The sequence below is a fragment of the Nicotiana sylvestris genome, chromosome 2 (genome assembly GCF_000393655.2).
Source record: "Nicotiana sylvestris chromosome 2, ASM39365v2, whole genome shotgun sequence".
Classification (NCBI taxonomy): Eukaryota; Viridiplantae; Streptophyta; class Magnoliopsida; order Solanales; family Solanaceae; genus Nicotiana; species Nicotiana sylvestris.
The window spans coordinates 173,772,150-173,844,238 of NC_091058.1; positions in this window are offsets into that span (position 1 = coordinate 173,772,150).

A 72,089-nucleotide genomic window follows, 5' to 3' on the forward strand; every position below is an offset into this window, starting at 1 on the left:
GTGCTGATACGAGTGATTGTGAGATAGCTCAAGGGGTTGATTATGCTGGTATTTTGCCCGAGGGGCTGGTTTTATATGTTTATCTTTTCTCACTATTTTTCATTCACTCATTTAACTGTGAAAATATATTTTAAAGAAGCCTATGTGGAACTAAGGTGTTTTCATAAGTTTTCACTATTTTATTGCATTGTATTGGTTTTACCCTGCCTCTTTGTAGCATCATGCTATGTTTTACGTATTTTTTTATTTCTTAGCTGCTTTTACTTTTATTACTCACTGAGTTGGCATACTCACATTACTTCCTGTACCATGTGTGTAGATGCAGGAGCTCTGGGTCCCACTAGCGAGGGTCGATTGCTTCTAGCTGGCTATTCGAAGTTCACTATGTAGCTGTTCAGCGTTCGCAGCCTAATGTTTCCCCTTCCTATCTTTATTTTCCTCGTACTAGCCTTGTACTAGACTGTGTAGACTTTTCGAACTCTTAGACAGATGTTTTAGTTGCTCATAACTTGTGACACCCCAATGTCGGGTTGTGTTTATTTCTGCACTTGTTTTATTTCACTGTATTTTGGGGTTTATTACTTATTAATGACTTAAATTAAATGATTATAACCATTTAAATGGATTGGGGATTTGTGTCGGCTGGCCTTGTTTCACAATAGGCGCCATCACGACCGGGTCTGAGTTTAGGGTTGTGACAAGTTGGTATCAGAGCTTACGTTATATAGGTCTCACGAGTCATGAGAAAGTTTAGTAGAGTCTCGCGGATCGGTACAAAAATGTATGTACTGATCCTCGGGAGGATGCAGAACCTTTAGGAAAACTTCATATTCTTGGAATTCTTGTCGTGCGAATCTGTTGATCCAAGTACTAAACTTATGTTATTCTATTCTCTCACAAATGGTGAGGACACATGCTACCGGTCAGGATGGACGACCACCAGTACCACCAGCTATGGCCACCAGAGGTCGATGACACGGTCGAGGCCATGGTAGGGGCAGAGGTGTATCCCGCAGCTAGGGCAGCACCTGCAGATCCACCAGCTGCCCCAGTTCATGATCAGGTTCTAGTTGTGATTCCGGGTCTTCAGGAGGCCTTGGCTCAGATTCTATTAGTATGCACTAGCCTAGCTCAGGCGGTCTCAGTTACTATAGCCGCAGCTACTTCTCAGGCTGGGGGAGGCACTCAGACTCCCACTACTTGCACACCTGAGCAGGTCGTGCAGGGACATTAGACACTGAGGGCACCTCCAGCCCAGCCGGTTGCAGCTATTTAGGTCTATGTAGCTTCTAATATGCCAGAGGACGAGCAACATAGGTTGGAGAGGTTTGGTAGACTTCTGCCTCCGACTTTCAATGGTGCAGAGGGCGAGGATGCCCATGATTTCTTGGACATATGTCAGAGGATTATTCGTACAGCGGGTATTCTGGAGACCAGCGGGGTCGCTTTCACTACTTTTCAGTTTTCTAGAGATGCCTTCACTTGGTGGGAGGCTTATAAGAAGCGTAGGCCTGTTGGTGCAGCACCCCTTACCTGGTAGTAGTTCTCCGTTCTCTTTTTGGAGAAGTATGTGCCACAGTCTCGCAGAGAGGATCTGCGCAGGCAGTTCGAGTGGTTGCATCAGGGTGAGATGACTGTGATGCAGTATGAGATGAGGTTCTTGAAGTTAGCTCATCATGTTGTTTGGTTGGTTCCTATGGAGGGAGAGAGGATTAAGAGGTTCGTTGATGGCCTCACATATCACCTTCATATTCTTATGACCAGGGAGAGGGTGTCTGGTGCTACTTTTGAGGAGATTGTAGACAATGCTCGTGAGATTGAGTCAGTTCGTCGCCATGAGCGAGATGAGAGGAAGGCCAAAAGGCCTCAGGGATCTGGTAGTTATGATGGTGCTCCTTCTAGGGGTCAGTTTCAGCACGGCAGAGGCCGTCCATTCAGACATGCTCAGTAAGCTCGCCCAGGTTATCGTAGGGCGTCATCAGGTCATGGATCTCACAGTCCTCATCAGGGCCAGTCATCACTTAGTGCCCTTCCAGCCCAGAGTTCGTCCCGTGCTCCATCAGTTCAAGGCTCTTCTATGCTAGGTGCATGTGCTAGTCATTTTGGTGCTACGGGTTCCCTTTAGTCCCTTTCTCCAGCATCCGGGAGTTGCTATGAGTGTGGAGAGTTAAGTCATATGTGGAGGCAGTGTCCTCGTCGTCTTGGGGGTTCATCTCAGCAGATGAGTTAGTTATCGACTTCAGCACCAGTGACTTCACCACCACCCGCCCAACCAGCTAGGGGTAGAGGTTAGTCAGCTAGGGGTCGCTCTAGAGGGGGAGGTCGATCAGGTGGCGGTCAGGCCCGTTTCTATGCACTCCTAGCTAGACCTGACACTATTGCTTCAAATGCGGTGATCATAGGTATTGTATCAGTCTTCCACAGAGATGCCTCTGTATTATTTGATCCCGGTTCCACTTATTCTTATGTGTCATCATACTTTGCTTTCTATTTGGATACGCCCCATGAGTCTCTTGTTTCATCTGTTCGTGTATCTACTCCAATGGGCGATACTATTGTTGTAGACCATGTGTACCGATCATGTGTGGTGACTATTGGGGGTCTGAAGACCCGAGTGGATCTTTTTTTGTTATGCATGGTAGATTTCGATGTTATATTGGGCATGGATTGGCTATCTCCATGTCGTGCTATTTTGGATTGCCATGCTAAGACAGTGACATTGGCTATGCCGAGTGTGCCACGGATTGAGTGGCGAGGTTCGACCGATTATGTTCCCAGTAGAGTAATTTTCTTCTTGAAGGCCCAGCGTATGGTTGGGAAGGGTTGTCTTTCATATTTAGCCGTTGTGAGGGATGTCGGTGCAGAGCCTCCCAGTATTGATTCTGTTCCTGTTGTGAGGGATTTTATCGATATGTTTCCTATAGACCTGTCGGGCATGCCACCGGACAGGGATATTGATTTTGGTATTGATTTGGTGGTGAGCACTCAGCCCATTTCTATTCCACCATATCGTATGGCACCAATGGAGTTGAAGGAATTAGAGGATCAGCTTCAGGAACTCCTTGATAAGGAGTTTATTAGGCCTAGTGTGTCGCCTTGGGGTGCGCATGTTCTATTTGTGAAGAAGAAGGATGGCTTGATGAGGATATGTATTGATTACAGGCAGTTGAACAAAGTAACAATCAAGAACAAGTATCCTTTGCCTCATATCGATGATTTGTTTGACTAGCTTTAGGGAGCGAGAGTGTTCTCCAAGATTGATCTCCGTTCAGGTTATCACTAGTTGAAGATCAGGGACTCAGATATTCTTAAGACAGCTTTCAGGACCCGATATGGTCATTATGAGTTCTTGGTGATGTCTTTTGGGCTGACCAATGCCCCAATATCATTCATGCATTTGATGAATAACATGTTTCGGCCTTATCTCGACTCGTTTGTCATAGTCTTCATTGATGATATTCTGGTGTACTCGCGTAGTCAGGAGGAGCACGCGGAGCATTTGAGAGTTGTGTTGTAGAGATTGAGGGAGGAGAGGCTTTATGCAAAGTTCTCCAAGAGTGAGTTTTGGCTCAGTTCAGTGGCTTTCTTGGGGCACGTGGTGTCCAGTGAGGGTATTCAGGTTGATCCGAAGAAGATAGAGGCGGTTCAGAGTTGGGCCAGACCATCCTTAGCCATAGAGGTTCGCAGTTTCCTTGGTTTGGCGGGTTATTACCGTCGGTTTATTCAGGTATTTTCATCTATCGTATCGCCCTTAACCAAGTTGACTCAAAAGAGTGCTCCATTTATGTGGTCGGATGAGTGTGAGGAGAGCTTTCAGAAGCTCAAGACTGCCTTGACCACAACTCCAATGTTAATTTTTCCATGAACTTCAGGTTCATATACCGTATATTGTGATGCTTTGAGAGTTGGTATTGGGTGTGTATTGATGCAGGAGGGTAGAGTTATTGATTATGTTTCTCGTCAATTGAAGCCCCATGAGAAGAACTACCCTGTTCATGATTTGGAGTTGACTGCCATTGTTCACGCGTTGAAGATTTGGATGCATTATTTGTATGGCATGTCTTGTGAGGTGTTTACCGATCATCGTAGCCTCCATCACTTGCTCAAACAGAAGGATCTCAATTTGAGGCAGCGGAGATGGTTGGAGTTGCTAAAGGATTATGATATTATTATTTTGTACCATTCGGGGAAGGCCAATGTGGTGGCCGATGCCTTGAGTAGGAACGCAGTGAGTATGGGGAGTTTGGCATATATTCCACTTATGGAGAGACCACTTGCAGTTGATGTTCAGGCCTTGGCCAATCGATTTGTGGGGTTGGATATTTCGGAGCCCAGTCGGGTATTGGCTTGTGTGATTTCTCGATCTTCCTTATATGATCGCATCAGAGAGCGCCAGTATGATGATCCTCACTTACTTGTCCTTAAGGACAAAGCTCAGCATAATGATGCCAGAGATGTGACCATTGGTGATGATGGGGTGTTGAGGATGCGGGGTCGGATATGTGTGCCCAATGTAGATGGGCTTCAGTAGTTGATTATGGATGAGGCCCATAGCTTGTGGTATTCCATTCATCCGATTGTCACAAAGATGTATCAGGATTTGAGACAACATTATTGGTTGAGGAGAATGAAGAAGGACATTGTGAGATTTGTAGCTCGATGTCTCAATTGTCAGCAGGTGAAGTATGAGCATCAGAGATCGGGTGGCTTGCTTTAGCAGATGGATATTCCAGAGTGGAAGTGGGAGCGGATCACCATGGACTTTGTAGTTGGGCTCCCGCGGACTTTGAAGAAGTTCGATGCTATTTGGGTGATTATGGATCGGCTGACCAAGTCCGCGTACTTCATCCCTGTGTGTACTACCTATTCTTTAGAGCGGTTGGCAGAGATCTATATCCGGGAGATTGTTCGTTTGCATGGTGTCCCAGTTTCCATCATTTCAAATAGGGCCACTCAGTTTACTTCATAGTTTTGGAGGTCTGTGCAGCGAGAGTTGGGTACTCAGGTTGAGTTGAGCACAGCTTTTCACCCACAGACAGACGGGTAATCCGAGCGCACTATTCAGATATTGGAGGACATGTTGCGCGCTTGTGTCATTGATTTCTGAGGGTTATGGGATCAGTTTCTACCGCTCGTAGAGTTTGCTTATAACAACAGTTACCAGTCAAGTATTTAAATGGCTCCATATGAGGCTTTGTATTGGAGGCGGTGTAGATCTCCAGTTGGTTGGTTTAAGCCGGGTGAGGCTAGGATATTGGGTACAAATTTGGTGCAGGATGCTTTGGACAAGGTGAAGGTGATTCAGGAGAGGCTTCGTACAGCGTAGTCAAGACAAAAGAGTTATGCTGACAGGAAGGTTCAGGATGTGTCCTACATGGTTGGTAAGAAGGTCTTGTTGAAGGTTTCGCCCATGAAGGGTGTTATGAGATTTGGGAAGAAAGGTAAATCGAGTCCTCAGTTCATTGGGCCTTTTAAGGTGTTCCGGAGGATTGGAGAGGTGGCTTATAAGCTTGCTTTGCCACCCAGCTTGTCGAGTGTGCATCGGGTATTTCATGTTTCTATGCTCCGAAAGTATATTAGGGATCCGTCTCATGTTTTGGACTTCAGCACGGTTCAGTTAGATTATGATTTGACTTATTATGTGGAGCCAGTAGATATTTTGGAGCGTCAGGTTCGAAAGTTGAGGTCAAAGGACATAGCTTCAGTGAAAGTGCAGTGGAGAGGTGGGCTCGTCGAGGAAGCTACCTGGGAGACCGAGCGGGAGATGCGAAGCAGATATCCTCACCTGTTTGAGGCTTCAGGTATGTTTCTTGACCCGTTCGAGGACGAACATTTGTTTAAGAGGGGAGGATGTAACGATCCGACCGTTCGTTTCATGTGTTACCGCTCCATTTTCCCAATTTCTGCTTCTTATTATCTTGTTCAGCGGTATTTTGTGTTATCAGGTTGGTTGGCTTTGGTTCAGAGAGGTTTTGGTAAGGTTTGAGACACTTAGTCTCTTTTGAGTAAGCTTAAGTTGGAAAAGTCAACCAGATGTTGACTTATGTGAAAAAGGGCTCGGATATGACTTCCGATGGTTTGGATAGCTTCGGGAGATGATTTGGGACTTAAGAATGTGATCGGATTGTGTTTTGCAGGTCCGGAGTAGATTTAGGCTTGAATTGGCGAAATTGAAATTTTGGCATTTTCCGGTTGATATGTGAGATTTTGATATAGAGGTCGGAATGGGATTCCGGGAGTTGCAGTAGCTCCGTTGGGTCATTTGGGATGTGTCTGCAAAATTTCATGTCATTCAGACATGGTTTGATAGACTTTTTGATTAAAAGTAGAATTCGGAAGATTTTGGAACCTTAGGCTTGAATCCGATGTGTTTTGGTTGATTCTATGTTGTTTGAGGTGTTTTGATGATTGGTATAAGTTTGGATAGTGGTATATGACTTATTTATGCTTTTGGTTGAGGTCCCGGGGGCCTCGGGTGATTTCGGACGGTTGACGGAAAGTTAGGAACTGGGAAATGGCAGCTGAAGCTGAGTCTGCAGTCATAACCGCACCTGTGGCTAGGGGACCGTAGGTGTGGGCTCGCAGAAGCGCCCAATGGGTCACAGATGCGACAAAGGGCCATAGGAACTGGCACCGCAGAAGCGGCTGGGTGAGCGCACCTGCGATAGCGCAGGTGCGAGAGTTCCATCACAGATGCAGAGCTGGGGCTTTAAGTGAAAACCGCAGATGCGGTGGTTTGGACCGCAAAAGAGGTACCATAGTAGCAGAAATAGGACTGCAGGTGCAAAAAACTTGTGTCAGAATGTATAAAAGATTTTCTTCACGATTTTTGAGTTACTCTTCACCATTTTCATGCTGGTTTGAGCTTGAGGGAGCTATTTGAAGAGGGATTTCATAGAGGTAAGGTTTTTGGACCCTAAACTCATTTCTATGGGGTTATTTCACTGATTTGGCTTGAAATTAATGGAAATTAAGGGTTAAAAATTGGGAATTAGGGCTTGAGATTGGAGACCTTTGAGTAAGGGTTTGAGGGATCATTTGTAGCCGGATTTTGGTACTTTTGATATGTATGAACTCGTGGGAGGATAAGCAGTTTAATGATGTAATTTTTATCAGACTCGGAGACGTGGGCCCAGGGGTTGAGTTTGGCTAATTTCGGAATTTGTGTTGTTATTTGATTGCTTTCGAGTGTGCTTTGTTCCCTTAGCATATTTTAATGGTTATGTACTGATTTTGGTTAGATTTGGAGCATCCGGAGGCCGATTCGTGAGACAAAGTCATCGTGGGCTAGAGTTTGGACCGGATAGAGGTGAGCAATGATTGTAAATATTGTCCTGAGGGTATGAAACCCCGGATCTCACATCGTTGTGCTATTTTGAGGTAACACACACGCTAGATGACGAGCGTGGGGTCGTGCACTATTGGGGATTATGACTTAGTCCGTCCCAAATGACTGTTTTACTGCGTATTTGATTGAAACTGTTTACTATCATCATGTTTGGGCTAAATGCCATATTTGGGCCTCGTGCCAACTGTTTAAACCCTTAAAGGGATTTTTATTACTATTTCTCACTGTTTTGACTTTATATTTGTACTCAGTCATGCTATATTCTACTGTTTTCATAACTCAGCCATGTTTACTCTGTTTTGACATCTTAAATATTATTTTAAGCTGAGCATTATATTTTACTGTGCCCGAGTGGCTTTTAGAGATTTCTGACTGAGTAGGGCCGAGGGCCTATGTTGTGAGGTTATTATGGGATCAGGCTGCACGCCGCAGCGGTGTTGTACTGATTTATGAGGCAAAGGACCTGAGTTGTTATGCCACGAGGTGGCTTGATATGAAGTCGAGAGCCTATTTGATAATGTCACGAGATGGCTTGATATTGCGCTTGGGCCGTAAGGGGCCCCTCCCGGAGTCTATACACCCCCAGTGAGCACGGGTACCCTGTTTGCGATATGATATAGCCTGAGGGGCTGATGTTGTTCCATGTTATTTCCCGAGTGTCTGATACGGGTGATTGTGAGATAGCCCGAGGGGCTGATTCTGTTGGTATTTTGCCCGAGGGGCTGGTTTTATGTGTTTATCTTTTCTCACTGTTTTTCATTCGCTCGTTTAACTATTAATAGATGTTTTAAAGAATCTTATGTTGAACTAAGGTGTTTTCACAAGTTTTCATTGTTTTATTGCATTGTATTGGTTTTACCCTGCCTTTTTGTAGCATCATGCTGTGTTTTACGTGTTTTCTTATCGCTCAGCTGCTTTTAGTTTTATTACTCACTGATTTGGCGTACTCACATTACTCCCTGCACCATGTATGCGTATTCAGGAGCTTCGGGTCCCGCTAGCGAGGGATGATTGCTTCCAGCAGGCTGTTCGGAGTTCACTAGGTAGCTGCTCGGCGTTTGCAGCCCAGTGTTTCTCCTTCCTATCTTTATTTTCCTTGTACTAGCCTTGCACTAGACTGTGTAGACTTTTCAAACTCTTAGACGGATGTTTTAGATGCTCGTGACTGGTGACACCCGATGTCGGGCTGTGGCTATTTCTGCACTTGTTTTATTTCACTGTATTTTGAGGTTTATCACTTATTAATGACTTAAATATAATGATTATAACTGTTTAAATGGATTGGGGATTTGTGTCGGCTGGCCTTGTTTCACGATAGGCGCCATCACGACAGGGTCCGGGTTTAGGGTAGTGACAAATTTGGGCTATCAATCTCTTGAATTCACCCCAATTCCTTGTTAGCCTGAATTTCCTAGACTTAGTCTCTCTTTCACAAGAAGAGCCTAAGTCAAAAAGGTATAAAGAAGTTTTTGCAACCACCAATTCAACAATTAAAGCATAAATCAAGCTAAATATCATTAACCCATAAACATTTAAGCCCTAAAATTGAAGACCCATTAAATACCCACACTAGGGTTTGGTCACAACCCTAGCTACTGAGCTTAGCTACTCATAATCAAAGGAGAAATCAAAGATGGAGATGTTTAACCAGAAAATAGGAATTTCGGTTAAATCGTATTTTTAGAAGATCTCAGGTTACTGATAATCAAATAAATAAGTAATTGTGTAATGAAAAAGGAAAGCTACACTGAGAAGTAGCCGAGTAAGCAATGTAAATAAGTATATTCCAATAATAATCAGTGTGTCCATACAAATGTTATTTCTCTCCCTTTTATAGTTATTTCTAAGTACAACATTTCTTTCCTCTCATAATAGAGCCATTATGAGAATTTAATGACATTAATAAAACGTTATAATTGACAATCATAACTGTTTCGTGAAGATTCTATAACGTTTCCTATCATTTATGATCATTAATTGAAGATTTAACGAATCTGTACTTTTTGTTGTCTTGGTTCATTCCACTGATGTCTCTTCAAATTATGAAGAGACCCGAGTGACCGTTCCTTCTTGTCCTTTAGACACTTCACTCGTATCTATTAAGGTTCGCATCTCTTTAAATACTCTTTGTCAGCTGTCACTCTTCTAATATTCCATGTGTCCTGCCATATCAGCCACATAATTAATTCCAATTGTTATATTGATTTTCCCCAATACAGGAGATGGAATATAAGCCATAAAAAGTAATTATAAGAGTAAGATCTAAGATTAATTTCTAAAGATGTTCTAAAATTACTCAAAAAAGTAAAAAGCAGCTATTTACGTGCTCCACAAAACAACAGATACCCTAAAAATTTGAAAAAGAACTATTTATACACAACTAAATTTTTCGGACAAAACTTCCCCTACGGGGATTTCGCTGACAGCGGAAAATGGGTCGCCTCAGCGCTTGGACTACCGCGGCCGCGCAAAAGAAAGCGCGGACCGCTGTTCTTCTCTTCTGAACTTGGCCTAAACTTTTAGTCCGCTGAGAGCGAAAAATCTACCGCCTCAACGTTCCTCCAATCGCGACCGCTAAATATGTGTGCGAACCACGGTCTTCAATTTGAGCTCCAAACTTATTTCTCTGATTCTCACTTCCGCTGAGGGCAAGAATTAGACTGTGGCCACGTCAGATGACACAACTGTCCCACAATTTCACTGCGGGCAGTGATAACTTGTTAAGCTTCAAGAACACTCTCTGAATCCTCAATACATTAAGAGCGGCATCAGGACCGCCTCAACGGTAGACCCTCCGCATCCACTGCTATTTCTCGTTGTCAGCGCCCTTTGATTTCAACTTTGAACTTGTGCAGGTTTCACTCCTTTTTGAGCTAGTTACGACTTCATTGTGTCTTTTTGACCAAACACTGCAAACAATCACACTAATTTAGCTTTTGAGAATACTTGTACGTACTTTTAATCCAAAATTTAAGCAAAAAGGAGCTTAAAATAGGCTAGAATCCTTAGTTATCAATTCCCCCAAACTTAAGCTTTTGCTTGTCCTCAAGCAAACAAAGTAATTTCCACCTCCTCAAGATAAAAGAAAGGAAAATTTCAGTTGTCCTAAAGTAACCTCGTCAATCATCAATTGGGACTAACAATTACCCTCAACTCAAATGCATTATTAACAATACACAATCATTTTAATACCATGGCTTTAGTGCGACACAAAAGCATCAAGAGTTGACTTAACTCATCAAGGAAACTCTTTCTTCTACATTGGTCGTTGTGGAACCCAAACTCATACTCCTCAACTCTCCATAAGCAAACCTCACTTTTAGATTGTAGCACTCAGAACGAGGATTGTGGAAAATGCACTCATCTCTCTCAAGGGAAGGTCACAAGTCCGGCTCTAAGTACCATAAGCTTGTCTCTTATGTGAGTCACCACTAATGTAAGCTCACTTAACTCAAGATCATATAGGGCTTTTGCGGGAATGTGATGAAGGCTTTTGGTTCAAGGCATGATATATTGGTCTATGAAGGTTTCGTCTTTCCTTAAGCACTTCATTTACTTCATTTTGGCTCACAATTTCTTGACACTTTGAGTCATTTACTTCTTCCCTAGGGGATTAGAGAGACACACTGTCACTCTTTCTTGTTCATGTCAATCCTTTTTCTCCTTTCTAGTCTTTCCAAGCCTTTCATCTTTGCTTTTATTGAATCCTTTCATTTCTTCTACATTGTTCATTATCTTTTTGACTTTTTGTCTTTTTTCTTTCTTTCTTTAACTTTTTCCTTCCCTTTTCTTCCTTTTTGTACCTTTTATCACTTTTGCCTACGTCATCTCATCACCCAAACTTATACTTTTGCCAATTTGTGCTAAGGAAAGATCGGGTGTCAAGAGAGGATCATTTTAGAATGGATAAAGGCTTGTATCATGGTTTTTGAAAGACTAAGGGTTATAGCTCAACGGGGTTGACTAGGGATATCATTATTGGTGGGCTATGGATGTTTTCAAGTCTCAATTAGGATCATAGAGAGCCTATAATCACTTCTCAAGCCGAGCTACACTTATGATTTCACCTAGACAAACATTCAGGGCAAGTTCTAGACATATTGGCACGGGACTTGGACTTGCAAATCAATACCTCACCACACAAGCTATAGGATTGCTAAAGAGACAGAGTCGATGGCCCACAACAACCTTGGATAAGATTTGAGCAACACAAATGGTTCCGAGAAACCACTCGATGATTGTTTAGTCAACATAAGAGTCTCAAGGTCACAACTATCACCATCCTATACGCACCAATTTGTTTTTAACCATAAGGTCAAAAGTAAATGTGTTAGGCCCAAGTGAAATTTTGCCTGAGGCACTATTGTTCACTAGCTACTATTTATACAAAAAGAAAAAGAAAACAGACTTAAACCCTTAAGAAGGTTGTCATGTCATCCATCATCGGGAAGAGCCACCCGGTTCACACAAACTCCACCTTTGGAAAGAACTGTGGCATTAAGAATACCAAAGGCTTATTGATTACGAAAACTTGTAAACATAAGAAGCTACGAACTGAAAAAGAAGCTACTAAATGAAATAAGAAGCTATGCTATTAAGGAAAATTTTAAAAGAAGTTATGAAGTAAAATATGGAAAGTAAACTGAATATGTACAATAAGGGATTTAGACGAATATACATAATGGGGAATGAATATATACATGAGAAAGTAACTTTATATACAAACCGAGATTGAAAAATAACAAAATGTGAAATAAATGGTAAAGTTATATACATACCAAAAGTGAAAAATAACAATAAATGAAAAGTAAGTGTCATATTTACATCTTAGTATCATAAATCAAAATTGAACCACCCCCGCCCCCAAATAAGTACTAGCATTGTCCTCAATGCTAATAACAAAAGAAATAAGATCAAGGAAGGGGCTAAAGAGTAAAGAAGACTCCCTATGGGTCCTCTATCTGTATGGGGTCCTGTGGCTGGGTCCCTGGATCATCTCTCTTAGGGTCCTCCAGCTGAATCTCCAAGTCATCAGCCTGAGGACTTAGTCGTCTCCTCCTAGGCTCCCCCTCAGCTTCCTGCTCTAGTACCTGCTCTATCTAAGCTGCTGGCAGTGGATCCTCCAATAATAGATCCAATGGTATGTCTCCAGCTGACTTCATCTTCTCCACCTCTTCTCTCAATAGCTTCACGGACTCCTTTGAGGTCCGAGTCTTTTTCAGCTTCTTCGTCTGCTTGCTCAGCTCCTTAATTGATTTTCCTTGAATTGCAAAAGCATCCATGATGAGCTTCTAGTTGTTCTTCTTCTGGTTTTCCAGAAGCTCATTGAAAGATTCCTCCACTTAAGCTAGCACCTGGGCTATCCGGGAACTGACTGGGCTGGCACTGAACTGGATAGTATAGACAGCTTAGAAGTTGCTCCCTACATCTAGTTGTTGATATTGAAGAGGGTCTGGTTCAACTTATGTGCAGTCAAAGGGTATGTTAACGAGGAGGGCACTGAGGAAGGCATGGAAGTAGATGGTCTAGGGGCAGGATCTGGTATGGCAATGGGAGGCTCAGAAGTAGTGACCACCACCGCAGGCTTTTCAGACTGGCCAGTAGAAGTAGTCACTTTGCCCTTGGATTTGGGGTTGCCTGGACCCTGAAGGTTGTACCATGAGAAGGGCTTCTTGGGCTTCACCTTGGTATCGAAATCCCTTTTCTCAACCTCCTGATCTTCCAAGTACATGGTGAGGAAGTTCGGAAAAGGGTAGGATCTCTCACCCTTGTTGACCACTCTGGTGATCACCCTGGACATGATATTTCCGACATTGATCAGGAACCCCGCCATGATTTTTGCCACTATAATCGCCCGGGAAACCGGTATGTCACTGTCATGAGTAGTGGGGTCTAATCTGCTGCACATGAATGTCTCCCAACCCTTTGCCTCAAAGTTTAGGGTGTTCTTGTAGATAGGGACCCCCGCTGTCAACCAAGATGGAGTAGTGTCCAGGAGAGCTAGTAGTGATGCCAATCACGGGCGGGCCACCTCATCCATGACCACCTTTTCTAAGTACAAGGACTCATCTTCATCATTAAAATCAATATAGTCGTTTAGAGTCTTTCCATCAAACTTGATCTTCAGGTTCCGCACTTTAGTCACAAATGTTCCCTTTTTGATGTGGGCGACATTGGCATAAAATTCCTTGACTAGGTGCTCATTAGCATCCGGCACCCTGCTTGTGAAGTATTTCCACCCCACTCTTTCATCAATGTGCTGCTTCACATTGGGGTTATGGGGCAGAAGATCCCACTCTATAAACTAATGCTCATGTATGAGTGACCTTTGAGGCCACCACTCCCTAAATTTGTGATAGGCCTGCTCACTGACAAGCCTCTGCTGCCACACCTCCGGGTTTCTTGTCCTTTCCAAACCTCCAGTCTGGGTATCACCCTCTCTCCCGCCATCCGGTGTTTCGATATCTATATCTATAGGGTCCTGTCCAGGTGAAGAAGTTGTAGGAGATGTTGATGCTGAGGACTCACTACTCTCCGCTGAGCCATCAGACGACTCAGAAGAAATAGGAGCAGCAGGAGAGGCTGAGGGTGTAGGCATGTCTATCAATCGAAATCTCCCCGGGAAGTATGGTACATGTGTGGGCACAGAGTCACTCTCTGAGGCCTCCCGAGAGGGAACATACTCATTCCTCTTGGAGTGGGATGCAGCTCTATCTGCAGCTCTGATACTTTTTCGCATTTTCCCAATTGATTGCCCGAATGCTAGGGGTAACTTGATTTGTCCTTGTCCCCTACCCCGGGAGGACTCTACTTTCCCCTTTTGTTTCTCACACCCACCTCTAGATTTAACCATTATCAGCATACATAATCAGTAGACGATTGTTAGTACTGGTGCTAAAAGAAACAGTACAGCAAAGAACAATTGACAGTGTCGGAAAAATTTGCAGACCCGCTGATAGCGGATAAAGCAGCACTGCCGCGGAATGAGCACCGTAGAGAGCGGAAAAAGGGGCACGGTCGTGGAGGTATGGGGATCAGAATACCCATTCTCTGATCCTATGGTCCCGCTGAGCACGAAAAATTCGATGCGGTCGTAGAATTTACACCGCTATCTGCAGAAAAACAACTGTGGTCGCGGACCCATATTGATTACTTCTCTGAACATGAGTACCACTGACCGTGAGAAATGAAGCGTGACCGCATAAAGCTGTCCGCTGTCAGCGGAATTTTCCACCACTAACCACGGTTTTCAAAACTTCCAACTCAGTTTTTGCACAGGAACACTGACCGCAGAGATACATTTGCGGCCACAGAATTCAAAAAATGACTAAGTTAACCTAGGGTTTCATATTTTCATGCATTTAGCGGATATCATCTACATTGTTAACCCCACTAAGTATTCATTAATCAATCCTAACTATTTAAGACTTATTTAGTTCCATTAATGAACCCTAAGTTAAAATTAAAAGAAAAGGAGGAAGAAGAAGCAAAAACTAATCAAATAAAAGAAAAACAAGAACAAATTAACTAACAATTCTGAATTGAAATTACTAGTTGAGTGGTGAGTGATGGGAGTGGACTTCTAATTCGTTGTGTGTGCGGGCTAGGGCTTGGGTGAACAGTAAATATTTTTGCTTGAGAGTGGAGAGAGCGAAAAGGGTAAAAGGTCTCATGACTTCCTATATATAGAAAGCACCCTGGGACCCACAGAACTCACCTGGTGCGGCTGTGGAATATCACCACGGTCCGCGCTTTTGACGAACAAAAGGCTTGCTTGTTTGAAACTGTCGCTGAGAGCGGAAAATGGCACGTGACCGCGGTAAGGTACCGCTGACCGCGGAAAATGCACCGTGGACGCGGATGAAACTTCAGAGAAGTCTTATTTTGAACTTTTCAAGCCCACGTCCGCTACCAAATTATGCCTCCGCGATATGGCCACCGCTGACCGCGGAAAGTGGAGCGCTGTCAGCGGTCCAACTTCAGACTGTGCCAAAATTTTTCCAGCTTAGTCCTACACTACATCAAATATTCCCACACACATCTCACAACTAGTTAGTCAAAAACAAATCCTGCACTAAGAAAAAAAGAAGATAATTACATGGGCTGCCTCTCAAGAAGCGCCTGATTTAACGTCGCGGCACGATGCAGGTTACCATCAATCATTTGAGATAGATCATTGCCACTATGTGGCTGTCATAAAACTTGCCAAGATAGTGCTTCACTCTGTGCCCATTAACTCTGAAGATTTCACTATTTTTGTTTTTCAAATCAAGAGCACCAAACGGAGTTACAAGAACCACCTCAAAAGTCCACTCCATTTTGACTTGAGCTTCCCCGGAAACAGTCGTAACCGAGAGTTGAATAAGAGAACCAAGTTACCTTTCTTGAATTCCTTGCTACGGGCATACTTGTTATGTAAGTACTTTATCTTGTCCTTATACAAGGACGAGCTGGAATAGGTATGAAACCAGAACTCATCAAGCTCATTGAGTTACTCTACCCGGAGATTTGCTGCAACATCCTATTCAAGATTTAACTTTTTCAAATCCCACATAGCCTTGTGCTCTAACTCAACCGGAAGATGGCAAGCTTTCCCAAACACTAACCGACATAGAGACATAACAATCAGAGTCTTATAAGCAGTCCTGTAAGGCCACAAAGCATCATCCAGTTTTTTTGACCAGTTAGTCCTATTTGCATAGACAGTCTTTGACAATATGCTCTTAATCTCCCTATTGGAGACCTCAACTTGCCCACTAGCCTGACGATGGTAATGGGTTGAAACCTTGTGATTGACACCATACTTTGCAAGCAAAGTGTCAAATGCCTTATTGCAGAAATGAGAACCCCCATCACTGATGATTGCTCTAGGAATGCCAAATCGAGTAAAGATATTCTTCTTGAGAAAAGCCACCACACTCCGAGCCTCATTGTTGGATAAAGCCACGGTCTCAACCCATTTGGAAACATAATCAACAGCCACCAGAATGTATGTGTTGCCACATGAACTTTCAAAGGGTTCCATGAAGTCAATGCCCCACACATCAAATATGTTAACCTAAAGAATAGTGGTGAGAGGCATTTCATCCTTCTTTGAAATTTCACCTGCTCTTTGACACTCATCATATCTCTTCACAAGCTCACCCGCATCCTTGTACAATGTAGGCCAATAAAAACCATAGCTAAGTACCTTTGAAGTTGTCCTTGCCCCACCATGATGACCACCGTAGAGAGAGGAATGACAAGCAACTAGATACTCATTTGTTCATCTTCCGGAACACATCTCCGGATCCCACCATCATTATAAATTTTAAACAAATAAGGCTCATCCCAGTAGTAGTCCAAGTTATCCCATTTAAGTTTCTTGCTTTGGTTATAAGAGAGCTCACACGAAACAATATCGGTCACAAGAAAGTTGGCAACATCTGCAAACCAAGGCATGTTATTCACAGATACGGAGAGGAGTTGCTCATTAGGCAATGAATCATTAATTTTGAGGCCATCACGAGGCCTCCCCTCCTCTTCCAAGTGGGACAAGTGGTCCGTCACTTGGTTTTCACTCCCTTTTCGATCAACAATGTCAAGGTCAAACTCTTGAAGCAATAGAACCCATGTCATCAATCGAGCCTTTGAATCCTTCTTTGTCATCAAGTAGAGGAGTGTTGCATTGTCAGTATGAATTGTCACCTTGGAACCCATGAGATAAGGCCTAAATTTCTCCATTGCAAACACAATTGCTAGCAACTCTTTTTCTATCACCATGTAATTAAATTTAGCATAATTCATTGTTTTTCTTGCATAATACACCGGGTGAATTATCTTGTTTACTCTTTGAGCCAGGACCGCTCCTACCGCAACATCACTTGCATCACACATGAGCTCAAAAGATAAGCTCCAATTGGGTGCAGTAATAATGGGAGTGGTTCTCAACTTGTACTTGAGAAGTTCAAAAGCCTTCATGCATTCATCATTAAACACGAACTTTGCATCCTTTTCCAATAATTTTCACAAAGGATTCATTACCTTAGAAAAGTCTTTGATGAATCTTTTGTAGAACCCTGCATGCCCAAGAAAACTCCTAACCCCCTTAACTGAAGTAGGAGGAGGAAGCTTTGAAATCACTTCAATCTTCGCCTTGTCCGCCTCTATTCCATTATTTGAGATCTTATGGCCAAGGACAATGCCCTCCTCGACCATGAAGTGACATTTTTCCCAGTTAAGCACAAGATGTGTCTCTTCAAACCGGACTAGCACTTTGTCAAGATTCTTCAAACACTCATCAAAAGAGTCACCCACAAAAAGTAAAATCATCCATGAATACTTTCAAGAAGTCCTCCACCATGTCAGTAAATATAGTCATCATACATCGCTGAAAGGTATTCGGTGCATTACACAAACTAGATGGCATCCTAGAAAATGCGAAGGTGAAATACAAACATGTGAAAGGGATTTTCTCCTGGTCTTCCAGAGCAATCAAAATCTGGTTGTAACCTGAGTATCCATCCAAAATATAGTAGAAGGCATGCCCAACAAGTCTATCCAGCATCTGGTCAAGAAAGGGCAATGGAAAATGATCTTTGCGGGTCACTTTATTTAGCTTTCGGTAGTCCATGCACAACCTCCATCCGGTGACAGTCCCGGTGGGAATCAACTCATTTTGCTCATTGGTAACCACAGTCATACCATCCTACTTTAGCACACATTGCACCGGAGAAGTTCAAGAACTATCTGAGATGGGGTATACAACCCTTGCATGTAACCACTTGATCACCTCCTTTTTGACAACATTTTGCATAGCCTCGTTTAACATTCTTTGATGTTCCACGGAGGGCTTGGCATCATATTCAAGTATAATCCTGTGCATGCAAAAGACGAGGCTTATTCCCCGAATATCATCTAGAGCCCATCCAGTTGCCTTCTTCCTTCTTTGGAACACCTCCAGTGTGGCATCTACCTGCACGTTAGTAAGACAAGAAGAAATAATAACATGTAAAATTGAACTAGGGCCCAAGAATTCACACCTGAGGTGTGAAGGCAAAGGCTTAAACTCCAAAGCGGGAGGTTCCTCAATTGAGGGCTTTGTTGGCGGAGTCTTTTTGTTCTCAAGATCCAAAGAAAGCTTATGAGGCTCATAAGAATAAGAACTCATTCCATGCAAAGTATTGACACACTCCACCCTATCATCATCCTCATTCATATCAAGGTTCAACAATACCGGTTCTAAAGGATCCTCCACATTGATCATGGCACTAGTATCATCAACTATCACCTCCGTGACAAGATCCACAAAAGAGCAAACTTCAATACTATTCGGCTTCCTCATTGATTTGCACACATGAAAGACAACTTTTTTGTCACCTACCCGGAAGGTAAGTTCCCTTGCTTCCACATCAACCAATGCCTTCCCTATTTCAAGGAAAGGTCTTCCTAATATTATCAGCACCTCATAGTCGACTTTGCAGTTCAGAATCACAAAGTCAGCAGGCAAAATAAACTTGTCCACCCGGATAAGAACATCATCAATAATACCAAGTAGCCTCTTCATTGTTCTATCCGCCATTTGAAATCTCATTGAAGTAGCTTTCAGTTGACCAATACCAAAAGTTTTGAACACGGACTAAGGCATCAAATTGATACTTGCTCCCAAATCACATAATGCCTTTGCAAAATCCCGTACTCCAAATGGTACATGGAATGGTGAAAGCGTCGGGATCTTCAAGCTTTGGAGCAACCGAGTGCACTATTGTGCTTACTTGATGAGTCATTTTGATGGTCTCACAATCCATAGATCTCTTTTTAGTCACCAAGTCTTTCATAAACTTGGCATAACCCTGCATTTTCTCAAGAGCTTCCACCAAAGGAACATTGATCGACAAGCTTTTCATCATCTCAATAAACTTCTTAAATTGGTTTTTATTCTTTTGCTTCGCAAGTCTTTGAGGGTAAAGTGGAGGAGGCCTTGGAAAGGGAGCCTTATCCTTGGCCACTACCGTTTTCGGTATGTCTATTACGTGTTCCCTAGACGGGTTCACGTCATCTTGAGTCTCCACCTCATTATCATGAATATCAATTCTCACTTCAGCATTGAAATTCTCTTTACTCACTTGCTCATCAACTATAGGAATATCATCATCTTTCACTTCAACCTCATCACTCACAACTTCTTTTTGCTTGGAGGTATTCACTTCACCACCTCTACCGCTCCTTGTGATCACTACCATTGCATGCCCGGTATTGTTCTCACCCTTCGGGTTTACTACCGCATCACTAGGTAGAGCCCCCTTAGGGAGAGTATTCAAAGATTGAGAAATCTGGCCAAGTTGAACCTCCAAATTTTGGATTGAAGTATTATGGGATGCCAACTGGGCATCAAAGTCGGCATTCTTTTTCATCATTTGTTCAAACATCATCTCGATCCTTCCCATCTCATTGTTTGATGAGCTAGGACCTTGGGACGAAAAGGGAGGCGGGTTGTTTGGTTGTTGATACATTGGAGGTCTTTGAAAGCCTTGCCCCCGATTTCCTTGATTTCCATTATTCCAACCCCCTTGGTTGTTTTTTCCTCCCCAATTGTTGTTGTTGCCACCCCAGTTGCCCTGGTTGTTCTGCTTGCCCTAATTCTGATTGTTGTTCCCCCAGTTGTTATTTCCCTGTTGGTCTTGATTTTCCTAGTTTCCTTGGGATCTCCACTATTTTTTTTTGGTTAGGAGCATTGCCCCGTTGTCTTTGCTAATTGTTCATGTACTGGACTTCTTCACTTTGCTCATCATACCTATCATCTTGGTTGAAACCGCCGTTACCCTGCTCATATTGATCCGGACTAACTTGACCTTGTTGACCGCTTTGTCGCCTCTTGTTGACCAACATGTTGACACCTTCCATAGCATTTACTTGTCTCGGCGCTTGAAATCACTGCAATTGAGCTTTTGCCAACTGGTTCATTGTTGTAGTTAACTCTGCTATTGCCTAGTCATAGTCATGGAGCTCTTTGTGCAGGTGAATGATAGTGGGATCACCCTGTGCATATTAGCTCGACTTTGCCAAGCTGAGGAAGTATCTGCCATCTCATCCAAGATCTCACACGCCTCAGCATAAGGTGTGTTCATAAAATTTCCCCCTGCTAGCTGGTTCACTACATACTGATTGTCATGTTAATACCACGGTAGAATGTCTGCCAGATCATTGCTTCAGTCATGTCATTGTTCGGACATCCTTTCACCATTGTCCGATACCTTTCCCAGATCTCATAAAGTGGTTCATTAGGTTCCTGTTTGAAGGCCAAGATCTCATTTCTCAATGTCGACATATGCCCCAGCGAAAAAAATGTAGCTATAAACTTGTCCGCCAACTCATCCCACGTAGTGATGGAATGGTTGGGAAGCCTTTCGAGCCAGTCCAAAGCTTTCCCTCTAAGTGAAAAAGGGAAAAATCTCAATCTCAATGCATCCTCCGACACATTTGTCTGTTTGTTTCCCCAACAGGTATCCACAAAGCCTTTAAGATGTTTACATGCATTCTAATGGGGAGAGCCTATGTAGTACCCTCGCTGCTCCAATAAAGTCAACATCACATTTGTAATTTGGAAATTTCCCGCCCGGATATAGGGTGGGACAATTGCACTTGCGTATCCTTCATTTGGAAGCACCCGAGGATCGACTCTTGGAGGAGGTGGGGGAGGGTCTGGAATAATTTCATTGGCTTGGTGGCTTCTTCTTTGTCCTTGAGGTACTAGAGGCACCTCATCTTCTCTATTATCATCTACCTCCTCCCCCAGGATTACATTTCCAAGAGGATCATTGTTTGTCATTTTGTACCTGAATCAATTGACTCACTCAAGTTAGTAAAATAGAAGGAAAGAAAAACAAGACATAAAACTAGTCAGATAGATAACCAAAACCGTTGAGCTCCCCGGCAACGGTGCCAAAAAGTGATCGGCTCTAACCCTATACTACTATAGAATGACAAAAGTGGTCGATGCAGCTTTTACCCGAAAGGTCGGGATCGAATCCACAAAGAGCTAGTATTGGTTTGGAATTGGGTTTCTATCTAATCTAGTTGTGTGCGATGTTCTTAATTGCACTTCCAATCATGCTTTGTTTTGGTTACTATTCTAATTTTAACACTAATGAAGAATGAAAGTAAGCTAAGTAAGATATTTTTGTAAGGTTTTCTCAATTGGTAAAAAGGCACTAGGGAAGTGACTTACACCTAGGTGAGTATCTAACGGGGTCTAAATCTTAGGGAAAATTTGTTGTGATTGGGATCATGATATAACCATTGCGCATAGTTACTTACTCTATACCTCTCGGTAGTTTGAGTGACTTTTCCCTAATTGGCTTTCTCAAGCCCAATTTGGTGTTTACACAATGCAAGCAAAATTAGCTCAAGTTGGGTATTTGCTATCTCTAGGTTTAACCCTTTAATTGGGGCTATCATTCTCTTGAATGCACCCCAATTCCTTGTTAGCCTGAATTTCCTAGACTTAGTCTCTCTTTCTCAAGAAGAGCCTGAGTTAAAAAGGTACAAATCAGTGTTTGCAACCACAAATTCAACAATTAAAGCATAAATCAAGCTAAATATCATTAACCCATAAACATTTAAGCCCTAATATTGAAGACTCATTAAATACCCACCCAACCCTAGCTAATGGGCTTAACTACTCATAATCAAAGGAGAAATCAAAGGTGGAGATGAAATATAAGCCATAAAAAGTAATTACAAGAGTAAGATCTGAGATTAATTGCTAAAGATGTTCTAAAATTACTCAAAAAGGTAAAAAGCGGTTGTTCACGTGCTCCACAAAATAACAGATTCCCTAAAAATCTAAAAAAGAACTATTTATACACAATTAAATTTTCCGGAAAAAATTACCATTACGAGGATTCCGCTGACAACGGAAAATGGGTCGCATCAGCGCTTGGACTACCGCGGCCATGCAAAAGCCAGCGCAGACTGCGGTTCTTCTCTTCTAAACTTGGTCTGAACTTTGAGTCTGCTGAGAGTGGAAAATCTACCGCCTTAGCGCTCCTCCAACCGCGACCGCGAAATATGTGCGCGGACCGCGGTCTTCAATTTGAGCTCCAAAAATAGTTCTCTGATTCTCACTTCTGCTGAGGGCGAGAATTGGACCGCGGCTGCGTCAGATGACACCGCTACCGCGCTATTTTACCGTGGGCAGTGATAAATTGTTAAGCTTCAAGAACACTCTCTGAATCCTCAATCCGCTGAGAGCGCATCAGGACCGCCTCAGCGGTAGACCCTCCACGTCCACTGCTATTTCTCGCTGTCAGCGCCCTTTGATTTCAACTTTGAACTTGTACATGTTTCACTCCTTTATAAGCTGGTTATGACTTCCTTGTCTCTTTTTGACCAAACACTGCAAACAAGCACACTAAGTTAGCTTTCGGGAATACTTGTGCGTACTTTTAATCCAAAACCTAAGAAAAAAGGAGTGACCGGTCGTTTTGAACTTTTGCACTTTTATCGCCAGTTCGCGGGCATGACTTGCCCTGTGTAACATATTATGACTGATGTAGAACGCTGGTTTTGGTTTTCAGGAAAAATTGGAATGAATTTGAAGGAACAGTCTCAGTTGAAAGCTTTGAATTTCAAAGGTTTGACTAAGAGTTGACTTAATTGTATATGAGCTCGGATCGGAAATTTTATGATTTGGATAGCTTCGTTGGGTGATTTATGACTTAGGAGCGCGATCAGAATACATTTTGGAAGTCCGTGGAAGGATTTGGCTTGAATTGGCAAAGTTAATATTTTGGAGAATTCCGGTTGATAGGTGAGATTTTGATCCGAGGGTCGGAATGGAATTCTGAGAGTTGATGTACTTTTGTTATGTCATTTGTGATGTGTGTGCAAAATTTCAAGTCATTTGGACGTCGTTTGGTCGACTTTTTGATCGAATTTGGATTTCGGAAGTTTTGGAATTCTTAGGCTTGAATCCGAAGGTGATTTGATGTTTTGATGTTGTTTTGAGCGTTCCGAAGGTTGGAACAAGTTTGAATTATGTTATGGGGTGTGTTGGCATGTTTACCCGGGGTCCCATGAGTCTCGGATAAGTTTTGGAAGAGTTTTTGGAAGATTTTGCCGTTTTGAGCATAAGCATGTAATGATCCAAAGATCCATTTTTAGTTTTAGAGATCTAAATTTGATTTCGAGACTTCCGGAATTTTGATAATGAATTATAAGACTGATCTGGAAAGTTTGGTCTAATTTCATCAAGTCGCAATTGGGTTTTTGACACGAAATATGAGTTAATTGTTTAACGAGCGGAATGGGTATTGAACTGAGCAAATGAGCTCCGAATTGAGTTTCGACTGAAGGGCTATGTTCCTATTATTATTTATTACTCATAGTAACAAGAATCATCGAATTCCGAGTTTGTATGATGGAGTTAGAGCCTTTTAGTGAAAAGAAAAACTGCTGTAATTTTCTGGGTAGTTTCTGCATTTTTCGCACGTGTGAACAGTGACCACACCTGCGTGAACAGTACCCTGTGAACAATACCCCCATGAATAGTACCCCATGAACAGTCGTGAACAGTGTGAACAGTACCGGACAGAATGTTATGTTCTGAAAAATGGGACGAATCCCATTTTCTATTTTTACCAAATTGGAACTCAGGGAGAGGCGATTTTCGAGAGATTTTCAGAGAAAACAACGGGGTAAGTGTTCTTAACTTAATTTTTGTTATATTACCCGAATCTATTACTAGTTTTGGCATTTAATTGGTGATTTTAGTTGGGAAAATCTTGAAACCCCTCTTGGTTTAATTTGAAGATTTGAGGGTCGAGTTGATGTCGGATTTTAGTAAAATTGGTATGGTTGAACTCGTGTTTGGATGAGGTTTCATATTCCGTAATTTTTGTCGGGTTCCGAGATGTGGGCCCCACATGCGAATTTTGAGTGCAATTTCGGATTTTTAATGGAAAATGTAGAATTTCATATGGAATTAATTCCTATAATTTTTATTAACTAAATCGAATTATTGTGGCTAGATTCGAGGCATTCGGAGGTCTATTTGAGAGACAAAGGAATCGCGAGCTAGAGGATTAGCCGGTTCGAGGTAAGTAATGATTGTAAATACTGTCCTGAGGGTTTGAAACCCCGGATTATACGTCGTTGTGTTACTTTGAGGTGACTTGCACGCTGGATGACGAGCGTGGGGTAGAGAACTGCTGTGGATTGTGACCTAGTCCATCCCAAACGAATATTTTAATGCGTATTTGATAGTTAATTGTTTGACATTATTATATTTTTGGGTTGTATGCCATTTTTGGGGCCTTGTGCCGACTTGTTGGGACCCTTAGGGACATTTTTACTATCTTTCCTCACTCTATTTGTTTGAAAGCATATTCTCAGTCATGTTTTACCTGTTTATTGCTCAAATATGGCTTTATCACTATATTCTTAACATGTGGAAATTGTTTTGGGCTGAGTTCCCTGTTTTACTGAGATAGACCGAGGGTCTGATTTTGAGATTGATGACTTAGAGTCTGATGGTGAGGTTAATGACTGAGAGAGGCCGAAGGCCGAGTTGTGAGGATTATATATCTATGGATCGGGCTGCACGCCGCAGCAATGTATATATATATATATATATATATATATATATATATATATATATATATATATATGGATCGGGCTGCACGCCGCAGCGATACTTATATGGATCGGGCTGCGCGCCGCAGCAATATTGCACTTGGGTTGTAGGAGCCCCTCCGGAGTCTGCACACCCCCAGTGAGCGCAGTCGACTATTTATAAGGATCGGGTTGTGCGCCACACCGATGCATGGATTGGGCTGCACACCACAACGGTTACTTTGATTTTAGTTATTGTGAGAGATATACGGATCGGGCTGCACGCCGCAGCGGTTACTATATGGTACCAATTGAGCGTGAATGCTGAGTGCGAGTACTGATTGGTAAGAGTTGAGTCACGAGTGATAGAGAGGCTATCCCGAGGGGCGATAGATATATACATGCATATGAGTGGTGTTTTGCCTGAGAGGCCTGTTTATGGACTTATTGATTTCACTCTTCTTAAAATGAGTTTCTATCGAATATGTTGAATTATTGACTATTTTCACTCATCTTTATATTGAGCCTCTGTTGGAAAGTTGCACAAATGTTTTAAAACAACTTTTATTTAAACTGGGGTTTATGAAATGTTCAGAAATTAATCACTGATTTGACATTGGTTATTTCCACTGAGATTTTCAAGTTATGAAGTGTTTGTGATTACTGTTTGCCCGAGGGGCTGTTTTACGAACTATGCTTTGCCCGAGGGGCCGATTATTACTTTAATATCTATTATTATTTTAAATGGTATTGAACCCCTACTGAAACTATTGGAAGGTATTTCAAAGATGATTTTTTACTAAAAGTTGGATTTTAAAAGGGAAGATTGACTCATATTATGATTTGAAAGCCTGTTGTGTTTATTGAACTCAGCGTAAATGTAGATTCATTGTTTCCTATTGCTCAGCCTTTATTTACTCTTATTACTTACTGGGTTGGAGTACTCACATTACTCCATGCACCTCGTGTGCAGATTCAGGTATATCGGAACCCGGTAGCGGGTGTTGATAGCTCAGTCGCGGAGTCATCAGAGTTAGCAAGGTGGTTGCATGACGTTCGCAGCACCGCTTCCTTCCCCTCATTGTTGTTACTGTATTTAGTACATTTTTAGAATTTTGTTGTATTCAGACCTTGATAGTTTCTCATGACTAGTGACACCCCGATGTCGGGCTGGTATTTTATTCCGCACTGTTATTCCAGTATTTTATTATGAAACATTGTTTAATTTACGAACTTAAAAATGACTCTTAATGCTTAAGGGGTTAAGGTGAGTGTTGTGTCGGCTGGCCTTGCATTCACGAGAGGCGCCATCACGATCGGGCTGGTTTGGGGTCGTGACAAGTTGGTATCAGAGCCTAGGTTACATAGGTCTCACGTGTCATGAGCAGGTTTAGTAGCATCTTGCGGATCGGTACGGAGATGTCTGTATTTATTCTCGAGAGGCTACAGAACCTTTAGGAAAACTTCACATTCTTGAATTCTTATCGTGCGTCCTTTGATTCAGCTTGAAATGTAACTCTTTGAATTCCTTCCACGCATTCGTATGCGAGCATGATCTCTCAGTATCAGATGTGCCTTGATGGTTTGTGATTTCCCGATCGAGGGGCGAGGTGTGATCTCTGTAAGTTGATGTTGGGCCAGTCTGAAGGACTTGAGGCCGGATCTTTGCCTATGGCTTGAGCACCGAGGTGCTGATTGTGTGAGCAAGTGTTTTGAACTTATATGTTCGGTATTATCCCTATTTGTGGAAGTGACGGTTGAGTAACTATGTGATGAGTATGTTAGTACTGCGAGATGTATTCATATGATTTGGAAACGACAAGAAGGATCTGCTGGAGGATAGAAGAACTATTATGTGCTTGAATTCCATCTTGATTTGAGGTATAGCCCCGAGTTATAGGCGTGTGAAGAATCTTTTCATGTTTCCCAGTTGTGAGTGAATTAAAAAAAAATCATGTTGCGGTATGAGTTCAGACTCAGGAAGACTAAGTGACTGCGTACAGTTTATGATGGTGGAAGGTATACATAAATGTTAGTTAAGGCGGAGTAGGTGGGTTATCTCGTGCAAAGTATTCTGGAGTTGTGTGATCTTTATGTTGTCTGTTAGAAGATCCCATTTACAAGTGAAATATATATATATATATATATATATATATATATATATATATATATATATATATATGTGTGTGTGTGTGTGTGTGTGTGTGAATTTAATTTGGGTCACTTAAGAGAGTGGGTTTAATTGTTATGAGAGTAAGTACGAGATTTGTAGAAGATATAAAGTACCAGATGGTCTGTGTTCCATGAGCTTATGAAGGATTGAGTTAATCTCACTATGGTATTATGGCAGCAATAAAGCATATGTGTTATGAGTTATGGTGTTTGACTTATGGCTTTGAGCCAAGTGGGAGAGTCCGCTATTGAATAGTTGATTTCACGGTTATATACTCTAATGGTCCCAGTTCGAGGCGCATTTGTGAATCAGTTATGGCTCGAGTAAAGGAAATTTCAATAAAGGCTATGTTATGCTTTATGGGTGTACGAGAATCGGGGAATAACTTGAGTTGTGGTTGGTAAGGAATGCCCGGTGCATAGGGCAAGAAGTTGCTTGGTTATATTGGAATGAGGTCACATTCTGCAGTGTCGGAGTGCTAATGAAGCACAGGTTGTTCGGTTCGTTTAATCAATCTAACTACGGTTTGAGTAGTGTGGATGACTCTAGAGAATGGTCCTATTGCGTTCAAAACTCTACATGCAATAATTGGAGGCTTCTAAGTTGTACTTATGGATAGAAACTGAGTTTTCAGTGAAAGATGGCAAGACTTGTGGTATTTTCTATATTAATTATGGGATTCTATATATCAGTATTGGGAAGGTGAAGTTAATGGCTTTGGGGAACACTTAACGAGTATTCAGCGGCTTAGGAGCCTTAGACGGTGTAGATTTATGCTTGGGTTTCATGTGATAAGCCTAGGTTGAGGAAATTGTGGTGCTACAGCAAGAAGAAATATCAAGTTGAAGATAAAAATCAGAAGGAATTTAAATAGATGGGGTATCTTGATAGTAGAACAAATCGGTATGGTAAGGATATGATTAATTCGTTGTGTGTGTTCGAGGTAATGAGTTCCTACAGCTATTTTGCAACAAGCTCTTGGGTTTTGATGGCTTTCTTAGCTTGGTCTAGTTAGAAGGATTCAGTCCTGGCAGTTGAATTTGTGCAAATGGAATTAGGAGAGTTCTTATTGATTTCTACCGTGGTTGGAGAGGTGCAATTTCTCCGAGTGTGAGAAGCATAGGATATGTAATGATTTTTCTTCTAGATAGGATCAATGGAAGTTCTTGGCTAGATGAGTTACAGTTCAGTTCTGAAAGGAAGTTCATAAAACCCTTAAGCAGCGGGTAGCCTCAGATGATTAAGGAAATGGTACTGCTAATTAGAAATGATTTGACGAGAGTCTATGTTTTAGTAAAAGGGCAATGTTATTAAGTTGATAGCACTTCGGTAGTATTGTGGCACCTTCGTTTTAGATCAACTTGTGATATTCGGGTTTGCTTGGTGGCACAGGGAAATTTTAGAGTATCTATAGTGGAATGATTGGGTATTATAGGTTGTGGATTTCGGTATTTATGTGATGCCGGGCACCATATCGTATGGCTCCTGCAGGAGTTATGGTAGTTGAAGGAGCAGCTTTAGGCTTACTTGGTAAGGAGTTCGTTGGCAGGCCAATGTGGATGCGTGTTCTAGCTCGAGTCGGCTTGGTTGGCCCCGAATTGTATTGTTGAGGGATAGGTTGATTCGACCGTTATTGAGCTTATTAGTGATCTGGGGAGATCTATGAGTTGCCTTTCTGTGTTGTGAGATGATACAATCTGTTGGTTATAGGTACCTATGGTGCGGTTCTATCGGAGTTTCATAATGGAAGTCAAGCGGGAAGAGTAATTTGGTGTTGCTCGGTGAACGGCGTATCGGTCATGTCCTATCGGGTGTGTGTGGTGTATGTTAGTTGCTTCACCGTGAGTATGATGAATTTCTTTGGTTCCAGATATCAAATTGTGTGTGGTTGTCGATTTTGAGCATAGTGACTTAAGGTGGTTCCATGTGGAGCAGTGTTTAAATAAGGTCGCGCATTGTAGTGAATATATGTGGAGGTATGACCTTGCAGGTTAGATTCGTGTGTTCTGTTCCTATGATGTGAGATGGGTTCTCAGTCTTGTGTTGTGGTGGTACTAGTGAACTTGAGGTTCAACTCTTTCATTTGAGTCATTATCATGATTTGAGTATGTTCGGATTGTTGCGTATTGATGCGTGTATTGTGCAAGTTGTGTCTTAGGTCTGTATGGATGTGTCATGTCACCAGAGTAATGTGTTGGATTAGAGGAGATCGTTAGGGATCATTAATAAATACAAACGGATTCGATTTCAGCATGTTTGATAGGTAAATATCGAGGTTCAGTTCAGAAATTTTCTATGGTCCTTGCCAAAGGAGAAGCAACCTTATGGATGACTGATCTGAGAGATGGTTATGATTTATTGCGTGTTTCATTTATCATTGGCAGTATATGGAAGTGTTGGAATGAGACTTTAGTTGATAAGAGGTTTCTATCGGTATTCGGGTGTTGTGTGCAGCTGTTGTGAATGGAAGTTATCGCTACATGTGTTTGAGTCACGTGGTATATCGGATAACTACACTTGAGGTTGCAGGCATGGGTTACTACAGCTAGTTTGGGTCTATTCAAAGTATAGGTGTGAGGTTATGATCGTATTGAGGATTTTAGAAGCAGAAATGTGGTTCTATGGTTTATGGACTAGGATGGATTGTGAAATTTCAGTTATATTGTGTTATCGAACCTATATGAGGTAGGGTAACGTGGGATCACCCCCGGGTATATGCATGGTAAAGTTATTCAGCAATTGGTTGGCTTCTGGAACAACTCTGGGCACGTTTGAGGACGAACGTGTGTTTAAGTAGGGGAGGATGTAACGATCCGACCGGTCATTTTGAACTTTAGCACTTTGATCACCAGTTCGCGGGCATGACTTGCCCCATGTAACGTATTATGACTGATGTAGATCGTTGGTTTTGGTTTTCAGGAAAAATCGGAATGAATTTGAAGGAACAGTCTCAGTTGAAAGCTTTGAATTTCAAAGGTTTGACTAAGAGTTGACTTATTTGTATATGAGCTTGGATCGGAAATTTTATGATTTGGATAGCTTCGTTGGGTTATTTATGACTTAGGAGCGCGATCGGAATACATTTTGAAAGTTCATGGAAGGATTTGGCTTGAATTGGCAAAGTTAATATTTTGGCGAATTCCGGTTGATAGGTGAGATTTCTATCCGAGGGTCGGAATGGAATTTAGAGAGTTGTTGTAGCTTCGTTATGTCATTTGTGATGTGTGTGCAAAATTTCAGGTCATTTGGACGTCGTTTGGTCGACTTTTTGATCGAATTTGGATTTCGGAAGTTTTGAAATTTTTAGGCTTGAATCCGAGGGTGATTTGATGTTTTGATTTTGTTTTGAGCGTTCCAAAGGTTGGAACAAGTTTGAATTATGTTATGGGGTGTGTTGGCATGTTTGGTCGGGGTCCCATGAGTCTCGGATAAGTTTTGGAAGAGTTTTTGGAAGATTTTGCCATTTTGAGCATAAGCATTTAATGATCCAAAGATCCATTTTTAGTTTTAGAGATCGAAATTTGATTTCGAAACTTTCGGAATTTTGATAATGAATTATAGGACTGATCTGGAAAGTTTTGTCTAATTTCATCAAGTCGCGATTAGGTTTTTGACACGAAACATGAGTTAATTGTTTAACGAGCGGAATGGGTATTGAACTGAGCAAATGAGCTCCGAATTGAGTTTCGACTGAAGGGTTATGTTCCTATTATTATTTGTGACTCATAGGAACAAGAATCATCGAATTCCGAGTTCGTATGATGGAGTTAGAGCCTTTTTAGTGAAAAGAAAAGCTGTTGCAATTTTCTGGGCAATTTATGCATTTTTCGCACGTGTGAACAGTGACCGCACCTGCGTGAACAGTATCCCCATGAACAGTACCCCCGTGAACAGTCGTGAACAGTGTGAATAGTGTGCACAGTACCGGACAGAATGTTAAGTTCTGGAAAATGGGACGAATCCTATTTTCCATTTTTACCAAATTGGAGCTCGGGGAGAGGCGATTTTCGGGAGATTTTATGAGAAAACAATGGGGTAAGTGTTCTTAACTTAATTTTGGTTAGATTACCCGAATCTATTACTAGTTTTGGCATTTAATTGGTGATTTTAGTTGGAAAAATCTTGAAAACCCTCTTGGTTTAATTTGAAGATTTGAGGGTCGAGTTGATGTCGGATTTTTGTAAAATTGGTATGGTTGGACTCGTGGTTGGATGATGTTTCATATTCCGTAATTTTTGTCGGGTTCCGAGATGTTGGCCCCACAGGCAAATTTTGAGTGCAATTTCGGATTTTTAATGGAAAATGTAGAATTTCATATGGAATTAATTCCTATAATTTTTATTAACTGAATCGAATTATTTTGGCTAGATTTGAGGCATTCGGAGGTCGATTTGAGAGACAAAGGCATCGCGAGCTAGAGGATTAGCCAGTTCTAGGTAAGTAATGATTGTAAATACTGTCCTGAGGGTTTGAAACCCCGGATTATACGTCGTTTTGTTACTTTGAGGTGACTTGCACGCTGGATGACGAGCGTGGGGTAGAGCACCACTGGGGATTGTGACCTAGTCCATCCCGAACGAATATTTTAATGCGTATTTGATAGTTAATTGTTTGACATTATTATATTTTTGGGTTGTATGCCATTTTTGGGCCTTGTGCCGACTTGTTGAGACCCTTAGGGGCATTTTTACTATCTTTCCTCACTCTATTTGTTTGAAAGCATATTCTCTGTCATGTTTTACCTGTTTATTGCTCAAATCTGGCTTTATCACTATATTCTTAACATGTGGAAATTGTTTTAGGCTGAGTTCCCTGTTTTACTGAGATAGACCGAGGGTCTGATTGTGAGATCGATGATTGAGATAGACTGAGAGTCTGATGGTGAGGTTAATGACTGAAAGAGGCCGAGGGCCTAGTTGTGAGGATTATATATCTATGGATCGGGCTGCACGACGCAGCAATGTATATATATATATATATATATATATATATATATGTTTGTGTGTGTGTATGGATCGGGCTGCACGCCGCAGCAATACTTATATGAATCGGGTTGCACGCCGCAGCAATATAGCACTTGGGTTGTAGGAGCCCCTCCGGAGTCTGCACACTCCCAGTGAGCGCAGTCGACTATTTATATGGATCGGATTTTGCGCCACAGCGATGCATGGATCGGGCTGCACGCCGCAGCGGTTACTTTGATTTCAGTTATTGTAAGAAATATACGGATCGGGCTGCACACCGCAGCGGTTACTATATGGTACCAATTGAACGTGAATGCTGAGTGTGAGTACTGATTGATAAGAGTTGAGTCACGAGTGATAGAGAGGCTATCCCGAGGGGTGATAGATATATACATGCATATGAGTGGTGTTTTGCCTGAGAGGCCTGTTTATGGACTTATTGATTTCACTCCTCTTAAAATGAGTTTCTATCAAATATGTTGATTTATTGACTGTTTTCACTCATCTTTATATTGAGCCTCTGTTGGAAAGTTGCACAAATGTTTTAAAACAACTTTTATTTAAATTGGAGTTTATGAGATGTTCAGAAATTAATCACTGAATTGACATTGGTTATTTCCACTGAGATTTTCAAGTTATGAAGTGTTTGTGATTACTGTTTGCCCGAGGGGCTGTTTTACGAACCATGCTTTGCCCGAGGGGCCGATTATGACTTTAATCTCTATTATTATTTTTAATGGTATTGAACCCCTACTGAAACTGTTGGAAGGTATTTCAAAGATGATTTTTTACTAAAAGCTGAATTTTAAAAGAGAAGATTGACTCGTATTATGATTTGAAGCCTGTTGTGTTTATTGAACCCAGCGTAAATGTGGATATTGTTTCCTACTGCTCAGCCTTTATTTACTCTTTTTACTTACTGGGTTGAAGTACTCACATTACTCTCTGCACCTCATGTGCAGATTCAGGTATATCGGAACCCGGTAGCGGGTGTTGATAGCTCAGCCGTGGAGTCATCAGAGTTAGCAAGGTGGCTGCATGACGTTCGCAGCACCGCTTCATTCCCCTCATTATTTTACTGTATTTAGTACATTTTTAGATTTTTGTTGTATTCATAACTTGATAGTTGCTCATGACTACTGACACCCCGATGTCGGGCTGGTATTTTATTCTGCATTGTTATTCCAGGATTTTATTATGAAACATTGTTTAAGTTAAAGACTTAAAATGACTCTTAATGCTTAAGGGGTTAAGGTGAGTGTTGTGTCGGCTGGCCTTGTCTTCACGAGAGGCGCCATCACGACCGGGCCGGTTTGGGGTCGTGACAATAGAATAGGCTAGAATCCCTAATTATCAATAATCAAAAAAGGCTTCTCCAGATTCGGTATCCAATATTTAGTGTTACATTGTTCCTTCCATTTGCCAAGGAAACTTAAAAAGCCATATATAATGTTGTAAAGCATAGCTCTTGGATCAAGCATTCAAACCCCACATTACTTCTACAAAATAAAGCGCGTGCATACACATAAATTGACCACTCTACTCCTCTGCATCACTGATCTAGCTACAAAGAGGTTTATTTATTGCCCATTTTCACCGAGAAGCTCAGGAATGGTTAAGCTTGTTTGTTTTCCTTTTGGCCCTCAGTGCCATTTCTATGGCCGCAATATTTCTAGCTATAAACACCTACAACCACCTTGATGTTGTAAATCCTTCGAATTACATCTTCAAAGTCTAAATATTTAGGTTCTCAAATTAGTTCTTTGTTCTAACAAATTGTTTGTTATTCTTGTGATCAAGGTATAGCCTATGAATCTTGGATTCTCACTTAAGTATTCTTCTTTTGTATTGGGTTCAATATACATTTCTTATTGCTCAACTTCAGAATGCTTTTCAACTCACTTTAATAATGATCTTCCATGGATCAGTTTACTTTGTTAAGACCAATATTGCCTAGAAAACAAAACTATGTCTTCAGCCTTCACATTTTTTCTTCATTCTAGCATGCCAAGTTTTTAACTCCATCCTTACATCCAACTAATCCCAACAATCCTCGAAATTATTTTGAAGAATGGTGAAACTGCGCTAGAAGGAAAAAAAAAGAAAAAAGAAATTAACACATTTAGGAATACATATTACAACATGAAACAACGAGGAAAAAGAGAAAAAGATTTCGTTAAGGAAAAACAAAGAGACGCAACTTCATAAAATTATTCCTACTTTTTATGATGACAAAGCTAGCACGCAGATATAACAAAAGTTGAATGAAATAGAGATGACTAAAAGCTTAAGTCTTTTCTAGGTCAGATGTTGCTTTCCTGGATCTAGCAAAATGATTCGCCTACACCTACTTTCCTTTTACTTACCAGATAAAAAGAACATGCAGCCAAATATGTTTAATCTTCTTAGTCTGAGGATCTACAATATTTACTCAGAAACTTTCTATTTAAAAAAATTGGATTAGAAAGTTCTAGTCCAAATTGAGCATGTGTAGATCAAGGCACTTTCCTGACTTTTCTTAATTTATGCCTCTTATTCTCAAGTTCAAATACGGAAAATGAAGTGGCAACCTACGTCACATGCATCACTGTTTTTTATGTATCAAAACTCCAACATAGCACATTAAAATTAATCACAAAATCCTAAGCCAAGTCAAAATACTATAACAATAACCAATCCCCTTAAAAGTATTAACCGTGAAAGTCAAAGACCTATCAAGAAAAGGAGAAAAATAAAGAAAAATTATAAGTTTTACAGTAAACAATGCATAAGTTCTAAAATAATTTAAGCATTAATTGTTGTCTCATTTGAGTGGTGTTAAATAATGGATAGGTATATATATTATACAAACAGTATAGCATAAATGGGCACTCTTATCTTAGGAGCACTAAACAATGATGAAGCACGAATGATACTTGTGGCATGCACAATGAATCCATCGGAATCGGTAGTCAATCCTATTTCCGATAGGGGCAGTTGACAATTGAATCTTGGTTCTTATGAAAGAAAAAGATAAGTCCAGCTTACATGATGCATCTAAATGTGCCATTTTATTTTATAAAGTAAGACCAATGATTCATCCAAATGACATGAAACTCTTAAATGATCCTGTGTGAGTGAGACTAAGAGGTCACATTAGGTCCCAATTTCCAGGAACATGGATCTATACTATTTCTGTAACTTCTTTTATATGTTAAAAACATCAAAATCTTGAATTTTCAGTGCCATACAAAGTTTAACAGAGGCGTCTAATCAAACTTCAAAAAGTAAAAGACATGACAAGCAACTTACCAAATGAAAAGATGAATCTTAAGGACAAACTCTAATCTTATATTTTGGTTCTTTAGAGCTAGGACTAAAAGGTCCATCTGATACAAAACATGGAGAATGAACCACGAGATAAGAAAGCTAATAGCCACAATAAGTAATCCTAAGGAAATACTACTACTTTCTCTCCCTTTTTTTTCTTTGGTAAGATAAGAAACTTCACTAGTGGAGTAATAAGGAGGTATTGCGAAAAGACATACAAAAACTATAAAAAATAATTGTCACTTCTTCATCCTCCGAAATTCCAAACAAATCAACATATTGGGCAAGCTTACTATCCTATTGTTCTTGCACCAAAAGAATAATTTATGGAGATATGATAAGAAACTTGTCAGATAAAAAGGTGAATCATAAGAGCGAAATTCCGATTAGATTATGATGAAAAAAATTCCACATTAGTGGAAGGTAAGGAAACAAACACAACCAATTTCTAGTTATCATAGTACCTTTTATCAAATAAACAATAATCTGTTTACTAATTTTGTATAAAAATAATTGCAGTCGATGTACTTCGTAAATCAAAATAAAAAAAGAGTAACATAAAAGGAAAGGGCTACCAAAACAATTCAAGAACCTGACTTTGATAATTCAGGTGCAATAAAAGAGCTGTTTGGAGTCGAGGAAAACCCAATTCAATAATACCCGACCCTACAAAAAGCAAAAATTTCAAAAAAAGAAAAATCCAAGAGCTCCCAGCTTGGTAGAAATAAAAACAAAATAATACTTGAACCACAAATACAATCGCAAAATAAAATTTCCAAACGTATAGAGGCAAATTAAAAAGGATACTAAATGCGAAACAAATCAAAAAGAGATACGCACTTGGGTCTTAAGCTGAAAGGCTGACAGAAGGGAATTAGTACAGATAAAGTTTAACCGATTCAATTGTGTTACCTAAAAATATAGTAAAGATTCACGCTCTATTTTACTAAGAAGGATTCCCAACATGCAACAAATAGCCCTTGAGGGCACAAATTTATCACCATCTGTATAACTAACACGGTGGATTTTGTCATGATCTGAACCTGGGCTTGGACATAATACGGAACTCGGTGCCTGATTACCTGTGACCGAGCAAATCAACTGGCTGACTGAATTAACATATGATATCATAACATACTGCATGTGGAAGATAAACTAACACATGCTGATATACTGAAAGTATGAATGATATAAATCAAAGTGTGAAAATATTAATACAAGTCTGAAACATATCTGTAGTCAATATTGCTTAACATAAAAAGCCCGTGACTCTTTTTTAATTGTTACTCTAGTCTATGAAGCCTCTAATAAAGTACTGAAAATACTGACTGTCCGAAAATACTAAAAACTGTAAGGTAACTATAATGCTCCGAAAGAACTGGGGATCACCAAATAGCTGGTACGAGAATCCTAGCACTTCTGCATCATCAACCTGTAAATCATTACCTGCATCGTGAGATGCAGCCCCCCCGGAAAAAGGGACGTCAGTACATTTGAATTGCACTGGTATGTAAAGCAACTGAAAGAAAGAACTATAAATACTAAAACTGAAACTGAGAATTGATAACTGCTGAAACTAAAACTGAAATGATAACTGATAACTTATAATGGATAAATGATAACTGATAACTGAAATGATAATTAATAATTGAACTGAACTGACCAAAGGAAGTAAGGATATGAATACTCCCGAATGATGAACAACCTGTTTATATAAATATTAAACTGCAGCCTCAGGCCAATATATACATGTTCACAAACTGCGGCCTCGGTCCTAAGTATACATATACATAACTGCGGTCTCAGGCCCAAAGATGCGTAAAGCATAAACTGCGGCCTCAAGCCCAAGGATGCATAAAGCATTAACTGCGACCTCAGGCCCAGAGATGCATAAAGCATAAACTGCAACCTCAGGGCCAAATATGCATAAAGCATATAAACTACGGTCATAGGCCCAAATATAGGTATTCAACATTCAGGAATTTAAAATCAGAAACTGAAAATCATACTACAATACATGATATTGAAATATTGAATCACACTGAGTTACATGATACTGGAATACTGAATCACACTGAGTTATATGATACCGGAATACTGAATCACACTGAGTTACATAATACTGGAATACTGAATATGACTAGACTGAGACATGTATTGATGAACTGATTATGAAGACTTAAAATTCAACTGTTTATGGCATATTGAGTAATCTAGAGTGAGACTCATGGTAATCAACCCAAGTCTATATTGATTACACGCTGAGCTCACAACATTGAGAATGAAATTCATGAATGAGTTACGAAGCTAGAGAATAGAAGTTTTGCAATTATTCAATGAACTAGGCTTAACTATATTTCTGAGGCAATTAGTAATGTCGTAAAGGAAACATAATGTAGGGAGAATTATTAACATTCCCAAATATAGAGAGTTAGCCTCACATACCTTGGCTATGGCCTTTTAAGTGGCGTATCACATTGTTCATCGCATCTTTCAACGATAATCTATGTCAATATATATCAAGAGGAACCAATATTAGCACTAATGCTCATATTTTAGTCACTTAGGTATTTTATCAAACACCTTATGGGCGTAAAGCCTCATAGCCCTTAGTAATTGGTCTTTTCTTCACCAAGTTCTTATTCTACTACTTCTAGGCGATTCTACAATCCCAAATAAATGTAACTAACATCATTTCTCATCACCCAAATGTTTACAATAATCATAAGTCAACAACCCAAAACCCTAGCATAGTTCATATGGTTCTCTTTATCAAAATCATTTACTATTCTTCCAAAAACTCATTAATTCATAGTTATAAATGATTAGGAAGTAGAAGCATCACCTTTTTGAAGTTCACTCCTCTTGAATTTGAGTTCTAGGGTTTCTTTTCTCAACAATGATGTCTCGATAGAATATTTAACGATTGGAAGGATTTACCCATGTTAATAAGGTGCTGGGAATTGAAATTAACTGAGAATCAATGTCAGAACTTACCTTGGATGATGGAGGGACCTTGGGGGAGTTGGGTTCTTGAGAGCTCCCCTTTCTAGAGTATATGTACGTGTTTGGGGTTGTAAGGAATGAGGTAGGGTTTAAATAAGTGAACACGTCCCAAAATTGAGAAGGAAAATAAAATTTAACTTGGATAAACAACGTCGGCGCGGGGCACCATCAAGGGCGCCAAACTATCTGTGCAAGGCGCCATTTGAGGCGCCAAAACTACTATGCCTTGCACTGTCTGGGGCGCTGAGGACGATGCCCTGGAGAGTGCCTTGCACTGTCTGGGGTGGTGAGGTTACAGTGCCTTGCACTATTAGAGGTGCTGAAGACAATGCCTTGGATAGTGCCTTGTACTGTCTGGGGCGCTGAGATTACAATAGCTTGCACTATTTATGGCCATAAGACGGACCTCCCATAAACTTAGTCAATTTTATTGAATTTTATGCACCTCGCTATTGTCACACCTCCTTTTTCAGCTTCACCCCGCAAAGGGGCGTAAAAGGGAGTTTTTCCAATTAAAGGACAATCGAAACGGAATTTAGTATTTAATTCAGAGTCACCACTTAGGAGATTTATGGTGTCCCAAATCACCGGTTGAATTCCGAATCGAGGAAAAGATTAACTCTGTATTACAGTCTGCGAACCAGAAATTCAAGTAAGGAATTCTGTTAACCCAGGAGAAGGTGTTAGGCATTCCCGAGTTCCGTGGTTCTAGCACGGTCGCTCAACTGTCATATTCGGCTTATTTATCTGATTTAAATTCATGTTGAACCTATGTGAAGATTTTAACTATGTACCGCTTTTATTATTATTATTTTTTACCGAGAATTGCAACATCATGAAAATACATCTCGAACCACGTCACATCAATGCACCCGTGGTTATTGACACATTTCAACTCTGTTGAGATTTGGATTTGGGTCATATAAATGTGCACCCTAGTTTAAGAAGATAACATTATTAAATACGCGCCTAAAGCGACTAGCATTTCCTTATTTTGGGTAGGGCCGTGAAATTTTGCTAAACGGCTCATCCCGAAGTCTAAGTAATTTTACCAACACGTATAGAGGGCCCCTCAGCTTGTGTATTTTTGTTTGTCGAGGCTCGTCTCATTCATTATTTTTAAAAGGAATTTGCAACGTCGTGCAAATGCATCTCGAACCACGTCACAATCAATGTACCCGTGATTAGCGACACATTTTGACTTCGTTGAGATTTGGATTTGGGTCACATAAATGTGCACCCGAGTTTAAGAAAGTTAATTATTTAAAGCGCCGGAAGTGACTTACGCGTTGTTATCTTTTGGGGAAGGCCGTAAAATTGGCTAAACAGCCCGTCCCTAAGTCTAAGTATTTTAAAACAAATATTTATTGATGGCCCCGCAATTTTGTATTTTTTATTCGGCGAGGCTCATCTCATTTTTTATTCAAGGATATCCTAAAGCGACTATGATTTTCTATTCATTGGTCTCTAAGAATAAAGAAAAATCCTAATCAATTAGCATTAAAAGTTCGGGCTTCAAGTTCAAGTCCGGGTCCAAATAAAAGGAAACACCTTCTAGTTTGAACCCGCTACCTAACTTAAGATCCGCCGCCTGCCGTTGTAAATATTAACAAACCAGCTACCATTTCGATCCAGTTCAACTTTAGCTTTATTATATGAATTGGATTATTGGAGTTAACTATGTGGAATATAAAGCCATTTTTGAGCTCTTTTTACGATTTGTTGAAAAATGCATCAATGCTTAAAACTGACATCAAGCTAACATTAATCACTGACATTCGAGAACTAACATTAGTTAATAACATTATTTACATTGCTATTTAAAATGATTTTATTTACTCAAGTGAACTCGCGATTTCATAATTAGATCTATTAAACTAACATGTTGATTTTCATAAACTATTTGAACCTGTTTTGTGACATAAAACTATTTGAAACTGTTTCACGACTACTGAACAAAAGAATTAAATACAGTATATTTCATAACTAGTAATCACCAACTAAGATTAATTACAATTGATATTCCATGTTTGTAGAAATAGATTCAATCAGTCCAGTTTATTCATTTAAAAATCATTCCAATATATACTATGAAATATCAAGTGAACTACTGCTTATACATCAATTTAAACACAAAGAAATAGTTATTTTCAGAAATCCATTCCAACAACTCTTTACTTCCTTTCCTTTAAATTTGAGAGCTGTAGAACATGTACCTAGATAACGGAAATACAAGAAGATGAAGGAGCAGTCAGCAACAGTAATAACACAGCAACGCAGTGACAGAACAACCCAGTGGCAGATTGAAAAAAGAAGGAACCAGCAGAGTTCCAGCAACACCCAATGAAAACAGTAGCCAATAACCAATAGCAAACTCAGGAAGAACCAATTGAAACCCTAGAAATACCAAACAGCAACACCAATGAAACAACAACAGTACTAGTTCTGATATTCAACAGTAAAAGAAAAGACCCACTTTTCAGTTTCTTAGCTCTCCAAATACTAAACCTTTTAGATTAAAAACCAACCAGTTTTTTTTACTCTCAAATTACTGGAATTTTCAATGTTAAAAATCCAGCCTAAACTCTAAAAAAAACTGGAAGAGAAACGATTTTCTTTCTCCAAAAACCAGCCCCCTTTCTGTCTTGAAATGACCCTATTTATAACCCAAAAACAGGTATTGGCAACATATTTTAATCAATCCTTTTTTAAGCTTTTCATACCATTATGTTTTGTTCCCCACACTTGCATGTCTTGTTCCCCACTCTTGCATGCCTTGTTCCCCACTAGCAAATGTCTTGTCCCCCACTATGTATTAAACAATGACTTATTTTAATATTATTAGTGCTTAGTGGACAGAGCACTCAAATTAAAAACTTTAAATCCCGAAATACCCTTGAAACTATTGAAATTACCATTCTACCCCATCAGCTATATCCAATCCTCCTAAATCAATTAACCAAACTATAGCAGCTATAACTAATCTTAAGTGAGAAATCCTAACAATTGACTAATTAAAACACATGAAACTAACTCCCAATCAACAACATTAGGACAATTCAACAAGGCCAGATTCATATCAGAACAAACTTAATAAAACAAACAAGTATATCCAAATCACTAAACACAATCATCAATTGACATCAAAATAGTAGGAAAAACGCATACACATATAATTTCAACGAATATGCAGTAGGATACTTCATGCGCAGATTTTATCAAAATGAACCCACATTAAAAACGAAACCACAAATAGGTCCGTGAATAGCATAGATTCGAGGTAAGAGATATGACCTTTACTACTGCACTTTCTTGCTCTGTTATGCACAGTGAAAAACGAAACTCCAAAGAAAAGGCAAAAAATCCGTGAACGAGCTATGGCTGACCTTTATGCTAACGATCCGATGTCGAACAATGTTGAACTTCTGATGAAACACAGCTTCGTTCACAATACTGTTTCGACGCTTGACTAATAAACACGGACTGGAGGGAATCTCGACGGACAATGACTACCTCAAATCGGCCTCGGATTAAACTGATTAAAGAGCTGAGAACAGTGAATTAATCTTTCATGATTGTTGAGGCTCAACAGAAGCTAGAGCGAAACAGAGACCCTTTCAAGAACTTGGCTCGAAAAGTGAAACAATCTTTGCTATGTTACTGCTTTTTCCTGTATTGTTTTTGTGACTTCTAATTGCTAATGAAACTTGACTGAATCTAAACAAAATATTTCAAAAAAGGCCCCGAACAGAGCAGCAAACCACGACCTAAAAATTCGCACGGCAATGTATTTCTGGTTTCATGCTTTCTTTATGATGAAGTATGGGTGTCGATAAAAACGATAAGGAATACAAAGGTTAGCTATGATGTAATTTTCACTCTCGTTCTCTCACTGTCTAGCTCAGGCGTCTGCTATCTCAAACCCTTCCTATCCAGAGCTCCCTCTTCCGTTCTCTCCCTCCCTCTATCTATGTGTGTATGCGGCTGTTTGAGACTTGGGTTCTGCGTCAAGAAAAAAGAAGCGTCGTTGTTCTTCTTCTGTTTATTTGTGTTAGCTTCCTTAGGGATTTTTAGGTTAGCTCCCCATTGAAAAAGAAAAACAGGGGGGGTCTGTTCTTGGGTAAAATGGCGTTTTGGAGTGTGGAGATGGAGGGTTCGTTTGGAGTGGTGTCGCGGCTGCTGTGTGGTTCGTTGAAGACGATGAACGACGGGGGGTGGTGGGGTTCGATTTTCGGGAGTTGCGGCTGAAGAGGTGTTTCCGACGAGATTCGGGTTCAGGGTGGGTGGCTGGCGGCGACTCTCTTTTTTTGTTTCTAGGTTTTGTGTTTAACCTGCTGAACGTGGTCGTGGGACGTCGACGGAGAGGGCTGCCATGGGGGGTGGTCGTTTGGACGAAGACGAAGAACAAGGCATCCATGGGGGGTGGTCGTTTGGATGAAGATGAAGAAGAAAGAAGAGGGGGCGGGTGTTTAGGGTTTTTTTTTGGTTAGGGGTTTAGAAAATGAAAATGAAAATGGGGAAATGGGGGTTGGTTGTTTGGGCTATGGGGAAGACCGGGTCGGGGATGGGGTATGGGCTGGGTATCCGGGTTTCAATTTCAAAGGGGAAGAAAAATTTTTTGAGACTTTAAATTGATTTGGCCCAAATATGACTTAACACTCTTTTATTTTGCCTTCTTTTCTTAGACTAATAAAACTAAAAATTCCAAAAATCCTAAATTAGCTTATAGGACTAGATTAATTTACAAAGGTACTACTAACTTTTTAATAACAATTAACACACACAATCAAATAAAATTACATGGACATGAAATGCTAAAAATGCAAAAAATACATTATTTTGTGATTTTCTTCCTCTTAAAAACAAAACATGGTTCAATTAATTCCTAAGTGCACAATTAAATCTTAAATGTGCTTGCAACATATATTTTTTGTATTTTTAATTAAATAAAACAAACTAAACATTCACAGACAAAAATAATTATCCAAAATGTCACGCAAAGTTCTCAAAATTGTACCCAAAAGCAATTTATTTGATTTTTCGATTTCTTTGGGAGTAGTTTTCGTGAAGCAAAAATTACGTGCTCACAGCGACCCCTCTTTGTCCAGGCGGGCTCCTAACTTCAACGACTTCTTAAAAATATAACACCTCTATTTTCCAGGCGGGCTCCTGACTTCTTTGACTCAAAATTATAACAACCTCCGTTTTACAGGCGGGCTCCTGACTTCAACAGCAATTTAAAGATAAAGCAGCCTTCATTCTCCAGGTGGGCTCCTGACTTTAAAATCAACTTAAAATTTAACAACCTCCATTCTACAGGCGGGCTCCTGACTTCTTTGACTTAAAATTATAACAACCTCTGTTCTACAAGCGGGCTCTTGACTTCAACTACAACTCAAAATATAATACCTCCATTCTCCAGGTGGGCTCCTGACTTCACTACTTCCCAAAACATAATACCTTCATTCTTCAGGCGGGCTCCTGACTTCAACTACTTCTTAAAAATATAGCACCTCCATTCTCCAGGTGGGCTCCTGATTTCAATAAACAATTTAAAGATAACAAACTCCATTCTCCAGGCGGGCTCCTGACTTCAATAAACTTTAAAATGTAACACCTCCGTTCTTCAGGCGGGGCTCCTGACTTCGATAAACTTTAAAATGTAACACTTCTGTTCTTCAGGCGGGCTCCTGACTTTAACAACTTCTTAAAATTATAACACCTCCATTCTCCAGGTGGAATCCTAATTTCAATAAACAATTTGAAGATAACAAACTCCATTCTCCAGGCGGGCTCCTGACTCCAATAACAACTTAAAAATAATTCAGCCTCCATTCTCCAGGCGGGCTCCTGACTTCATCGGCAACTTTGAAAGTAAATCAGCCTCCATTCTCCAGGCGGGCTCCTGACTCCAACAACAACTTAAAAATAATTCAGCCTCCATTCTCCAAGCGGGCTCCTGACTCCAACATCAATTTTGAAAGTAAATCAGCCTCCATTCTCCAGGCGGGCTCCTGACTCCACCAACAACTTAAAAATAATTCAGCCTCCATTCTCTAGGCGGGCTCCTGACTCCAACAGCAATTTTAAAAGTAAATCAGCCTCCATTCTCCAGGCGGGCTCCTGACTTCACTACTTCCCAAAACATAATAACTCCATTCTACAGGCGGGCTCCTGACTTCGACTTGAAATTGTAACAACCTCCGTTCTACAGGCGGGCTCCTGACTTCATCAACTTAAGATTTAACAACCTCCATTCTACAGGCGGGCTCCTGACTTCTTCAACTTAAAATATAACAACCTCCGTTCTACAGGCGGGCTCCTGACTTCGACTTGAAATTGTAACAACCTCCGTTTTACAGGCGGGCTCCTGATTTCAACAGTAACTCAAAATGTAATACCTCAATTTTTCAGGCGGGCTCCTGACTTAGACAATTTCTTAAAACATAACACCTCCATTCTCCAGGCGGGCTCCTGACTTCAACCTTCTCAAGAAATATAACACCTCCATTTTTCAGGCGGGCTCCTGACTTCAAGTATGACTTAAAAAATATAACACCTCCATTCTCCAGGCGGGTTCCTGACTTCAACTTCTTCTTAAAGATAAAACACCTCCATTCTCCAGGCGGGCTCCTGACTTCAGTAAACAACTCAAAAATAATACCTTCATTCTCCAGGCGGGTTCCTGACTTTAACCACTTCTTAAAAATGCATTTTATTGTTGTTGCTCCTTCCTGCCTCCCGAACCATTTTCCTTCTAACTTGAATCATCCTCTTTCAGAAATGTTTCCCTCAAAACTGGTGTTTTATTCCTCTGAAAACTGTTGGGGATAACACCGATATTTTATTCACAAATATGTTATTTTCCTTCTTCAAAGACTACTTCCTTTAAAGCTGGTGCTTTCACTTCTCTGAAACTTGTCGGGGATAACACTGCTAGGGAATTATCTTCCTTCTTTAAGACTAGTTACTTTCCTCCTTTTAACAATGGTGGGGATGATACCGATTCAAAGTCCACTACCCTTAAAACTTGGGTTATCTTGCTTCTTCCAAGATTGCTTTCTTTAAAACTTGTATTGCCTTCTCTCGTAAACTACTGGGGATTCCACTTCCTTCAAAACTTGTGTTATCTTCCATCTTCCCCAAGTGGCTATCTGATTTCAAGAAAATTTTCGCAATGAGAGAAAATTTTCTGCCCCAGTTTGATAATCTTCTTTGTGGCCATGTCTTCCCGCTGTCAATAACATTTCCTTTCCCTGCTTCAAATCAAAGAAAAATTTGTTAGTTTAAAATGTGGTGAGTGGTCGTGCCACTCCTTCTGGGGATGGTTTTTCCCTTCTTCCTTTCCCTGCTTTGCGCTTTATTACAAAACTTGTTGGGATGATATTATTTGCTGGGGATGATATTCCTGCCGGGGATGGTTTTTCTTTTCTCTTCCTTCCCCGCTCTGTGTTGTCCAACCATCGCGGAACTTGGTCGATAATCTATCGGAGTTGTTCCTGCATCTCGCAAATCTGCTAGGGATCCTCTTGGAATTTGATCCATAACTTTCAACTGTTGTTTTTCTGTTTTTCTCCAACTTCCTCTGGAAATTCGGTCCTCTTGGAATCTAGACCCATTCATCATTTGGTCTTGCGACAAACTTCTTTTCGCTTTGTCGCCTTATCTTTGGCCCGTCCTATTCACATTGTGGTTTTGCACCATCTTGGTAACTGGTAATAAGCTCTGAAAAATCCTTTTCAAAAACAAACTGCTGGGGAGATAAAGTCGTTAGACCAAGAAATAAAAAAGTGATGATTTCAAAAGAGATAAAAAGAAGAAATCTTTCTGAACAAATACTGGGGAAAAGGAAAGAAAAGAACTTATCTGAATGATATAACTGATCCCAACGATCATGTCGTGCATTCCGGATTAATCAACCCAGTCTACTTATATCAATCAACCTTTCGGATGGCCTCATCTTGCTGGGGATAAACAGGCACTCAACTCTTTGCCAAATGCGGATCCTTTCCGCCAATCTTGTCTTGTCGCCTCATAGTTCCCTTCGAGGGGTTTTCACTACTAAGACTCTCTCATTTCTCTCAACTCCCGTCACCTTATGGTGCCCGTGAAGGTTTTCACTGATAAGACTCTCTCGTTTTATTTCTCTTAACTTACGTCGCCTTATGGTGCCTGTGGAGGTTTTCACCGATAAGACTCTCATTTTATTTTATTTTTTCCAACTGCGGATCAGAGTGTTACCGATATGACTCTCTCTGCTAGGGATTCTTTCGGCTTCCAATTCATTTCCTGCTTATGATCCCCCTCTCTGCTGGGGATTAGAGTGTTATTCCCGACTTCCGTTTTCATGACTTGGCACTTCTCGGATACTAATCGGGAGGTCTTTTTGGGATATCAATATGGGTTTTTGTGTATGGCTAAAAGAAAAAGGGTAAAAAGTTCAAAATAATTTTGATGGGTAAACATTACAACTCTTGGAATCAACTTTCTTTCCCAAAATTATAAACACAACTTCTGCCCCAGTTTTCTTGCTTGGGGATTTTTTGTTTTTTGTTACACTATGACTGAGCCGTGAGGCTCCTACGTATCCTCTTTGAGGAATCAGGTCAAACGTAGTTCTCAATTCCTTTGTTTTTCTTGTGACTTTTCTTCTGTCTTTATTATCATTATTTTCTCTTCTCTTTTCTTTCATTTTCATTACTGATTCCAAAAGAGGGGTATGAAAGAACAAATAAGGCTCAAAGGGGGAAGCAAAGGTTAAAGTGTTTGGATAGAAGAAAGAATTGCCTCCGTCATTTCATTCTCCGATAAATGCCAAGTACAAATAAACAACAATTACAATTAAAAGAAATCATACATAATATCTCTTAACTGCATCCGAATTGATAGCCATGTCGACGCATTTTCCTTCGATATCTGTTAAACATAAAGCACCATTGGACAACACTCTGGTTACAATGAATGGCCCTTGCCAATTCGGGACGAACTTGCCTTTTGCTTCGGCCTGATGTGGGAGGATGCGTTTCAGCACTTGCTGACCCACTTCAAACTTTCGGGGATGCACCTTTTTGTTGTGTGCTCTTGCCATCCTCTTCTGATACAACTGGCCATGACATACTGCTGCCAATCTCTTTTCATCAATTAGGCTCAAGTGCTCCAATCGGGCTTTGACCCATTCATCATCATCAATCCCAGCCTCAGCGACAATCCGAAGGGATGGAATTTCAACTTCTGCTGGTATCACTGCTTCAGTTCCGTATACCAACAAATAAGAAGTTGCACCTACTGAAGTACGAACAGTAGTGCGATAACCCAACAGTGCAAATGGTAATTTTTCATGCCATTGCCTCGAACATTCTACCATCTTCCGAAGTATCTTCTTTATGTTTTTGTTGGCTGCCTCAACTGCTCCATTCGCCTTGGGACGATATGGTGTGGAATTACGGTGTGTAATCTTAAACTGTTGACACACTTCTTTCATCAAACCGCTGTTAAGATTAGCACCATTGTCCGTGATGATCACTTTTGGGATCCCAAATCTACAGATGATATGGGAATGAACAAAATCTACCACTGCCTTCTTGGTTACCGACTTGAAAGTTTTAGCTTCAACCTACTTAGTGAAATAATCGATGGTCACCAGAATGAACCTATGACCATTGGAAGCTGCTGGCTCAATTGGTCCAATGATATCCATGCCCCAGGCGACAAATGGCCATGGTGCTGACATTGTATGCAATTCTATCGGCGGAGAATGAATCAGATCTCCATGTATCTGACACTGATGGCATTTCCGCACGAAACTGATACAATCACGCTCTATAGTGAGCCAATAGTACCTTGCTCGAAGAATCTTCTTCGCCAATACATATCCGCTCATATGTGGCCCACAAACTCCAGCATGTACCTCTGTCATAACTGTCGTGGCTTGACTAGCATCTATACATCTCAGCAATCCCAAATCTGGTGTTCTTTAGTACAACACTCCTCCACTAAGGAAAAATCCATTTGCCAATCGCCGAATGGCTCTCTTTTTATCTCTGGTGGCCTGCTCAGGGTGTATCCCCATCCTGAGGTATTCCTTGACATCATAAAACCATGGCTCGTCATCCATTTCTTCCTCTATCATGTTGCAATAAGCATGCTGATCACGAACCTGGATATGCAATGGGTCAACATGAATTTTATCTAGGTGGTGCAACATTGATGCTAAGGTGGTCAAAGCATCGGCAACCTCATTATGAACTCTTGGGATGCGTCTGAACTCCACTGATCAAAATCGCTTGCTCAGATCGTGCAAACATTGTCGATATGTTATGAGCTTCAAATCCATTGTTTCCCATTCACCCTGAATCTGATGCACCAGGAGGTCCAAGTCTCCCAAGACCAAGACGTCCTGGACATCCATGTCTGCAGCTAGCCGTAGACCCAAAAATCATGCCTCATACTCAGCCATGTTGTTGGTACAATAGAAACACAACTGAGCTGTAACAGGATAATGATGTCCTGTTTCAGAAATAAGTACCGCTCCTATTCCAACTCCCTTCGCATTTGCGGCTCCATCAAAAAAAGCTTCCATCCTGGTTCCTTGGTCATTTCCAACTCATCTATATGCATCACTTCTTCATCTGGAAAATACGTCCTCAAGGGCTCGTATACTTCATCAACAGGATTCTCAGCCAAGTGATCAGCCAATGCTTGGGCCTTCATAGCCGTCCTCGTCACATAGACGATGTCGAATTCTGTGAGTAATATCTGCCATTTCGCCAATCTTCCTATGGGCATAGGCTTCTGGAAAATATACTTCAGTGGATCCAAGCGTAAAATGAGATAAGTAGTATATGATGACAGATAAGGCTTTAATTTCTGGGCCACCCAAGTTAGGGCGCAGCATGTCCTCTCGAGTTGAGTGTACTTAACCTCATAGCTTGTAAACTTCTTGCTGAGATAATAGACGGCTTGCTCCTTCCTTCCTGTAATGTCATGTTTCCCCAGTACGCAGCCAAACAAATTCTCCAAGACCGTTAGATAAAGAATTAACGGTCTTCCCGGCTTACCGCAGCATCTTTCTTCAGTAGCCGAAAAATGGGTTCACAAGTTGTTGTGAGTTGAGAAATAAACCTGCTGATATAATTCAACCTTCCTATCAGACTCATTACTTTTGTCTTGTTCTTCGGCGGTGGCAAATCTTGGATGGATTTGATCTTTGATGGGTCCAACTCAATGCCTCGCCGACTGACAATGAATCCCAACAACTTTCCAGATGGAACACCAAATGCACATTTGGCCGGGTTGAGCTTAATATCGTACCTTCGAAGTCTTTGGAAAAACTTCCTTAGGTCTGCTACGTGGTCCTCCTGATGCTTGGATTTTATGATCACATCGTCCACGTATACCTCAATCTCTTTGTGTATCATGTCATGAAACACAGTAGTCATTGCTCTCATGTACGTTGCCCCAGCATTCTTAAAACCAAATGGCATTACCCGGTAACAATAAGTCCCCCACGGCGTAATGAAGGTCGTCTTTTCCGCATCTTCTTCATCCATCAGAATCTGATGATACCCAGCATAGCAATCCACAAAAGACCCGATCTCACGTCCAGCATAATTATCGATCAAGATATGGATGTTGGGTAATGGAAAGTTGTCCTTGGGGCTTGCCCTGTTCAAATTGTGGTAATTGACACACACTCTGATCTTTCCATCTTTCTTCGGCACTGGCACCACATTAGCCAACCAATCAGGATACCGAGTAACCCGAATAACCTTTGCTTGCAGCTGCTTGGTTACTTCCTCTTTAATCTTCACACTCATGTCTGTTTTGAACTTCCTCAATTTCTGCTTGACGGAAGGGCATGCCGGGTTAATGGGCAATTTGTGAACCACTAAATCCGTGCTCAACCCCAGCATGTCATCATACGACCATGCAAAAACGTCTTTGAACTCAATAAGTGCTTTGATTAGTTCTTCCCTGATATTCGGTGCAATGTGGATGCTTATTTTAGTATCCCTGATATCATCTGCATCCCCTAAATTGATGGCTTTTGTGTCATTTAAGCTGGGCTTGGATTTCTCTTCAAACTGGCTTAACTCTCTGTTTATCTCTTCGAAGGTTTCGTCCTCATCGTATTCTGATTCATTATCATAATCGACCTCTTGCACCATTAGCTCGGAATTAGATTGATCTTTTAGACTGGGTTGAAGATCCATTGTGCATGTCATGTCATTAGAACCAATATAAAGAGAACTGTTCAGAAAGAAAAAAAAAGGAGAAAACAAAATTAGAACAAAATAAGAAGAGAAAAGCTTTCACTTTATTAAAATACGGGATAACGGAGTTTCGCACTTTGCCGAATACAAAACAAAACTAGATTACAACCCTGGAATAATCCAAAAACAAAAAAGAAAAATCAGAGCCCACTACCACGACTCCCTCCGGGTATGAAGAGGAGTAACTGCCCAATTGTTGATATTGGCCCTAGGTCCCACAAACTGTATATCCGCCCTACCGGACCCTTCTCCAGCTTATATCATGTTGACATCGGCGAACAGCCTTCCAAAACCCTCATTCAAATCTCCGTCTGTCCCAATCAAAGGTCCGAGAATTTTGGGGACTGACAACCTTCCGCTACCTGCTCTAGCAAAGGATCTGGAAAGATGTGGAACTGGCTTGGGAAGAACCCAAACTTTCGTCTTCAACTTCCGGGCCCGCCTTACATCTGTTGTCGTAGGCTTGAATCCTAGCCCGAAAGTGTCCAGGTTCTTGGGCAAAGAAACTGGCTGGACCATACCTTGCAGATCAGCCCCCAAACTTTTTCCTGGTACGAACCCGCTGTTTAGCATTTCCGAGGCTACCATGAAGGTCGCAGCTGCGATCCTGGGACGTGGAAGGTCCTCGCCTTCAGAAATGTTATCCACTGAAACCGCGTCGAACAACTGGAACACCCATGGAGCTTTGTCATCATCAGTTTCTATGAATGTCACAACGGCATCACTCACAATGCTTGTACCGTCATCCCCGTGCACCACTATCTCCTGCCTGTCCCACTCAAATTTTACCACCTGGTGCAATGTAGAAGGCACTGCTTTGGCGGCATGGATCCAAGGTCTCCCCAATAGAAGGTTGTATGATGCTGCCACGTCTACCACTTGGAATTTCATGGTGAATTCGACTGGACCAATGGTTAATTCCAGTATGATATCACCCACCGTGTCAGTACCGCCCCCATCAAAACCTCGGACGCAGACGATGTTCCTGTGAATCCGGTCATGATCAACCTTTAGCTTGTTCAGAGTACTCAAAGTACAGATGTTGGTGCTTGACCCATTATCAATCAATACTCGGGTGACCACCGAGTCTTCGCATTTCACGGTCAAGTAGAGGGCTTTGTTGTGCTCTGTACCTTCTGTCGGCAATTCATCATCCGAAAATGTCACTCGATTTACCTCGAAGATTTTGTGCACTATCCTCTCCAAATGGTTTACGGAGATTTTATCCGGAACATGGGCCTCGTTCAGGATTTTCATCAGTGCCTGACAATGATCACTGGAGTGGATTAACAAGGATAGCAGCGAAATCTGTGTCGGGGTTTTCCTCAACTGCTCCACAATGGAGTAGTCCTGTGCCTTCATCTTCTTCAAAAACTTCTCTGCTTCTTCCTCCGTTACTGGCTTCTTTACCACCGCTGGGTTGGACTTTCTTAACTCTACGGGAGCAAAACACCTTCCTGAACGAGTTAACCCCTGGGCCTCGCATACTTTTTCAACAACCTCCTTCCCCTTATGCATCACCGTCACTTGACTGTAGCTCTAGGGCACAGCTTTCTCACTTGTTATCGGCAATTGCATTACTGGCATGATAACAACTGGTTCTACGCGGGCCCCCTTCACAACTAACACTGGTGTGCTTGGTACTCCTTGCACCGTTACTTTGACCGGCTCTGGGTTCTTGGCAACATTAGACGAACTCTTCCCCATCACCACCACTGGTTTGCCTTCTACCCTTTCTGGCTGTACTACCGCTTCTCCACTGATCAACTTTTCTTTCGGGCTGGCACGGATCATCATTACCGTTTGTGAGGGCTTCTTGAGCTTCCCTCCTTCGTTCACTAGTTCGATCATGTGGGTTCCGTGGTGTGCTGGCAACAGGTTCTCATTAATGTTGGGTGCCTCTGGTGCCTGAACCTCGATCCTATTTGTGTCAATAAGATCTTGTACGGTAGTCTTCAACTTCCAACACTTCTCAGTATCATGCCCGGGAGCCCCCGAACAATATTCACGGCTTACCGAGTGGTCCAGATTTCTGGGAAGGGGATTTGGCAATTTGGGCTCCACAGGACTCAATAGGCCTAACTGCCTCAATTTGTGGAACAGAGTAGTATAGGTTTCTCCCAACGTAGTGAATGTTCTCGGCCTCTGTACCCTTTCATTCCTGAAAGTCTGATTCCCACGGAAACCTGGTCCCGAACGATTCCTGTAGGCCCTTGGTGGTGGATATGTGTTTTGTGGAGGTGGATATGTGTTTTGTGGAGGCGGGTATGTATTCTGGGGAGCCGGCGCATGCCATTGCAATCGAGCCGGAGGCTGGGTGTAAGTTTGGGCGTGATGGACAGAGAAATGTGGCTCTTTTGGTGGGTAGTAGGGTTGTGGAGGGCCATATGGAATGTGTGGGTAATTTGAGTGATGGGTTTTAGGTTGGTAGTGAGGGGGGACCTCTGGATCTGGACCAAGTACCTGCCTCGACTGTCGCGACATCTTCCCTTTTCTTCTTTCCGAGCGCACCTCCCATGCCGCTCTGGATGGCCTGAGTGGTTGCTTTAATCGCCGAATAGCTCACGATTTTGTTGGACTTAAGTCCTTCTTCAATCATACCGCCCATTTTCACTACTTCGTTGAAAGATTTGCCAACTGACGTCACCAGGTGACCAAAGTAAGTTGGCTCTAGAGTTTGTAGAAAGTAGTCCACCATTTCCCCCTCTCTCATCGGAGGATCAACCCGTGCTGCCTGTTCTCTCCAGCGGAACCCAAATTCTCGGAAGCTTTCCCCCGGCTTCTTCTCAAGTTTCAGCAATGTGAGATGGTCAGGGACAATCTCAAGGTTGTACTGAAAGTGACCTGCAAATGCCTGTGCTAAATCGTCCTAGGTGTACCACCTGCTCGGATCCTGTCTTGTGTACCATTCCAGTGCAGACCCGCTTAGACTCTAACCAAAGTAAGCTATCAGCAGCTCATCTTTTCCCCCGGCCCCTCTCATATTACTACAAAAACCTCGTAGATGTGCCATGGGATCACCATGTCCCTCATATAGATCGAACTTTGGCATCTTAAAACCTGCCGGCAATTCAACATCGGGGAATGGGCACAGATCTTTGTAGGCCACACTGACTTGGTTGCCTAACCCATGGATATTCCTGAAGGACTGCTCCAGGATTTTAAACTTTCGAAGCACTTCATCTTGCTCTGGGCTCTTAGCCAGCTTTTCAGTCTCTACCGGGAACTCGAAGTGAGTATTATAAGTATGAGGCTCGGGTGCTTTGAAGGTTGGTTCAAGGGGTAATACTGGTTATCGTGAGCCTGAAACAACGGCTCGCTGGATGATCTTTGCAGTGTGGCTGGTGGGGGTGCCACGAAAACAGGGACATTTGGTGGGGGAGGGTTTTGATTAGGTTGTGAAGCTTGGGGATCATAGGCATTTCTTCCCTGATAGTATTGGTGACTGGGGAAGCTTGTCGAAGGGCCGGGGGGAGGGTATTTCGGCGTGTGTCCTGGTGAGAGAATGGGAATAACGGGAGGGTTAGGCACCTTTTGTACCCTAGCTAAGGCCAACTGCATTTCTTTCATCTCCTGTCTCATCTTATCCATTTCCTCCTTCAGCATTTGATTCTCCGTCCTTTCATCCTCGACACTTTTGTCTGAACTAGTCATGTTTTTTAGTACGGGCCCTTTGGATCTTGTTTGGTAATGGTAATCTGCCAGAACGTTCTAACAAACTAACTGGTTCGAAATCTCTCTTTGGATAAACAACAAACTTGTTAGCGTTAGAGTTTAACACATATTGCAATTTCACGTTGGGGGATACAATGGTCCTAGGCAGTTTAACTATTTCTAACATGTCTTTGCTTCGACTGCATGTGTCATTCCGGCTTACTTTATTTGTGCCTCTGAAACTTTCTTTATCTCTTTTTATTTCTTTCTTTTCCTTTCTTTTATTCACTTTGCCTTTTCTTTTTTCTTTTCAGTGGTGGTCGAATCTTATGTGGATTGCCTACGTATCATGTCCTCGCATGAATCAAACCGCGCGTAGTTCTGCCATATAAGTGCGAAAAGAAAAGGATAATTTTTTTGGAAATTTTCGATTTTTCATTAATAAACACTCTATTACAAACCAGACGCTTTTTGGGAAGGAAAATAACATACTCGAAACCAAACCAAGTACGAACTCAATTACTACTGACATACTCTGATGCGAAATAAAGACAGACTCTAACAGACAACAGACTCTAAGAAAAAGAAAATGCAGATTCAAATTATGAACACATAAAGTTTTAAATTTGGGTGCCCGCGGGGCGTCATTCGGCCTCGCCGCGGGTTTAGGTGTAAGGTTCCTTTCCAGCTGTTCCAATTCGTACATAATTTGCTTCACAAATATCATCACCGCCGAGAAGAAAGTAGTACGGGTCATGTTTTCGCACTCCTGACATTTCCTGGTGATAGCACAAGTAATAGTCAGAATCTTGTTCCTGGTTCGGTCTTTCTCTAAGAGTAGGCGTTCTATCTGATCCCCTCTAGCCTTCAAAACACGAGAATCATGCAGATGTTGTTTCCGTAACTGTTGTATTTCATCTTCCATCGAGGCCATCAGATTACAGCAGTGTTTACTCTCGGTTTCAAAAGCCTTGGCTTGTTTTGCCGTCTTGCTCTTTAGGGTGGTCACCTTCCTTTTTAGACTGGTCATGGTCTTTTCATGATCTTTCCTTGCTTGCTGTAAGCACTGTGTGCGCTCTTTCGTTCTCTTTGCCCATTGTGCCCGGAGTTGTGCTATGGTATCCTCAGATTGCTTCAAATCATCCCGGCACCCACCGATTTCCTCTTTCAACCCCTTTATTAACCGCTCATCCGACCGACTCCTTTGTTGTTTGTCAGCATCTCTCCTCATTTGTCGGATTTGGGCTTTTAGCGCCTCATTTTCTTGGGCCAATTTGCTCTTTTCTCCCTGATCGGCATCAACTTGCAGACTATTTTTAAATTCCAGGTCCCTAATCTGCTGCCTCAGCTTGCCTACTTCGGCCCTGTAACTCTCTTCTTTAGCCAACCAATCCCACTGTTCTTGTGACGCCTGGATGAACTCCTGGAGATGGGGCCTTTTGGTCGGTCTCCCAAACTCGATTTCTTTCCTAAACCAAGCACGGTATCCCGATGAAACTTCACCCTTGGACCGATCACGTACACATGTATTGGCTGTTAAGTATTGACACTCGCTCCATATTTGTCGGACGGCTACTTCAAGAAACTGTCAGTTGGGCCCGATCTCTACTACTTGGCCACTAAGATCTTCATCTTTCGGAACTATTTGGCATCTCCCCAACTGTCTCAAGACTCGATACGGGGCATAGGGCTGAATACTCTGGAGTCCCATCAAAAGGAAATGAGGTCCAGTGGCTGGCATATGTATGATTTCATCCGCAGGCAACCATCCAAATGTCCATTCTATTTGGCCCGCAGTGACAGAACGGAGGCGTGCTATCCATTCTGTGACCCCTTCTGGTAAGCTGATTCCGTCAATCCTTGTGGAAAATTCCTCTATGCATGTTTTCTCTGTCGACCCATAACTCATAAATTGAGGACGACGACATAGGTGTTCAATCATCCACATCTGCAGCAACACATTGCATCCCTCAAAAAAGTTTCCCCCGGCTTTGCAGGCTGTGAGAGCGAGGAAGATTTCAGCTACTATCATGGGTGCGAGGGTGTTGTTGGCCTGAGTGAGTAAAGTGCTGACAACCCCGGATACTCGTATATCAATGTTCCCGTCTTTTCTAGGAAACATCAGGAGTCCCAGAAAAGCTACCATGAATGCAAAACACATATGTTCTTCCCACTTAAGGCGGTTTCCTTTGCTACAGATTTTGTTTTCCGGCTTGTTGAACCCCCTATGTGGCCATACCTGTTGTATATAAACTGCATAGTACAAAAACCAGCTGCCAAGTCTGGATTGTGGACCCCCTGCTTATTTTCAAAGAGTCTAGGAACCTGTGTACGGCTACGGACCTTGGAGCAATCAGGTACTGGTGTCTAAAAGGAATTTTGGGACCCCGATGTATCCGGCTATTTCTTCCAATGTTGGGATAAGTTCAAAATCCGAGAAGTGAAAAACGTTGCGAGCCGGGTCCCAGAATGCGACCAAGGCCTTTATGATATCCCCTCTAGGATTAATCTTCAGCAACCCAGTGAGGCCTCCCATGTATAGATTGACTGTGTCGCGCCCTGATTCGCCCAAGTCATCCCACCACATATGCAACTCCAAAGGGATCTTGTTCACAATTGTTACGTGCAAATTCTGACTTGTGCTCATTCTGCACATTTATTAGGGTGGTTAAGCAAAATTGACCCAAAGATAACATGGACACTTTTCTCTCTTTTTTTTCATTCAAACTAAGACCCGGTCTTGCCAGTACGACCTTTCAGCACCTCGGGGTCAAAGATTATAAGGTTGTGTCGGCTAACCGGTGAAAGCCTAAAACATGACCACAGGTGGCTGTTTTTGCAAAAATAGCCTTCTGGAGCCCTTTTAGGGACATTCGGTTATTCCTAACAAGAATGGCACCATCCTAATTATTTTTTAAAACTTTGTTCTTTTGGCTATTTTTGCAAAAAGTGGAGTTGGACCCGATGGAGGTTGCCTACGTATCTCACACCCTGTGAGAATCAAATTGGTGTAGTTCGGGCCGATAAAACAAACTTCTTTTGAAAACGAAACTCTTTTTTTATTGGCAAAAAAAACTATTTTCTCAAAAATTCGGCAGAGTTTCGACACTATTTGGACATTGGTCTTCTTATTTTTCGAAACAGGCGATTAACTCTCTTTAACCCTCGTACCTCTATCTCTCTTTCCTCAAAATATTCAAAAGCCGGTCAACATGCAAGTCCGAAGCAAACAAATGCACAAGTAGCAAATAAGATGCATCACGATGGTCTTTTGTCATTTTTTGGTGCACCTGTCCTAGACAGACCCAACCCATGTGTTGAGCCTCCAAAGTCAAATGCACGTGATGCAAACAAACGTTCCTACTAGGGATCCGACATGAAGCTGAGTTATTCTAGGTTTATAACCTGGTTATTTTTTCTAGACTGTGTACCCGAGCGGACAACGCGAGTCGAGGAGGGGGCTACGTACCGGGAACCAAAAGGTCATCCGGCTTAGTAACTTGTCCGGCCTCTTTCTTATTTCAGGGTATGACACTACCAGAATAGGGAGTCTCAACCAGTAAGCACATCCCCGGAGGCAAAAAGAGAAGGGTTCGACACAGTTTATATACAGTTCGGATAATATCAAAGCGGTAAAAGCATCATTTAGCCAAACATGTAACAAAATCAGATAAATCCAAATATAACAATTTATCTAAGCTCGAATTCTAAACCCTGAACCAGAGGTTCTGGGTTATATGTTATCTCCTCAGTAGAGTCGCCAGAGCTGTCACACCTCCTTTTTCAGCTATACCCCGCAAAGGGGCGTAAAAGGGAGTTTTTCCAATTAAAGGACAATCGAAATGGGATTTATTATTTAATTCAGAGTCACCACTTAGGAGATTTATGGTGTCCCAAGTCACCGATTGAATCCCGAATCGAGGAAAAGATTAACTCTATATTACAGTTTGCGAACCAGAAATCCAAGTAAGGAATTCTGTTAACCCGGGAGAATGTGTTAGGCATTCCCGAGTTCCGTGGTTCTAGCACGGTCGCTCAACTGTCATATTCGGCTTATTTATCTAATTTTAATTCATGTTGAACCTATGTGCAGATTTTAATTATGTACCGCTTTTATTATTATTATTTTTACCGAGAATTGCAACATCGTGAAAATACATCTCGAACCACGTCACATCAATGCACCCGTGGTTATTGACACATTTCAACTCTGTTGAGATTTGGATTTGGGTCACATAAATGTGCACCCGAGTTTAAGAAGATAACATTATTAAATACGCGCCTAAAGCAACTAGCGTATCCTTATTTTGGGTAGGGCCGTGAAATTTTACTAAACAACCCATCCCGAAGTCTAAATAATTTTACCAACACGTATAGAGGGCCCCGCAGCTTGTGTATTTTTGTTTGTCGAGGCTCGTCTCATTCATTATTTTTAAAAGGAATTTGCAACGTCGTAGAAATGCATCTCGAACCACGTCACAATCAATGTACCCGTGATTAGCGACACATTTTGACTTCGTTGAGATTTGGATTTGGGTCACATAAATGTGCACCCGAGTTTAAGAAAGTTAATTATTTAAAGCGCCGGAAGTGACTTACGCGTTGTTATCTTTTGGGGAAGGCCATAAAATTGGCTAAACAGCCCGTCCCTAAGTCTAAGTATTTTAAAACAAATATTTATTGAGGGCTCCGCAATTTTGTATTTTTTATTCGGCGAGGCTCATCTCATTTTTTATTCAAGGATATCCTAAAGCGACTATGATTTTCTATTCATTGGTATCTAAGAATAAAGAAAAATCCTAATCAATTAGCATTAAAAGTTCGGGCTTCAAGTTCAAGTCCGAGTCCAAATAAAAGGAAACACCTTCTAGTTTGAACCTGCTACCTAACTTAAGATCCGCCGCCTGTCGTTGTAAATATTAACAAACCAGCTACCATTTCGATCCAGTTCAACTTTAGCTTTATTATATGAATTGGATTATTGGAGTTAACTATGTGGAATATAAAGCCATTTTTTAGCTCTTTTTACGATTTGTTGAAAAATGCATCAATGCTTAAAACTGACATCAAGCTAACATTAATCACTGACATTCGAGAACTAACATTAGTTAATAACATTATTTACATTGCTATTTAAAATGATGTTATTTACTCAAGTGAACTCGCGATTTCATAATTAGATCTATTAAACTAACATGTTGATTTTCATAAACTATTTGAACCTGTTTTGTGACATAAAACTATTTGAAACTGTTTCACGACTACTGAACAAAAGAATTAAATACAGTATATTTCATAACTAGTAATCACCAACTAAGATTAATTACAATTGATATTCCATGTTTGTAGAAATAGATTCAATCAGTCCAGTTTATTCATTTAAAAATCATTCCAATATATACTATGAAATATCAAGTGAACTACTGCTTATACATCAATTTAAACACAAAGAAATAGTTATTTTCAGAAATCCATTCCAACAACTCTTTACTTCCTTTCCTTTAAATTTGAGAGCTGTAGAACATGTACCTGGATAACGGAAATACAAGAAGATGAAGGAGCAGTCAGCAACAGTAATAACACAGCAACGCAGTGACAGAACAACCCAGTGGCAGATTGAAAAAAGAAGGAACCAGCAGAGTTCCAGCAACACCCAATGAAAACAGTAGCCAATAACCAATAGCAAACTCAGGAAGAACCAATTGAAACCCTAGAAATACCAAACAGCAACACCAATGAAACAACAACAAACAAGTATATCCAAATCACTAAACACAATCATCAATTGACATCAAAACAGTAGGAAAAAGCTTATAAATATATTTTCTTGTAGTATATATATTGTATATTATGTATATATTGTAGCTTATAAATAATTCTAAGTATAGACAAAGAAATATTGCGAAAAGAAGCTCATGGGTAGAAGCAATAAATTTTATTACCAAAAAATGGCATATCTTTCTTAGTCATCCTTCCCCCAATGGAATGAGCACAACAAGGTACTAATACCACCATTAGAAGGAAAAAAAACTAAGGAAGATGTGCCAAAATACAAGTTACATATTAGTCTATGTATTATCTCTAACAAATCTCATAAATCCTTCAAGGTTCGGAGGAGGTTGCGTTGGTGGTGGTGGAAAAGAAGCTTGTTCATCACCACTTCCGGGCGAAGCCGAATCCTCCGCAAGTTCCGCTATCATTTCTTCATAAGCTTCATCTATCGCCGGTTGTGCTTCTGCAATTCCAAAGTTTCTTCTTTCCGAGCGGATCCAATCTCTAAACAGTACTGATTTTTCCAAGCTATCCCTCATAGACGCTCTATGATCACCTATTTGCAGTCTTGCTTGACTGAAAGCGCTCTCTGATGCAACAGTTGAAGCTTGAATTGATAAAATATCCCGAGCCATCCTTGCAAGAACAGGAAAATGTTTTTCCCTTGCCTTCCACCATTCCAAAAGATCAAAAGAGCCGTCTGGATTCTCCTTTTCAAGTCCCTGAGACAAATAAACTTGAAGCTCATTTAGATGTGAAGTTTCATCATAATTTTCACCTTGAGACCCCCTGAACTCCGTCCAAGATTTAAGAGCTTTTAAGCCCGCAACTCTTTTAGACGATTGTGAGCTAGACGAAGTAGGGGTTGGAATAGTTGGCCTAGCATGCTCTAAGGCAAGTTGATAAGCATTATAAACTGTTTGAGCATTAATTTTAATTGAAGCTTTTGCATCTGCAAGTGTAGCAATTTCCTCATTTGAAAGATCTAAAGCCTTATAAATATTTGAATACCAAAAATGAGGACCTCCCAATTTCATTGTAGGATTTAGCATTGCAGCAAGACCATAAATAGGAGGGATAGGAAAAAAATATTTTTTAAACTTTTGTTTCATTTCATTTATAGCAAGTTCATAAATGTCCCCACCCTCACCAAATTCAACAAACAAATCAGATAGTGCTGCAATATAAACTAAACAGTTTGAAATAGTAGGATAATATTGCCCAGAAAATGCATTTGTAGCAATTTGAAAATGTTCTAAAAAATCTAAAAGAATTTTAACATTCGTCCAATCTTGAGTAGTAAGCATTTCATCATCATCCTCACCACCTACCCGAGAATTAAACGTTGCATTAATTGGGTTTCTATATTCATATGCTACTACTAAACTTTCGTACATACAATTCCATCTAGTCGGGCAAGGTTTAGGAACCTTTCTTTCTCTAAGGCCATATTCATCACATTTTTTAAAATACTCTCTAAGTCTACTTCTACGGTTTGAATAAAAAAGCCAATTAAGAGTCATTCTAACCTTTTCAATTTCTATGTTTAATATTCGCATACCATCACCGACAATTAAATGATAAATATGACAAATACATCTAACATGGAAAATATTAGTAAATGCAGGATTTAGTGTTGTTGTAAGCATGCCTATAGCACTAGTGTTACTAGAAGCATTATCCATTGAAATTGCCATTATTTTATCGCTAAAGCAAAAATATCTACAAATATCTGCAACAGTGTTAGCTATAAACTTACCTGTGTGACGCGAATTAATTATTCTATATGCAATTATGCGTTTTTGCATTATCCATTCCTCATCTATCCAATGACTTGTAACAGTTAGATAATCACAATCATTACCACTTCTACCAATATCAGTAGTAATAGAAATCCGATTAGGTATATGAGTAAATAAATACCGCAAATATTGTTCATATTCATGTTTGAATTTATAAATATCACTCTTAACTGTTGCGCGAGGCCAACCTTTATAAGTAGGATTAAAAACTCTTCTAATATAATGAACCCAATTAGGATTAGAAGCAAAAGTATAAGGTAAGCACATAACAGTAATCATCTTTGCTAATTCTTCACGATCTCTATTTGGATCGTAATATAAAATACCTCCGGTGACAGTGTTAATTCCTGGTTGAACTAGATTTGAACCTGTACTAGGGTTAACCGCAGAATCTACACTTGTCCCCTCTAGTTGCGCTTTCATTTGAAAAAATCTAGCCTTATCTCTAGGGTGTGTTTTTATGTGCCTAGTCAAACTACCCGTGCCGCTACGGTCTCCAGTATATTTATGCACCATTAATTTCCCACAAGTTTTACACTTAGCCTTATTTTGTTCTCTTACTTGAGTAAAAAAATTCCAAACTAATGATGTTTCTAGGCGTTTAGCAGGTTCTCTATTAAAAGTAGGAGTTTCTACAGGTGGGTCGACCGGTGCATCAGTTGGGTTATTAAGAGGACTAGTAGGTGTATCATCTAAATCCGGTGCTTGGGTTTCATCATCATCCTCATTTTCCTCATTATTTTCTAAGATGGTTTCATTAGGATAAAGAGCATTCATAATTTCATCATCTAATCTTTCACCTGGTGCAACATTATGGTAAAATTCACTATCGGTAAATTGAAAACAAGGGTGATCACTATCAAGAATTACGGAAGGAGGAGGACGTCTAGGTTGGCGACTACTTTCAACTTGCTTATCTTTTCTAGGTCGGGGAGCCGGGGGAAGGGTAGTTGGTTGGCCACTACTTTCACCGGTTTTATCTTTTCCTTTACCAAACATTTTTTTCAAAGTAAATGCCATATTAATTATAATTATGCAAACTAAACCACACAAAAATATATTCTTAAAACGTAAGAGTTGAAACGAGTTTACCGGATTGCCGAACAACTTCTTGAAAATTGAAAATCGTTGAACACTTGAAAACTTCAATTCAACAACTTCACAATTTTTCACGAAATTTCAATAATAAATTAAGTAATTGTAGTAGAGAGATTGAGAGATATTGAGAGATATTGATGAATTGGTGAATAAAAATGAAAGAATGAGGGGGTATTTATAGTTGAGAAATGGAAAAAAGTGTAATTATATAAAGTTTGGGGTTAAAATAAAGTTTGGGGGCCAAATGGCCATTTTTTAAACTTAAAAACGGTCATATTTTCAGCCCAAATGGCTAGATTTTAAATATGGCCGTTGGAGAATTTTAATTTTTTTTTAAAAAAAAAAATAGTCGTTGGGCCCGTTAGGCCCGCCAGGACCGGCCCAAGCCCGCCTGACGGTCCCGGGCTAAACGGTCCCGGGCTCGTGGGCTCATACTAGAAGACCGGCCCGTCACGGGATTCCCAGGACCACCAGGACCGGCCCACCCAGGACCGGCCCACCGAGCAGCCTTAAGTAGGATACTTCATCCGCAGATTTTATCAAAATGAACCCACATTAAAAACGAAACCACAAATAGGTCCGTGAATAGCATAGATTCGAGGTAAGAAATATGACCTTTACTACTGCACTTTCTTGCTCCATTATGCACAGTGAAAAATAAAACTCCAAAGAAAAGGCAAAAAATCCATGAACGAGCTATGGCTGACCTTTATGCTAACGATCTGACGTCGAACAATGTTGAACTTCCGATGAAACACAGCTTCGTTCACAACACTATTTCGACGCTTGACTAACAAACACGGACTGGAGGGAACCTCGACGGACAATGACGACCTCAAACCGGACTCGGATTAAACTGATTAAAGAGCTGAGAACAGTGAATTAATCTTTCATGATTGTTGAGGCTCAACAGAAGCTAGAGCGAAATAGAGACCCTTTCAAGAACTTGGCTCGAAAAGTGAAACAATCTTTGCTCTGTTACTACTTTTTCCTGTATTGTTTTTCTGACTTCTAATTGCTAATGAAACTTGACTGAATCTGAACAAAAGATTTCAAAAAAGGCCTCGAACAGAGCAGCAAACCACGACCTGAAAATTCGCAAGGCAGCGTATTTCTGGTTTCATGCTTTCTTTATGATGAAGAATGGGTGTCGATCAAAATGATAAGGAATACAAAGGTTAGCTATGATGTAATTTTTACTCTCGTTCTCTCACTGTCTAGCTCAGGCGTCTGCTATCTCAAACCCTTCCTATCCAGAGCTCCCTCTTCCGTTCTCTCCCTCCCTCTATCTATGTGTGTATGCGGCTATTTGAGACTTTGGTTCTGCGTCAAGAAGAAAGAAGCATCGTTGTTCTTCTTCTGATGATTTGTGTTAGCTTCCTTAGGGATTTTTAGGTTAGCTCCCTATTGAAAAAGAAGAACGGGGGGAGGGGGGGTCTGTTCTTGGGTAAAATGGTGTTTTGGAGTGTGGAGATGGAGGGGTCATTTGGAGTGGTGTCGCGGCCGATGTGTGGTTCGTTGAAGACGATGAACGACGGGGGGTGGTGGGGTTCGATTTTTGGGAGTTGCGGCTGAAGGGGTGTTTCTGGCGAGATTTGGGTTCAGAGTGGGTGGTTGGCGGCGACTCTCTTTTTTTTATTTCTAGGGTTTGTGTTTAAGCTGCTGAACGTGGTCGTGGGACGTCGACGGAGAGGGCTTCCATGGGGGGTGGTCATTTGGACGAAGACGAAGAAGAAGGCATCCATGGGGGTGGTCGTTTGGACGAAGATGAAGAAGAAAGAAGAGGGGGCGGGTGTTTAGGGTTTTTTTTGGTTAGAGGTTTAGAAAATGAAAATGAAAATGGGGAAAGGGGGGTTGTTTGTTTGGGCTATGGGGCAGATCGGGTCGGGGATGGGGTATGGGCTGGGTATCCGGGTTTCAATTTCAAAGGGGAAGAAAAATTATTTGGGACTTTAAATTGATTTGGCCTAAATATGACTTGACACTCTTTTATTTTGCCTTCCTTTTCTTAGACTAATAAAACTAAAAATTCCAAAAATCCTAAATTAGCTTATAGGACTAGATTAATTTACAAAGGTACTACTAACTTTTTAATAACAATTAACACACACAATCAAATAAAATCACATAACTTGGACATAAAATGCTAAAAATGCAAAAAATATATTATTTTGTGATTTTCTTCCTCTTAAAAATAAAACATGGTTCAATTAATTCCTAAGTGCACAATTAAATCTTAAATGTGCATGCAACATATATATTTTGTATTTTTAATTAATTAAAACAAACTAAACATTCACAAACAAAAATAATTATCCAAAATGTCATGCAAAGTTCTCAAAATTGTACCCAAAAGCAATTTATTTTATTTTTCGATTTCTTTGGGAGTAGTTTTCGTGAAACAAAAATCACGTGCTCACAACTATCGGTCTTGATTCCAAAATAACGGTTTTCACCCATACTCATCTCGATAGGACTTCACATTAATACTTATTTAATGCATCCACAACTAATTCAGATTTACAGAGTGTTATAGATAAATGCAAAGGTGAATGACATCTAAAAATAATAGTATTAGTAATAATACTACATAGCTGTTGGGCTCAGGCATAGCCCCGGCTCACCCTCACTAGTATATACATTAGAAGCAACAGTTGAGCTTCTTGAGCTCTTTGTGTCATCAACATGCCTGCCTAGTATATACTAGGGTTATTTTAGTAAATTTAACTAAGTTGGTTATTATGATTGGCCCATATCTATAGTTATTATTATAACTAGTTCATTGTTTTATATTTGTGAAGACAGTTTTGCCCATTGGTGATGCATTTTACACCGTCAATCACACTTAGAGTTGTCAATATGGGCTTGGCCCGTTGGGCTAGCCCAACCCAACTCGTAATTTAGAAGGGCTCGACTAGTATTTTTGGAGCCCATTTAAAAATGAGGCTTTTAAGCCCGACCTGAGTAAACTCGTGGTCCGTGAGGCTTGACTGAGGCTGGGCCGGCCTGGCCCGTGGGCCTAATAAAATATTTATTTAAAATATAAAAAAAATAAAAAGTATACTGCCTTTAGAGATGGAAAGTCAGAATTGGATCTTTAGTAACAGGAACCAAAACTTGATCTTGAGAAGTTTCAAGAGATAATGTTGTCATGTATTGGAAGGACCATTCCAGAAAATATCCCGATCTTTCAATGATGGTGCGTGATGTACTTAGCATTCTTATTACCATTGTACCATCGGAATCAACATTTAGCATTGGTGGCGTGTTCTTACAAAGTACAGAAGTTGCATTTATTATGAAAATGTCCAAACACTTGTTACTACTCGAAATTGGCTGCACAGGTTTTCCCGAACTCAAACTGGTAATATTTTTTTATGTGAATTTAAATATTATTAATTTTTAAAATTTAATTATTTTTAATATTTAACTAATTAATATTGCATATGAATTGTAGATGAAAGTGAAGATGTTAAGACAACCTTGTCACAAGCGGATTCAAATGTGTTTGATGAAGATGATGTGTTGGATATCTCATAAGCATCATGAACGTTCTCTTGAATAGTTTGTTTTAAGTTTTGACTTTTAGTGAATGAAATATAGTCCTGTCTTTTACTTTTTTAGTATTTATTGTGATATATTGGAACAATATAAAAAGTTATTAAGTTTTGCGAATTTTTTTCAATAAGATATTTTTTAACTTTTAAATAATTATCTTTTTTTAGGTCAGAACTTAAAGAAAAAATATAAAATTACATTTTTAAAAATGATGGGCTGACCCGTGGGGGCCCGCGACCCATATAGAATTAGGGTAGGCTGACCATTATAAGACCCATCAAAATAATGGGCTAGCCCAGCCCAGTCTATCAATTGCTAAAGCCCACGTGAGCTCGGCCATATTGACATCTCTGACCACACTGGTAGGATACATTTCCACTTTTTATTCACAGTCCCGCAATAGCACTGAGTTGTAAGCTTTCTAGCATTTCTTCATGGTTATTACGTAGCCACGTGGCTTTGTAATGAAAATGTTGTCTTATGTGTTGTCCCGTATGGATTGGGAGCAGCTCATTCTTTCACTTTATGGACACACTATGCTTTAGTTGGCTAGTAAAGAGCAAGAAAAATATTGGGCTGGCGTGCACAATAAAGTTGGTATATACTTCAACTCACATTTTGCAAAAATTAATTTTGTTATTTTATTTTTGTATCTTGAAGTGGTCAAAATTAGTCAGTTTGAAGTTAATTTTTAAACTAGCCAGTATAGATGATGATTCTGGTATTAATTATAGTTAACCGTTGGTGATTAATCTTTAACTATCCGTTAGTGAGTTGTTAATCCTAAACTAGCAGTTAATCCTCTACCTATATACGTACTAGGGGTGTACAAATGAAACCGACAAATCACACCAACCCAATAATCTCGAGTCAAATCGAGAAAAAAAACCAAATATGGTTTGGTGTTGGGGAAAAAATCCCGACCATATTTGGTTTGGTAAATAAAATCGAAACCAAACCAACCCGATATTATATGTATATAAGTTTTAAATATATTTAATACATAAAATATTTATTGTAGTGTAGTTTATAAATATTTCTTAAGCTTTTTCATAGATTTATCGTTTAACTTATTATTTCAAGCTTGGACTTATAATTTTTGGATGCTCCAATAAGTTTATAGTCCATAAATGTTAGGAACTCAAATAAATCCTAAACTAAAGTCAAATTAGTATTAATCCTAATAAAAGATATTCAACTCAATTGTACTATGAATGAAAATAGTGTTGGACATCTATTTTTTAGTTTTTTCATAGTTTAGATAAAATTCATAACTTATTTTTCTTTTAGTATTTAGTCATTTAAATAATACTCCCTCCGTTCTAATTTATGTGAACCTGTTTGACTGGGCACGGAGTTTAAGAAAAAAATGAAGACTTTTGGAATTTGTGGTCCTAAACAAATTAGAAAGGGCCAGAGTATTTGTGTGGTTATAAAAGCTTCTCATTAAGGGTAGAATTGTAAGTTTAAGCTAAATTGTTTCCAAATTTGAAAAGGGTCATTCTTTTTGGAACGGACCAAAAAGGAAATAGATTCATATAAACTGGAATAGAGGGAGTAGTACTTATTAGTCGCACTTATTTTAGCAACTTATTAGTAATTTTAAATTATGTTTGTTTTTATTATGGCTTATTAATAATACTTATTTTATGCAATTTTATTATCTTTATTGTTGAATATTTTAGTACAATGTCATGACTCATCTCATATTTATGTTATTTTATTGAAAAACACCTTATATACTTTTGTCTTACTAGGATTAAAGAAATATCTCGAGCACAAATTCTATGTTTTATGCTATGAAGACTTTATGGAAAAATAGACCAGAATATTCGAGAAAAACCGAGATGAAAAAATCCGAATTTTATTGGTTTGGCTTGATCTTTAGATTTAATAACCCCTCACAATTAGTTTGATTTGGTAATTGAAAAATCCGAACCAACTCGACATATGTACACCCCTAATATATACCATGTGTTTTGGAGCAAACGACATAAATTTTCAAAAACTCTTTCTTCCTCTTCTGCTGGGTTATTCTCTTATATTTTTATATTTTCTATTGTTTCAATTGGTAACTAGAAGAGCTTGTTGAATTCCGGAGGATATGTTTATTTTTATTTATATCACTATATTAGCGAAATATTCTTAAGGACAATGTCCCTGACACGCATCGACCTAACTCATTTTCTCCATAACCAATTTTTACAACAACGAACAAGTATATTCTTTTCTTTCTTAGCAATGATCAAAATGTTCTTCACTTTCATACTTTTTTCAATTCTTTTGGAGAGGAGTTGGCCCCATAATTAGTTGAAAAAGGGAAAGGAAAAAAAAGGAGTGAAATTTGAATATTTAAGTCACAGCCACGAATTTACAACTTTTATCTGGCTAGTTTGCTGGGAGTGGTCGCAATTACCCAACTTAGAATAGAACAAATATGAAAATTGAATAAGAAATCGTAGTCTCTCTCGCTAAATCCTTCAATGTACACTGAAAATAGCTCCTAAAGAATTAAGATTGTTACTGAAATAAAAGTAAACGAGCCACGTCCTCTTATTTTCATTGTCAATCCGCAACGACACAATTCAACATAGTTGGGAATTCCGAGCCGTTTATAATCATTCAAAGACTTCAAATTCCAGAATTTTCTAAATGAATAATAATTCAATAAATAAAATACTACAGTTGTAATGTTATGTGAACCAGTTCATCATTGCTTCTATGTTTGATAAATAACATAAAAATAATGACAATCACTTTTTTCCGGTGATATTCTAACTTGCACGCATTTAACTATTTCATCGGGCACTTTTTACTAAGAAAGATAAAAAAAAATACCTAGCGTTTTTGTTTTTATTGAGAGTTGAATTTTAATTTTCCATAGTTTTCATCTACTTCATGGTCCCTATGATAACACTTGGGTGCCAGTGCAGATTTAGTAGTAAGATTACATGTTGGTTTATTTTAGGAATTTTTACCTCTATATCAAAGGTTAACACCTTATTTATTTTAAATAAATACCATTTAAAAAAAATTATATTCTATAGATACCTTTTAATGTTTATAGCAAAATATCTAATTTTGGTTACCTCCTACCCCTAAGCCACTAAATACGCTATCAGTTACATTATTTTCTTTCTCTCTCTACTTTGATACATGTCATTCTCTTCCCACATTCCCTGAAAACACGATGTTTTGCTTGGTATACAACGAAGACTTCTCTGACTTTTCCCCTCAATTTTGTGCAAAACCTTATCGTCTACTCTATCTAATCCCCCCCCCCTCCCATGTTTCACAGATCTTTCTTAGAAAATACAGCCATCAAATAAAGTTTGTCAAAGAAGAAAGAGATCAATACTTTTCTTGATCCCTTTTCCAAATATTCAACCGATATCAACTTTATTAAGGCTAGTTTTTCTGTATTTGAAGTGAGAATTAGAAGTTGTAGGATGAACTGAGGAGCCAATTAATGGACTAGACACAAATGATGGAGGAGGGAAGGAGATGGGAGACGAATCCATCAAGTCACTTCTTGTTTCTTCTGTTGCTTGAAGACTTAACCCAAACAAGACTACCAAGATATCCAGATGTGTTTTTGGTGGTGTCGGTGAATAACGTGAATTCCTATGTCTATATCGTGCGGCGCCCCTGATTTTTAGTTGTGTGCTAGGGTTTTTCCATTCTTTTCATGTGTTCTAATGAGTTACAGGGATATTCGGTAAAGAGAAAGAGAGAGAGAAAGGCGAAAGAGTTGAGGGTTTTTGCTCGACGGCAGATTCGCTGGAAATTAGGGTTTGTTCTTGAACAAAGACGACAGAGTTTGGGGCTGAGCAATTTGATTTTCTGTTAATATATTTCAATGTATTTTCAACGTATCACGCTGTATTTTCATGTATTTCATTGTATTCATTGTCTTTTTTTATTGTAATTCAATATATCTCGTTGTATTCCATGTATTTCATTGTATTCACTATCTTTTTTTTCATTGTATTTCAATGTATCCCGTTGTATTCTATGTATTTTATTGTATTCACTGTCTTGCTATATACCATGAATGTATTCATATGTTTTTTTTTAATTAATATAATTTATGTATTCAGATGTATTATATAATTTTTCTGAAGATTGCTATGTTTTTGGGGTATTTTTCGGTTGAGAATCTTTTATATAACTGGAAATACAAAATTTGTGTGTTATAATTGAGTTTGTTGAGTTATATTAGGAGTCTATTATGTTAATAGATTCACTTTCCGTTTAAAAATAGTGTAATCCCCTGTTTTACGCCGTGAATACAGTCGAATACAATAATCTGTCCAGCTGTAATCTCATGTTTCACGCCATGAATACAGTCGAATACACTCGAATACAACAACTGATTAACTGGACTTCCCTGATTCACGCCTATTTTTGCTACTGTATTCATAAATACAGTATCTTAAATACATCTAATACATCTTATAAGAACAGAAAACGTATTTACAATCCGTAATATAGCAAATGATATCTATAGATAGCTAATTACCACTAAAAGATAGTGTTTTACGAAAATTTCTCTTCATTTTAACTCATAATTTTTTATATAAGCCTGAATTTATTTGGGTAAAGCCCATATTTAACAATGAACCCAGAACTCAAACAAGGTTATGAGCTCATTGGTTAGAATCAAAGTCTTGAACGAATTAAAATTTTGGATCTGCCTTCGCTCCACGTGGGTGCAAATTTAGGTACGACCTCTCTGTCAAATGATATGTGTTGTCTGCCGTGATTATTCTACCCTTTGAGTGTGTGAACCAAGGAAAGAAGCCAGAAAGCCACTTGTTTTCTTCCCTTCTTTTTCTCTTTTGCTTTTCGCATTTCTGAATCATCCTTTTTTGTCTTTCAAGCCAAACATAATAACTGTTAATTCCTTGAGTAGAATTACCTCGATGCACAAACCATGTGCAGGATTTATAGTGCTCTAGGATTCTATTGCCTCCACTAGATTTCAAGTTTTGCCATTGCACCAGTTATGACTAGAAGAATATCATCATGAAGCAAGAAACTCAAGTTTGTGTAGCAGTGCACAGGGCACAGTAAAAGGAATTTAAGTGAAACTTTTTGGCCAATTCTTAATTTGTAGAACAACAGCAACATATAGGGTAAGATCCTTCTATTTTCTTGCTAGATCTAAACATCTGACAAAAAAAAGACAGAAAAACGAATACTGTGCTTATGTTTGTAGAGAATGTTATTTGTCAGAAAACCTGAGAGCAACACTATTGCATACATTGGTAATTTGCTATACACTGCTTAACAAATATATTCATGCTGGAAAAGTCCAGACTAAGAAGGAAGACTGCAAAAATGAGCTCACTCACTTAGAAGTCTGAACAACAATAATATACAGTAAAAATGCATCACCTAAACACAATATACAGCCTCAAGGGTGAAGAATAAAAAATCAAAATAATATATGCAGAACCGTTACTCATGAAAATTCATGAGTCGTGGACAGTCTAACTTGCAGCCGCTTCTACTGTCCCCTAAGAAACATCTTTTAGC